The sequence below is a fragment of the Zingiber officinale genome, chromosome 1A, assembly GCF_018446385.1.
Source record: "Zingiber officinale cultivar Zhangliang chromosome 1A, Zo_v1.1, whole genome shotgun sequence".
NCBI lineage: Eukaryota > Viridiplantae > Streptophyta > Magnoliopsida > Zingiberales > Zingiberaceae > Zingiber > Zingiber officinale.
Window position 1 is genome coordinate 12,428,058 of NC_055987.1, and position 72,089 is coordinate 12,500,146.

At 36.8% G+C, this 72,089-nt stretch overlaps 1 protein-coding gene and 1 pseudogene across 1 annotated transcript; one reads left to right on the forward strand and one right to left on the reverse strand.

Annotated features, from left to right (window-relative positions):
- Positions 1 to 14,039: 14,039 nt before the first annotated feature.
- On the forward strand, positions 14,040 to 15,708 carry LOC121996577 (annotated as a pseudogene).
- Positions 15,709 to 16,163: 455 nt separating this feature from the next.
- LOC122019202 (protein FAR1-RELATED SEQUENCE 5-like) lies at positions 16,164 to 21,095 on the reverse strand. Its single transcript, XM_042576701.1, has 5 exons — positions 20,738 to 21,095; positions 17,102 to 19,286; positions 16,937 to 17,004; positions 16,789 to 16,853; positions 16,164 to 16,530 (listed from the first exon to the last, which is right to left on the reverse strand). Exons 2-4 carry the CDS (start codon positions 19,249 to 19,251, stop codon positions 16,834 to 16,836), a joined length of 2,238 nt encoding a protein of 745 aa, XP_042432635.1. The 5' UTR covers positions 19,252 to 19,286; positions 20,738 to 21,095; the 3' UTR covers positions 16,164 to 16,530; positions 16,789 to 16,833.
- Positions 21,096 to 72,089: the final 50,994 nt, after the last annotated feature.

Genomic DNA, 72,089 nt, shown 5'->3' on the forward strand with positions numbered 1-72,089 from the left:
AAATCCAGTAGATGATGTTACAATACATCGAATCTTAGTTAGTATATGATGTTAGCCGTAGCAGGTGATCAATAATGACGCATGGATGCATCCTAATCCAGTGTTGACACCATCTCGGAACATAATTTGAATCGAGCTAGCTGTACTCATCACGATTCATCACTTGCGGACACACACAGCTCTGCCGACGATCGACGTGCGGGCCACATGCCCATTTCTGGCTCACTCTTCTCCAAGTTAAGCTCACCATTAAAAGTCATGGAGATACAATACAATGAAGGATTTGGTAGCTTCAATTGGCATAAGTCATCGAAGAAGAAGGCGAGTGGAAGATTTGATGGGTGGTAAACAAAGGTTTGGTTCAGTGATGGCATTCCCCGTGAGGATGAAAAAGGAAGGTGTAGGCTTTAAATGAAAAAGGAGAGAAGGTAGACGCATACGCACGCCATCTGCTGCTTTCTTTCACGGACTCGCGCTCATCTTTGCTCATCAATTATTGTCCAAAGTTACTCAGACAATGAGATTATAGTGCTCGATCTCCAGCATTAATTCTTCCTCCGTGAAAGAAAGATAAGAGATCATAGAACAGTATTAGACAACTCTTCAAGTGTAAATACTGCTTCTTCGGATCATCTCATCCTCCGTTATTTATATATTTGAGATCTCCCTGGGAGAGTATTCACGTGCCGGCCGACTTCACCTTATACGACTAGAGGATTAGAAAACTCTTGTTGGCTTGGAGTTATGACGATGAGAAGGTGTCTCTTCTCTTTCATCTTCCTCTTTTATGAACGGCATTATTTTTACTTGTCTTTAATTTATGTAAGAGACGTCCAAGGAATTGAAGGGTATAAGGAGTGAACAAGTAATTAGCGAAGAAGAATATACATATGTAAGATTTGATTTGTGAATCTTGAAGAGTTTTTCAATTCGTTCGTGATCGTTCTTCCGACGATAAGCGAAGATCAAGATCTTGTACGAGAGAACTATATGAGTTTTTTATTTTATACGAATCTTCTTCTTATGAAGCAACAATGGTATTAGAGTATATTGCTTGAAAAGAAAAAAGTCCCCCTTGCCGACGACTGTGTTGCACGTTGGTGACTGTGACCACCAAGTCTTTTACTCGGCAACAAAAGGAAAAAAATTTGTTTCTCTATCACTACGACCACGTTGAGCCATAGTTGACCAACGCTCGCCCCACGGGGTTATCTCGGCTGGTAAAGGCGTGGAAGTTTGCCACTGAGAACATGGGTTCGAGTCCGCAGGGCAACGGGGATTTATTCCCTATCCCTGTGCAAAAAGTCTCGGCCCACTGCGTACTTGCCACCGAGCTACCGTGATTTACCTCCCTCGTGATGACCCTGGGCAGGGTGCGGCGGGGGCCCTGAGGGCGAGGGTTTCGCCTTTTTTTGCCACATAGTTGACCAACGCTCGGCGCCAGAAAGTGTTCGATGGCCGATGATCAACAGCACAGGTTGTCAAATCATGTTCATCGAATCATGTTCATAGCGGTGGATAAGTCGCGGCAAAGAAGAAGAATAGTAACACTTTTTTACTGTTCCTCCATCCAAAACTTTTTTAAAAAATTTGATTTAACAAAAAATGCGTCGGACGAAATGCGTGAAGGACAAAAACATTGAATAGAAAGAATTTTTTTCTTAGTAAAATTAATTGGAAAAAATTAAACTGTCTTAAATTTTCAATTAATTATATTTATTTTTATTTGGATTTGCATGATTAGATCCGAATGGTTCGATTTGAACTGGTATAGTTCATTTAAACTATTAAATTAAATGGTATTAAATTGAGTTGGTCCAAGCTGAGTGTCGATTTAGTTCAAACTATTGGTTGGTTTAATAAGATTAATAAGGATGATTTAATTAAATGAGCTTAGATTAATAAAAAACAATTGAATGTACCAATTAAATTAGTTCTAATGCTAACAACGGACTAAGCTAATGCTTAGGGTTCGGTTTTTCAATTGATCGGTCTAGTGTATCAGTCAACTGGCGCTCCTCAAAATAAAGAAAATATATTTTTTTATTTGCTTATAAATTCTGTATATTTTTCTACGCATATGTGTGAATTAAAATGAACTGATTTTGTTACTAGTTTATCAATTTTGTACTGACATTATTATTTTCAATTTAGATGCCACAAATGATATGCACGATGATCTGTCACAACGTATGATGGAATGAGCTGTGGGAGGAGATTTAGGATATCGAATATGATCCAATTTACGAACTTAGAGGACACATTGGACGACTCAATCGACTGTTCTGAAAGCTCGAGTAGGAAAAGTTTCTTATCCTCAACAATTACATGATTTGGGATTTGATCCGTTCACTGCCGGGGAATCTAAAGGTAGTAGCACACCATATATGGGGCACTTTAAAGGGTGTATCTCATATGCAGAATTGTATATGGAACTACTACACCATACGCTCCCAGAAGAGGATTATGAAGAGTTTGAAGAGGACCCTGAAGAGTTTGAGGAGGATCTCGAAGAGTCTAGGAGGATCTAGAGAAGGATTCTAAGATGGACTAAGCTGAGATTACTGATTTGCCTGAGATTGCCCGAGCTGAACCGAAAGATAGAACTTGTGATGATTTCTATTGCACTAGTGTGTTTCCTAGTGGGAGTAGTAGTGTCCTATCAAATACAACCATTAGTGTTAGTCTTAGTGGGAGTAGAATTAGCTTATCTTACAAAGTAGAGTTCAATTATTATTACTATCACTATATATGAACAGTATTAAGCTCATATTAATAAAATTATGTAATAGAAATGATTGTTATTTACAAATAGTGCTATTTTAATAAAAAGTTATGCTATGTGTTAACAAACTTGAAAAAAATGTTATGTATTAACAGTCTTAACAGAATGATTAGTTCATTTAACAATATATTCATTGTATGATTAGTTCATTTAATGTAATTTATTTGATGGGATGTATGTGATGGAATTAATTATTGTTGATTATATTAGATCATACAAATAATGAGTGGAAATGTAGTTATCACTTGATTTTATAAACCAACTCAAATTATATTGAGTCAATTGCTAATTGTATACATATGAATTACACCGAATAACTAAATAATATGTTTATTTATAGATTATGACAACTAAGAACATCATAGCTGAATTCAATAAGAGAGAGAAATTATATGAGGATAACTACAAAATCTGACACCTCAAAATACAATATGTTCTTGAGGAACAAAAAGTTCTAGAGACTGTAAATCAGTTCATGGAAGAACCGACTGATGGTTTTAAAACACAACACAAATGTCTCCTTGATACCTATAAGACATGGAAAAGTAAGGACTTCACTGTTAAGGAAATATTAATTAGTTCAATAGTGGATGCCCTGGTATTTGAGTATGAGTCATTACCATCGTCTCATGTGTTGGTGCTAGAAGCACTAGCTAATCTAACTTGAATTTTGATATTAGCAAAGGTTCAAAGTTAAGCTGTGTTGTTGTTCTAACAAATCTTAAGTGATCTTAAGCAAGAGGAAAATCTTAGTTGAGGTTAGATAAACATAGTGGACATTAGGCAGGTGGAAAGTCCTAGTTGCAACTAGGCAATGAAGTCCTGGTCCATGGGACTAGGCGAAGTCTTGGCAGGTCGAGGACGTCGGGTAAAAATCCTAGAGTTGAAGACACTAGGTAAAGTCCTGAGGGTCATGGACACTAGGCGAGAAATCCTAAGGTTGATGACACTAGATGAAAGTCCTGAAATCTAGGATGCTGTGCAAAAGTCCAGACGGTCTAGAAAACTGGTTTGGCAAAAGTTAATCTCTTCTGAGAGGAGTAGGTGAGGACACATTTTCCATAGAAGGAACAGTAGGCGACAGTCTGACTTAGAGTTTTAGCGAAACTAAAAGTCAAGACCGAACAATTCAGAGACTGTCAAATTATCCTGCTTTATATATTATTTTGTGCTTGTGTTAACCTTGTGTTACAGAAAGTTGATGGATGAAAAAGAGGAGTCCAGACGCTTGGAGCATGTCCAGGCACTCGGACATCTAGGCGCTCGGAGTTGGTCCAGACGCTCAGGTTAGCAGTGAAGAGGGAGCGCCTGGGTGGCTGCTGAGGGCACCTGGATGGTTCGAGTGCCTGGACAGGTCCAAGCACTTGGATCGACAAAAGTTTATCTTCTTTCTATAGTGTCACGCTACGACTTGCCTACCCACGTCACTAGTCCAGGCGCTCGGACTGGTCCAAGAGCTCTCACCGGTCTGGGTGCCCAGAGACGGATGAAATTTTCTAGATAGAGTTTTGACGAGAGCACACCACGTCAGCCCTATGGGGGCTCCTAGGGGAGGTTCCAGGCGGTCGAAGTGGGCTGTAAAAGGAAGGGTTGACCAACACCTTCAATACGATAATTCTAAAAGTTTTCTCTCTTGCGTGCTGGTCAGAAAACGATTCTACGACACTCGAACGTTGCTCTGACAATGACTACGCTCGAGACCTATTTCGGAGTCGTTAGTATTGTTTTACATTTCAAATTTCTTGTACTTAAATTGATATTGTATCTGTAATCTCTCGATTGATTAGTGATTATCCATTAAAAGTACTGTCATGTGCGAGCTTTGGAGTAGGAGTCGTCATAGGCTCTGACCAAGCAAAACTTGGCTTCATTAGCATTTTTTATTTCTTATCTATTTTGTTCCACTGAGTTTTTAGTTGATTGTATTTTCAAAAAAATGTGAAAAGCCATGAGCGCTATTCACCCTCACTAGTGCAATGATCCTACATCATGTTGTCTGAGCAACCTTTGGAGAGAAGTATAGTGGAGTAAGTCTTAATAAGCTTTGTCAACTGACAATTAAGTTTGACAGTTGCAAAAGGCGCCTAAATGTCACTATGACCCAACATTTGAGGGAAATGTCGAATATGATTCGGGAGCTAAAGACTGTTGGTCATAAGTTGACTAATGAATAACATATTCAAGCAGTAATCCGTTCCCTTGCTAATTTTTAGGAAATAATGAAATAAAACCTTACACACAGTGAAGTATCAAGACTTTCATTGATATCTCATTCCATGTAGAACTTGAGGTAGAGTGAATAGAATCAACAAGGATTTCTAGTCAAACTTTTGTAGCTAAAGGTTTTGGTTCCAAGAATAAGAAAAGATGGTTTAAGAGAGGAAAGGGAAAGGGAAAAGAAGTTGGTGATATTGTTGGGCAAGACTAAATCAAGAAAAAAAGAAAGAAATATGAACAAAAACCTAAGATCAAGCTAACTTGCTATAACTATGGCAAGAAGGGTCATTTTGCTTAGGATTGTACTGAGCCGAAAATGGTAGATCCATCTTTATCTTCTTTCATGAGCATTATGTTGTAAGTTTAGTGTTGTTAGCTGATTTTTATCCTTTGTGGATTATAGATTCAGGAGAAACAAACCATGTAGCTTGTGATTGAGCTACATATGTGGGGTACCATCAGATACCGACTGGTAACAAATGGATATATATGAGAAACAATACAAGGATTAAAGTCAAAGGAATTGACATTTGCAAACTCAACCTACATGGTGAACGTATCTTGTTTCTACATGATGTCATGTATGCTCCCGAGATTCAACAAAATCTAATTTTTGTTACTAGTCTTCTTTATTTAGGTTATTGTGTAAACTTTTATAGTCATTGTGTGAAACTTTGGATTAACTCTGTGTTAATTAGGAATGATTATGTAACAAATGATTTCATGGTTCTTGATGTAGAACCAAATAATAATTATGGAAATAATGGTTATTTTTAAACATTACTCTTACTAGTGATGTTGATATTAATAATGAAGTTTGGTATGCTAGAATAGGACATATAGGACAAGAATAAATGAATATATTATCTAAAGAGGACCTATTAGGCGCTCATGCTAAGATTAACTTGTCTGTATGCGAGCATTGTCTTTCAGGAAAGCAACTAAGAAATCATTTGGTAAGGCTAATAGAGCTGAGTCAACATTGCAATTAATTCATTCGAATATTTATGGACCAATGAATGTGAAGGCTAGAAATGGAAGTTCATATTTCATTACATTTATTAATGACTTCATACGATTTGGTCATGTGTATTTGATCTCTCATACATTTGAAGCATTAGATTGCTTTAAATGTTATTTAACAAAGTTGAGAATTAATTGGAAAATAAGGTCAAAACTTATGTACTGACCGTGGAGGTGAATATTTGTCTGATCAATTCAAAACAATATATAATGATAAATGGATCATTAGACAACTCACTATCCCTAGAACTTCACAGTAAAATGAGGTTGCTAAAATAAGAAATCAAACTCTTCTATATATGGTTAGGTCTATGATGACTCAAACTAATTTGCCTATTTCCTATTGAGGAGATGCATTATTAACTACAACCTATACACTTAATCGAGTGCATTCTAAATTTATTCCATTCACTCCATATGAATGTTGGACATGCAGAAAACTAGATTTGAGTAATTTGAAACCTTGGGGTCAACTGCCTACGTTCATGATAAGACTTACGAATATTAAAAATTAGGACCTAAAGGTAAGAAATGTATCTTTATAAGGTATTTTGAGACTTCTAAAGGTTATGCATTCATTGGTGAGCGACCAGATGAAATCATCTCTGAAATAGAGTCAAAAGATACTACTTTTCTTGAAACTAAGTACCCAACATGAGGTGCAGTTGATAAAATGATTCCTCTATTTGCAATAGAGGAGTAAGATAATATTCCTTTATCAACAAATCAGGTGTCATGAGAGATGCTTGAATCTATTCAATCTAGGGAGAGTGATTTGTCGATGAATGAGTCAATTTCTCAATTATCTATCTATGAAGAAGTAGTAGTCAGATTATTCCTCGAAGAAGGTTTGACATTGAGAATGAGGCACTAGTAGAAGTTTGGGTTTTTACTTCGCCACTGGTTACTTCGACTATTATAAATTATGAAATAATATATAATAATAAACTTTGGTAATAACACCAGCAAAGTAAAATATCATTATTTACTTTAGATTTAAAAAAACATGGGCTTCACTATTAATTTATAGTAATATTTTACTTTAGTATAATAATTTTAATGAAGTAAAAAGTAAAAAAAAAATTGTAATTTATATGTGTGAAGTAAAAAAGATGAACCGTTCCCTATATATAACTTTCTAATATACAATATAATTCTCACTTCGTATATTACTTTATAATATACAATATAATTCTCATTACTTTATAATATACAATATAAAATTATAACACTTACCCTCTGTTTGGGAGGAGGTGAGTAAAGGGGAGGGAAAGGTAAACATGGGTAAAAAGTATTTTTACACTTGTTTGGGAGAGAGTGAGCTATGAAGGGGAAGGGGAGAGAAGGGTAAAGCTTCCCCTTGCATGCTCGGGAATCAGCGAAATTCCTTACACCCCAAATTGGGGTGTAAGGAAGGGTAAGGAAAAATTATCCCAATTTTATCCTTATTTATATTTTCATATGCAGATTTATTAAAAAAATAAGAGGATATTTTTATAAATTTATATATTTAACCTTCATTTCCATCCCTTTAAACTTTCCCTCCCTTCCAAACAAGGGCAAGATAAATATATTACTTTCCCTCCCTTCCCCTTCCATCCCCTTCCATTAATGAACCTTACCTCACCCCATCCAAACAGAGGGTTAAACGTGTTTTGCATCTCCCCATCACAACTCAGCCCTTCAATGATTTGCCTGCCCTTCACTGCTCAAACCCTAGGGGCACCACTTTGCATCTCCAGCCTTCCACCGTCGTCGGAGACTACTTATAACTCCTTAATTCGAAAGCTTAAGGTTTGAAGCCTTCTATTTTGGTATCAATCGATGTTTAAACTCAATCACTCATCTCGCTCAAACCCTATAAACTTCTTCTTTAACCCACAAGTTTCCATGTCTATTATCTCTTCAAAAATAATGTTTCCTTTATGATGTTGTTTCTAGTCCTGTTCCTTCATGGAAATTTGGCCATACCTATTCTTTTTGTTACCTGCTCATGCAATTTAGTTTTTTTTTACTCATGTATTTGCTATTGGCCAACTGGTTGGTTAACCTTCTTCTTTTACCCATCTAAAGTGGCTTGGAATGTATTGTTAGATTTAAAACCCTTTTTATGTGTCTATTAATGGTAAATTGCTCTTTCTGTAATAGTGATTTTGTCATCTTATTCTTTTATGAAGTTTTTGCAACACATGTAAGTTCCTAGATATTTGAAATATTTAAGTGATACTAAATTCTTGTGTTCCCCAGTTCATTGTATTTTAGCTGTTAGATTTCAGATTCTTGACTGGTTAATTTAATGGTCTATCAGACATTAAGAGCTAAATTTTAGGCCAAGATCTCTTATCTACCTAAGCTTGGTTCAAAAGAAATTCAATAAGTAACACCTCCTAAGAAGCTCTTTATAGGGCACCAAACACACTAAAATCCAGTAAACCAAGTGGTTATGAGATGAGCACCAAACACAAAACACCAATCTTATTGCAACAGATGCAGCCACCAATCGGTTTGCCATTAATCTGTTTGTATCCCTTTGCTTTATAGTTATCAATTTCATCATTAGAAAGATACTTTGATTTGTAAACACCCAATGACAAAGTACAAGGATGGACAAATTCACATGTTTGTCATTTGTGAAGATTCATACCCGTGAAAGTATGAAAACAGATTTTGAACGGAAATAAAAGCTTTGCTCTCTTCAAAACTAGGTAAGTCAATTATTGGTCAATCCACAAAGGAGGTGGGAAGGGTAATAGACGGTTCTTGTGGAGGGTTGAATATGACTATTGGTGGCAATGTTTTAAAATGTGATATAGAAGAGCTTGAGAAATAGTGTAATTTAGCATGCTTATACTGCATTTAGTATTAGTGGTTATTAATAGTGTGAGTCTGCTCATTCCTTGCATTGCTAGCTTGCAAGTGTGTTTTACTATTTATATAGAGTCTTTCTAAGTGTTTATTGGTTGGTCTAAAGATTTGGTAATTTTTCCAACGACAAAGGTACTTGTTTTCACTTGATTTTGTGTTTGCAATTTTTATATATGCTGCTTGGATAATGATTTAGTTTATAATACTTGTATGAATATTCTAAATTGTAGAAGAAGAGAAAACCTCAACCATTTTCTCTATCAGATGTTCTTGGCATGCAAGTATATCTACTCACATGTTGTTAGATTGATGGATGAATTGGAGTGTCACGCCCCGAGGGAGTCTCTGTCCGAAGAAATTTCGGCAGCATCTCCCCTGTACGGGTGACAATCTGAGGCAAATCTACATACAAAATATACATCAGCCACAAGCGGCTGGAATATACACACAACCACGCAGTTTATATCATCTGCCCACTCGGCTGGAACAAAATAAACAACCACGCAGTTATATATATATTTAACAGCCTACTCAGCTGTACTAAAACCAAAAACACAACGGAAAAGGACAACACATACAACCCAAAACTAAAACTGCTAGCCGGCTAGGCTTACACAACACAACAATATAACATCTCCAGAAACAAAATCGGAATACAACACTAATTACACCAATTATAAATACCGAAGTAAAAATACACAAAAACGTAGACATGTCTTCGGATGTGATGTGGGGACCGGCAGCCAAAATACTCCAAGCGTCTCCATAAACAATCTAGTACCTGAAAAGATAGTGTCCACGGGGTGAGTTCAACAACTCAGCAGATACCTAGTTGACATGTATAGTAAACTATAACAAATAGTAATAACTATGGAGTACAGTCTCCTAATCAAAAGAAGGTAATGCATAATAGAAAAGGGCTGAAGAGTACTGTACTCACCAGGGCCACCTATCAGAGTAATCAGGTCGTCAGACCGGAAGTGTCATAAATCCTGTATGCATGTCAAACATATGCATCCATCCAAATGCAGCATATAAGTACAGCAAACACAAGTAGTAAATGCATAAATGCATATGATGTCCATGATGCGTCCTGGTCACCCCTGACGCCAGTCAGTCATCTCACACACAATGGTGAGACCGAGTGGGTAGGGCTGTGACAACCGTGCACTCTACCGTCACTATACCTGATGAGTGACTGAGTGGACGGGATGCTGTCGGAGTACTCCTGTCCTGTGACCCCAAATCATAAATGGGGGAGCTCAATGCTCTCATCTCCCGGTACACGATGATGGGGAGGTATCTCTGCCGGCTACCACGTTAAGTCACCTGACCAACGGAGCCAAACAGAGTCCACCGTCTGCCGGCTACTACGCTGCTACACTAAATGCCAGCGGAGCCAAACAGAGCGGAACTGTCTGCCGGCTACCACGCTGAGTCCTCAGACCAACGGAGCCAAACAACAGAACCACCACACACTTGTCTGATATACTACTAACCCATGAGCGGTGGTGTGTGCAGTACATGTAACTGGCGATGTGCTCAACCATAGTGGAGCCGACAATCGTGCAGCATGCAATCATGATGCATGACACTAAGCATAGCAATAAACTGATCAGCATAGTCATATCCATAAATATAGAATGATTACTGTAATATCGATGGTCAAATATGAAGATCTAAAGTACACAGGTCAGATAGAATATCAAAACCCTAGGTCCTGAACATAACAAGCATGGTATGTCACTACCTCTCTGAGCATATATATATATAATCATGTGGGTACTAGAATAAAATGCATATCAGGTGAGCAAACAAGTATGAAACAGGTATCCCGTAGTGACGTACCGAAACAAGGACGAACATAATTATTACTAAACGCTATAACCTACTAGACATATCAATAAGACATATCAAAAAGATAAGTCAAGGTACCCGCCTCCAATAGCAGGTCCAATCCAGTCCAATCCAACGTCGAGATGCTCGTCTCGAATCAGAGTCCTGTAATACATAATATCCAGATTTAGCTAATTTCATATAAATAAATTAGCTAAATCAAATCCTCGAGAAACTATCATAAATTCAGATCCAATTATAAACCCTAATTGGATCATCTAACTCCTCAATTGACTTAACTAATCCATTCGAATTTGGACTTGCAATAAGCATAACCAATCATAGTAATTGACCCAATTTAGCCCTGATTCAACACATATATCAAATTCAAACCTGAATTCAAATAACCTTTAAACTAACTTACCCAAATCCAATCGACTTTGCTGTTGACTCACTCGAAGATACTTGCCGCCATATGATCAAGCAAGATGGTGATAGTTGTCTTCCCAATCAAATACCCAAAATCATCAATTGTTGGTCGACATTCAATAGGTCCATAATGCTACTAAATGGATCTGCAAACCCACTGCAAATCAGATGAGTACAACCATCGATCAGGTAGGAAGGAAAACAAAGACAAAAGAGCCTCACCATACTTGCTGAAAACCACCTACCTCACACTTACAAATCGGATCATGAAGAGGAAGTTCTAGCATCGATCCTTCTCCGGCGACCACAACCCCCGACGACAGATACAGGTGTTGGTGCATCTCACTGGTGGTGTCGGAAAGTGAACAGAATCTAGGGCATCTCTCCAAGCTTCGGTGAACAATGATGGAAGGAGACCCGATGCTACTGAAAGTGAGAGATCGGCTGGGGGTCTCGGATGCCGGCGGCCGGCGCTCGAGCGTTGATCGGTGCTGAGAAGAACCAGGAGGAAGAGGAAATCAATTGCTCACCTCCAGAACCCCGACCTTTCTTCCCACCGGCGATCACTGGATCTGGCCCGATCCAACAGCGTTCAGTGTTGGCGTGAGGAGAAGATGTTGGGATCGACAGAGGAGAGGGGCACGAGATCTGGAAAGTCGGGCTCAAATCGTCGGCGATCTGCCCTGCGGCGTCGGAGAAAAGGACGGAGGACGGCGCTAGGGCAGAGGAGAATCGTCACCCGGCGGTGCTAGGGCACAAGCGAGGCGGCACTAGGTCAAAACTGGTGGGCAGCGGAGGTGCTGTGAAGAGGAAGAAGACAACCGGCGGAGGAGGAGAAGGGATCGACCGACGGTTTGAGGAGAGAAATCGCCGGGTTGGGGAAACAGAAGAAGTTCGGCGAAAACAAAAGAAAAAGAAAAAAAAGAAAGAAAGAAATAAATTCAACTTTTCCTCGTTAAAACGGGGTAGCCCAAACAGATTTTCACGGACCCCGTTTTTATCCCTGATAACTCGTCCGTACGAGCTCGGAAAAATTCCCCAAAAATTCCCAAAAATTCTGAAAAATTCCCTTATCATTATTCGTCATTTTCCGGTATTTTACATGGAGAGCATATACATAGAGTTTGAGGATATTATGTTTGGACATCCTAAAAGTATGTGATTGCTAAGAGAAGATATCTTGTGCTTTATGGAGATAAGAGAGATATGTGCCAGACAAATTTTGATTTATATGGAGTATGTTATGTCTAACTTACAATGTTTGTTTGCATTTTTAATATTTTATTTGGAACTTGTCCATACCTTGAAACATTTCTAACCGAGTTATATAATATTTGAGTGCAGTCACCTCTATAAATATTTGAGGGATGAAGATAGGGTTGATTATGTTTCATTTGTGGATCTCGGCCACATACCTACATGGCCACTTGGTAAAGATGGTCGTGACTTATCACAACATATTGTTGACTAGTTGGAAGCAGTGTGTAGAGACAACACCTGCCTCATCCCATACAACACTGGGTAAGATTTTAGTTATTTATCAATTCTTACTACATATTAGTCAATGTTATATTTTCATTTTTGCAGGTACCATTGGATCTTGACTATCCACTAGTAGAATTTCCTTGATTTACTTCACATATTCATCGAAGTTATAGATAGATAATTACTGAAGTAGATGCATATGAAGTAATATGGTACTATTTTACTTTGTCTTATCACCGAAGTTATATCCAAGAAAAAAGTGAAGGCTTTGACCGGTTCAAGGAGGCAAAACCGATTCAGTGTTGGACCGATGCTGAAGTAAAAAAAAAAAAACATCTTTTACTTCGTTTATTTTGTAAAGTGTCGAAGTAATTGATAATATATAACCTTACAATTTATATTGATTGTTGAAGTAAAAACACATCTTTTACTTCATTGATTGTGTAACATGTTGAAGTAATAGATGATATGTAACTTCATAATTTATATTGATTAGTGAAGTAAATATATTCTATAACTTCACCATCATTTTTATTTATCAAAATAGTTGGTATTATGTTATTTCATAATTTACATTTATTGACAAAGTAATTGATTGTCAAGACTTTATTGTTTTGTATTATACTCAAGTAATTTATAAAAAACGACTTTACAATTATTAAACTGTGATGAAGTAAATGTTATCTTTAACTTCACACAATTTGAATGTGACGAAGTATTTTGTTTTATATTACTTCACTATTTAGTGTTAGTATTGAAATAAATAGTCATATTTTATTTCAACACAATTTTAATTTAACGAAGTAATTATTGATTACCACAACACTAATTTAATAAAGGAGTGAAGTAAAAACATATTTTTTTACTTCATCAAAATTAAACAATAATTTAATATACAATAATACCATAATAATTATATATATATATATATATATATATATAGTTTTGATACTGTACGCGTCTTCTTATATGCTCCCGTGCGCATCGCATCTTCTGTTTTTTTTTTTTTTTGTTTTTTTTAAATCCAAGATTTTCTCATCGTTAATTTGCTTTTATGTTTTAAAACCTTACTCGCCTCGCCGTTCCTCGCCGAAACCTAACTTTTCTCTTCGCTCGCCTCGCGCTCGCCTCGAGCTCGCCTCGTCGTTCCTCGCCGAAACCTAACTTTTCTCTTCGCTCGCCTCGCGCTCGCCTCGAGCTCGCCTCGTCGTTCCTCGCCGAAACCTAACTTTTCTCCTCGCTCGCCTCGCGCTCGCCTCGAGCTCGCCTCGTCGTTCCTCGCCGAAACCTAACTTTTCTCCTCGCTCGCCTCGCGCTCGCCTCGCCGTTCCTCGCCGAAACCTAACTTTTTCCTAGCCTTCGCCTCGGTGTAGCCTCGCCGTTCCTCGCCGAAACCTAACTTTTCTCCTCGCTTGCCTCGCTCGCCTCGCGTCTTCTTTTTATTGCATTTTTGGGATTCTGCATCCGTTTCGTCATATGTGTTTTTCTCTGTTTCTCTAGGGTTGCTTCGGCTCCTGGAAAGGTCTTGATCACAGGTGGCTACGTCATCTTGGAGAGGCCAAATGCTGGCATAGTTTTCACCACCGCCGCTCGCTTCTATGCCATCGTCAAACCGCTGTAGGACGAAATCAAACCTGATAGTTGGGTCTGGGTGAGTGGTGCCTTTCCTTTTGTTCTTCGATCACATTATCATATGATGCAAGTGAAAAAGTTCTATCCTTGATTCGCCAATGGGATTTTTTCGGTGAATAAGTAGAAAAGAAAATCTAAACTTGAAAATAGCCATCAACAATATTGGTAATTATAAGTTTCCTTGCTAATTTAGTTTGGGGTGAAGAGAAGTGTGAATGCAATTGCATTGTGTTTGTGCCTAGAATTATATACCAAATCGAGTATTTTCCTTGTTGCAATTGTGTATAGTTTTCGACTGATGAGTGAGCTTCTTCAGTCATGGACAGATGTTAAAGTAACTTCCCCTCAGCTTTCTTGGGAGGCCACATACAAGTTGTCTCTGATAAACTCTATTCTGCAGTGCACTTCTTCAAGGCAAGTACTTTATTGTCTCCTTATTTGTAATGCATCTGTTCGTGCAATCACAAGGCCAGTGGGATTTGATGCAGCCTTATCGATTTTGGTCTAAACATCACGAAATTACTGCTGGGCACAGCAACATATTGCCTTGTCGTGGCTGTAGATTTAGTTGGTTCTGTAGTTGATTCTCAATAAAGGTTGATTCTTCACCCTCGAAAGATAATGATCAATGGATATTGCAAAGGTTGCATAGAAATGAGGCATTCTAATACAGGGTAAATTGCTTAGTTCTCTATCAACTTATGTTTTCAGGGACTCAGTCAACCCCTTTGTGGAGCAAGCTGTGCAATATGCTATAGCTGCATCCAAGGTAATACTCTCTGAAAAGGAAAAGGATAAATTACAAAAACTACTTCTACAAGGTATGTTTTTTTCTTTATTTTTAGATATATAATTTGTACTTTATTAGCTCTTTTCTCTAAGTTTTACACTTCTCCATGCAGGTCTTGATATTACAATCTTAGGAAGCAATGATTTATACTCTTACAGAAATCAGGTGCAAACCTAAGGTTGCAAAAACAGGACTTGGCTCATCAGCAGCAATGACCACATCAGTCGTTGCAGCACTCCTTCATTACCTTGAAGTTGTTACTCTTCCATTTTCAAGCAGAAGCCAGTTAGATGACAAAATATCTGATTCAGATCTTAATTTAGTACACATTGTTGCCCAAAGTGCTCATTGTTTAGCTCAAGGAAAAATTGGCAGTGGATTTGTTCAAGATTTGCTGAAGTAGTGCTTAAGCTTTTCCAATCGTAATATCGATGACTGCCCACACTTGATCTTGGCATTCAAGAATTGGTTCCGACGAGCAAATAGGCTGGCTACCAATGATGACATTGTAGGTTGAGAAAATAGTGGATGTTGATATTATGAATCATTCAAATGAAATACCTTTTTGTTTGAAATTTATGTATGTTGTATATGATCTTTTCTCAAGAAACTAAAGAGACATAAATACAGTACTCATGTGTTGTAACTGTCTTATGCAAAACAGCCCTTCCATATAGATCGTCGTGGCATGAACTACCTTTCCCCACCCCCACTACTGCACGAAATCCTGCTTTGGTGGGCTTCCCCCAAGGTGAGACCGAAGGTCTACCTCCTTTTGTGCGCCCCTCACCTCCTCCATGAGGATGATCCACTGGATTCATTGCAACACCACGAACAATGGGGCCTCTGTCTAACCGCCTGCTTTGTCCTGCTTTTCTAAGCTTACGTGCACCATGGTTGGGATGGGAAACAATACCAATAGTAGCTCGGCATCGGGAATCTATGACTTTTTCAACACCCGAAGGTAGCTGCACTTCACATTGTGGGGCTGGGAATAAATGAATTTACAATTTACAAACAAAATTCAAAGTAATAAAGATTAACATCAACAGATAAAAAAAAAATGTCCATCAACACCAACATTTAATTAAATCTTCCAACATTGATATGAAATATATATAAAAAAATTCATCAGATATAAATACAGTACTTATGTGCTGTAACTGTCTTATGCATATGAGAATAAATGAATTTACAATTTACAAATAAAATTCAAAGTGATAAAGATTAACACCAACAAATAAAAAAAAATTATCCATTAGCACCAACATTTAATTAAATCTTCCAAAATTGATATGAAATATATATAAAAAAATACATCGCCAAGATTAAGCAGCCTGCTCAAATGTCTTTCCAAGCACTAGATCTGGGATATCGTCATCTTTGCCACCTTTAGGTGCTGCAGCTTCAGGTGATCGTCTTTAGAACTGCTTTGCAAACTTCCGCAAGTTATCTAGATTATCAACACCTGAGAGACCAAATGTTCACTCAAATGTTAATAAGAGCATTCATAAGTACAAATCTAGCTAACATAAGTATAATAGCTAAAAAATGCAGATGTTTTCAATAATAAAATAATGCATTTATCCATTTGCAACAAAACATACATATATAGAGGAACAATGCATTTACCATTTACAAAAAAAAAAAAAGAATAAACATACAAAAATCCAGAAACCCTATGCTCTAATGAGAAAATAGCAAGCAAAGCATTGAAGAAGAATACCATCGTCGGTCTCATACTTGTTATTAGATCTACAAAAGTTTTATCCTAGCGCATATTGTTTGAACCTACAACAATAAAGGCAATTATTAATTTCAATATCTCAATCAATCAACTACTATAAGTTTATAAAATTAAACTTTGATGGTACCAGCTATAGATGCTAATTCTTCTTCATATGTATCATCATCGCTATTATGATGAGTATCTATAGTTGATCTGAAAATCAACACATCGTTATATTTACAAGTTTAATAAAAAAAAAATAATTAGCAAATGAAATAATCATACAAATATAAAATTAATCGACACATACCCTTGTTGTAAAATTGGACAATTGCGCTTGTCATGTGACACACCTCGATGCCCACATCCACGACATAACCGGGACTTTGAAGTTGACTTCTCCTTTGATGATTTTAGTCTCTTCCCACATCCCTTTGTTCTTACTAAAGAATGATCAATAATATTATGAGACCTACCCATGGATTTCTTCCTTTGACCCTCATTGTCATATGTTTTACTAGTATTCATCTCTTTAATTTTGCTGTAGATATAATCGAATTGTTCATCCAAGAAATTTGTCCCCTCATCAGTCAAAGATGCATCATCAATTAATAATGAAGCTTTAATGGATAACCTTGAGTGTCTTGACATCAAAACTCTTTCTGGATCATCGATGTAATTTTGCTTACCCAAAGCATGTATTGCTCCAACCTTTGCATCTCGTGTCCATCGTTTGAGTATATACTTATCTGGCAAATGAAACACTTGATTGATACGAAAAAAGGCTAACATATGCCTGCATGGAATGCCATCGAACTCAAATTTCCTACAGCTACAGAATATATTGTCCTTCTGTTTGTCATGCGTAAGCACCCTTGGTTTGGAGGAAGAACTACTTTGAAATTTCATCACATGATAAACCACTGAGTCAACTCCCATAGATGCTTGTTGCACATAATAACCATGAATTTCACTTATTTCACTTTGAAACTCCATCCATTTCTTTTTCGTGTATAACTTAACCATTTGAGATTCCATTGGCCAGTTTGTCTTAATCCTGGGAAGCTCATTCATATCAATATGGTCAGCAACTAACTCATTGTGTCTTTGGTGTCTCAGTGCCCTATTGAAACGGATGATAAAATCCATCAATGAATTCTTATTTGAAACATACCTCTTGAAAAATGCATGTGAAACTTCAGATCTTTGACTACTTGACATTCCAGCACAAAATATATGACTAAAATATGCTGGCACCCACTTGTGTCGTAATTCATACATCGAAGACAACCAATCATTTTTCTCCAAGTTAGCACACTTGATAACTTCTTCCCATAAATTCTCAAATTCATCAGGTGTGGTAGAATTTCCAATGACATTTTTTATGCTTTGGTAGTAGTCACGAAAAGTCAAAGGGTCTAATTTATCTGGAAATTTGTTCAGTATGTGCCACAAACAATATCGATGTACTGTCTGAGGGAAAACTTGGGCAATTGCTTTCGTCATAGCAGGATCCTGATCAGTGATGATCACATTTGGTGCACCTTTAGGCATAGCTTCTATGAACTTGTTAAACAGCCAAACAAAAGACTCAGTTTTCTCATCACTTATAAAGCCGCAACCAAAAACAATTGTTTGATGATGATGATTAACTCCTACAAACGGTGCAAAAATTAATCCATATTTGTTGGTGTTATATGTTGTATCAAATACAACTACATCACCAAATACATTGTATGCCGTCCTTGATACATATTCCGCCCAAAAACACCTACTAAATATATTATCTGAATCAGTCTCGTAATCAAAGAAAAAAGCTGAATTCTTCTCTTTCTCAGATGCAAATAACTCGATTAGTGTTTCAGCATCGATACCCTTTTGTTCATCCCTTAACTGTTTCTCAAAGTTTCTAATATCTCTTTCTGTACAACCTACCAGCTCAGGCCCTCCATACTCTATCTCTAATAATCGCATTTGTTGGCAAGTTGGCACATTTGCCTCTGAAAACTGTTGAGTCAATGCTTTCTTTGTTGTCGAAACATTACGATGTGAGCGTAATAAATGCACCTTTGAAGGAGTTGAAAGTGGATGATTATGACCTTCCATGAAGTTAGTGACAACCCAATTAGGTCCAGTTTGTTTTTTGAAAAGTGAAATCTTTGACTTACAACCAGTTCTAATTTCGCCTCGTGCTCTTTCCCTCGTCCGTTGATCACCGTTTGCCTGTTTATTTCGTTGATCATTTGTATGCCCTTCTTTAAAGCATACAAATGTTTTCCACACAACTTCATTTGTCATCTTATTTTTCTTGCTATTATTTATCATCGCACTAAATCCAGATTCTCGTGCATATTGGTTATAGAACGAAAATGCCTCCTCTATTGATGAGAATTCCATCCCATATTTTGGCTTTCGATCATCTGCAACTTGGGGAATGTATAGCTGATCATTTTCTTCCATTGTTGAGGAATTTCAGATTTAGATGAAGTGAAGTTCTGCATATCACCATATAGCCACAAAAACATTCTAAATCAAATAGACACAAGGAAAAGGATGTTGCTAAATTGTGAAGGTTTGATAAGTACAATATAACAAGTCTATCGTTTGGTAGAATAGTTAAAAATTAGTTAGTAATCTAACATCACAGTGTTCTCATGTGGTGGTCATCGCCAATGAGAAATGTTTACATTCAACATCAAAGAAACAAATAGAAGAGAGAAAAATTATAATTATTAAGATTCTAGTGTCTGTATACATCCAACATAGAAACAAATCAAATAGGCTAACAATGGCAAAAGTTTTACCACTATAATGATAACCATGGACAATGGGAAGTAGAATGGATGCATTATATCTTTGCAAATAAACAATAAATCTAGGATACTCCAATGAATAGAATTCTTAGCTTTATATACTAGGGACACTAGTATTTATACTTGCTAGAATAGAGAATGAATTCACTAAGTTGGTCCTTTAATCTAAATGTCGTAGTAGTATAATGGTGTGCTGTTTATTCTTTAATACTCTTTCGATTCTCATAATCATAAAAGGACACTCAAGTATAGTTTCATCACATATAGTTTGCAACTGTGATCAGGGGATTGATCACTCTGCAGTCATCATGGTAAGCTGTGTTGTTTATTTCTTATTTGATTGCTGGTAAAGAAGTCTTTGTTCAAAATGAGACACTTAAAAAAGGATATTTCTTGGATCATTCAAATTAATCATAAACTAGAACAATAAAATCATATTTGCATGGTCATAATTTTTACTTATCCACTATTTGGGTTTGGTCAGCTTACCTAGCAATGAAGGAGCATCACTGTCAAGATAAATCTGAAGGAAAACGGTTCGTGATAAGAAAACTGATTTGTATATTTAAAAAAAAATATCATCTATTTAACCAATTCTAAAGAAAGACTACTTTATATTATAGTAACCATTAAGCCTCTTATTTTCCACATGGATGTAGTTAGATTTAGTTGGCATTCTGTAGAAGCCACCCAAGAAGAAAACTATGAAGCTGACCTTTGGAATTTATTTTCCAGAAGAAGCCAAACAGAAATAAAATTTAGAATGTGTCACAATTCAGTTTTAAATGAATAATAAACACCCAATCAAAGTTCTTTTAGACAATGACCGGTAAAAAATAGATTGTACCCTTCTATTTCCCAAACCAATAAATCCAGAGTACGTATTGTTAAAGGTAAATGGATGGAAATAGTAGTCATGAGTCCAATTAACAGCCAACTACAATTAAGTACAAGAAAAGAGAAATAGAAAAGAATTGGGTAGAAATATGTTCAAAAATGGACAAAAGGTAAATTATCAACCTATCTAAGTACCACAGGATGGAAAGAATAGCAATGAAATTGACAGTAGTTCAAAAAGCAACCGAATACAGAAAACAATGCATAATCATAGTAATTCAAAAAGCAATTCTCACATAGAGTGACGGTGGTAGGGATGGCGTCGCGGCGACGGGTCGGTGTCGGTGGCTCTCGTCAAACGCTGAGGAACACCGAGTCGAGGAGCACGGCGTCGCGGGCGAGGAACGCCGAAGCAAGCAACTGAACAAGGAAGGCCGAGGAACACCGAGGCTACACCGAGGCGAAGGCTAGGAAAAAGTTAGGTTTCGGCGAGGAACGGCGAGGCGAGCGCGAGGCGAGCGAGGAGAAAAGTTAGGTTTCGGCGAGGAACGACGAGGCGAGCTCGAGGCGAGCGCGAGGCGAGCGAAGAGAAAAGTTAGGTTTCGGCGAGGAACGGCGAGGCGAGTAAGGTTTTAAAACATAAAAGCAAATTAACGATGAGAAAATCTTGGATTTAAAAAAAACAAAAAAAAAACAGAAGATGCGATGCGCACGGGAGCGTATAAGAAGACGCGTACAGTATCAAAACTATATATATATATATATATATATATATATATATATATATATATACTTAAAATGCATTAATTAGATCAATAAATTATCCATTCAAAAATTAACAATTCACAAATTTATCCACCAATCCACAAGTATAACCAAAAAATACATCCACAAAATCAAAAGTGTATTCATAAGTACGTATATCTAAAAATACTCAATATAAAATAAATTATTTATCCCAACGCACACAACCTATTTAGGAACCTACATACGAGTAGATGAATTTGCTCCATTCACTTCTGACTTCATCATGTTGAGATTAGTTATAATATTGATTCTTGATTGTTCCTACAAACTTTTATATAAAAAATAAAAAAATATAAAATACATTAGATTCATAAAATCATTCATCCAAAAAAATGATGAATATTCATAAAGAAATAACAAAACTAAACATATGACATAAGATCCTAAATATTCTCCAATCCTATATAAGAGTTATAAAGATCTTAAATAATTCAATTTAAAAAGAGGAAACAAAGCATATAAAGAAAATTAGACAAGTAGATACATGCAACAATTACAACAGATGGCTAATATGGACTAGTAATTGCATTAGCAACAAAGCATGATGGGCACTATCTACTTGATTACAATTTGGTTTGCCTTAGTTATCCATGGGTTAAGGGATAAAACAAAGCAAATATGTATTAGAACTCATCACATCCATTATATATCATAAACAAAAAACTCATCATCTTCTCCAACTATGGATTTTCACATTCAACTATCTCTTTCATGTACCTCATCACACAATATCCATATTCAACGGAACCACTTTGTTTTAGATTACCCTATAATGTACTCAAAAAGTAATGCAACGGTCACAATCCAAATAATAAGATCTATCAATTCATGTCTTAATACATAGGTCATTTAGCAGTACCCTTCGAGGCATTGTACATTTTGACCCCCACTACATTTTTAAGAGTAAAAAAGCTATTTTTTCATATTTATAAGTGAATGCATTCAAAATCAACATAATCTACTATCTACTTGGTCACTATTGTTTTCCATGCATCATCTCGGTTTCTATTAGACATAGAGTCCAATAAATATATCATATTTTTATCTTCATTGACATTGATGATTCTCCCAGTTGACGATGAGGAACCTCGAACGGTTGAGGAAGCTTTGAGATGCTCAGTTAGAAAAGAATGGAAAATTGCAATGGATGAGGAAATGAAGTCAATGAGAAAGAATCAAGTTTGAGATTTAGTCAATCTTCCTTCGGGCCGAAGGGTAATAGGAAATAAGTGAATTCTCAAAATTAAGAGGAAAGTAGATGGATCAATTAATTAATACAAAGCTCAATTAGTTGCAAAAGGATATATCCAAATGGAGGATATTGATTTTGAAGAGATATTCTTCCCAGTTGTAAAGTTTGTATCAATACGCGCGTGTTATTTTAGCTATAGTAGCACAATTTAACATGAAATTATTTCAGATGGATGTAAAAATGATTTTCCTTAATGGTAATCTTGACAAGAAAATCTATATAGAACAACTAGAATGTTACATTACTAAAGGCCAAGAGAATAGAATATGTAGACTTAAGAAGTCTATATATGGGCTAAAACAAGCATCGAAATAATGGAACATAAGATTTAATAAAGTTATTCTATCTTATGGTTTTGAAATGATCAATGAGGATCATTGTGTTTACTTAGGAAAGTAAAAAAAGAAAAATTTGTTATCTTATCATTATATGTTGATGATATGCTAATAGCTGGAAGTGACATAAAATATGTGATAGAAGTCAAATAATGACTTTCATCACAATTTGATATAATAGATATGAGAAAAGCCAAGTACATCTTAGGAGTGAAGATCTTAGAGATCGATTAAAAAGTCTTTTGGGTTTATCTCAAGAGGCTTATATTGAAAGGGAGTAAGTTAGAATTTCATTACCTAGAGGGAGTTTGCCCTTTTAGGGGAGAATGAAGGGCTTAACTTATAGATTCATATATTGGCATGAAGGAAGTTGAGGCTATGAGAGTAGCCTAATTTCCTAACTTAACAAGAGGTATTGTCAAATATCAAAAAGGGGGAGATTGTTGGTGCAATAATTCCCTAGGTCAAGGTTGACCTGGTTAACCAAGCCTGAGTCTTGGTTTGGGTTTCGATGTTTGACAATATATTGAGTTTAGATGATATGGACAATGCAGGTGCAGTTGTTCATTTGGGGAGATTGTTGATGCAATTCCCGTTTGGTCAAAGTTGACCAGTTAATATTGTGAAGGAAAGTCAAGTAGGTCAAGGTTGACTGGATACTTGACTGAAAGTCCTGGTGAGTGAAGCCAGGCAGAAGAAAGTCCTGGTGAGTGAAGCCAGGCAGAAGAAAGTTCTGGTGAGTGAAGCCAGGCAGAAGGAAGTCCTGGTGAGTGAAGCCAAGCAGAAGGAAGTCCTGGTGAGTGAAGCTAGGCAGGAGGAAAATCTTGGTGAGTGAAGCCAGGTGAAAGACCTAGTGAATGAAGCTAGGCAATTGGGAAAGTCCTGGTGAGTGAAGCCAGGCAGGAGAAATCCAGATGGGTCAAGGTTGACCAGACATTTGGTGAGAGTCTAAGTAGGTCAAAGGGATTGACCGGATACTTGGCACGAGGAAGAAAAGTCCAAGTAGGTCAGAGGAATTGACCGGATACTTGGCAAGAAGAGAAAAGTCCAAGTGGGTCAAAGGGATTGACCAGACACTTGGTGAGAGAGTCCTAGCTGGTCAAGGGTGACCGGATGCTAGGTCTTATGTACCAACAAGTCATGGTTGACTAGATGTTGGTTTAGGGGGCTTTAGACTTGGTTTTGGGAAAATATCAAGATCTGGATTGATCAGCCGATTGATCCAGCAGATCTGAATTGATCAGCCGATTGATCCAGCAAATTTGGATTGATCAGCCGATTGATCCAGCAAATGTGGATCGATCAGTGGATCGATCCAGCAGATCTGGATCGATCGACCGACCGATCCAGATCTGCTGGATCGATCCACTGATTGATCCAGATCTGCTGGATCGATCCACTGATCGATCCAGATCTGCTGGATCAATCGGCTGATCAATCCAAATTTGCTGGATCAATCGGCTGATCAATTCAGATCTGGTCAATCCCTTTGACCCACTTGGACTTTTCTCTTCTTGCCAAGTATCCGGTCAATCCCTCTGACCTACTTGGACTTTTCTTCCTCGTGTCAAGTATCCGGTCAATCCCTTTGACTTACTTGGACTCTCACCAAATGTCTGGTCAACCTTGACCCATCTGGATTTCTCCTGCTTGGCTTCACTCACCAGGACTTTCCCAATTGCCTAGCTTCACTCACTAGGTCTTTCACCTGGCTTCACTCACCAGGATTTTCCTCCTGCCTAGCTTCACTCACTAGGATTTTCCTTCTGCCTAGCTTCACTCACTAGGACTTCCTTCTGCCTGACTTCACTCACCAGGACTTCCTTCTGCCTGGCTTCACTCACCAGGACTTTCTTCTGCCTGGCTTCACTCACCAGGACTTCCTTCTGCCTGGCTTCACTCACCAGGACTTTCAGTCAAGTATCCAGTCAACCTTGACCTACTTGACTTTCCTTCACAATCTTAACTGGTCAACTTTGACCAAACGGGAATTGTATCAACAATCTCCCCAAATGAACAACTGCACCTGCATTGTCCATATCATCTAAACCCAATATAATGTCAAACATCGAAACCCAAACCAAGACTCAGGCTTGGTTAACCAGGTCAACCTTGACCTAGGGAATTATTGCACCAACATATATCACTAAGATGTTATAAAACTTCAATATGTAAGATTACAATATTGAACAAACACCTACAGTGAAAGGTATTATTCTAAGCAAAAGTATATATCCCAAAACTCTTGAAGAAATAGTCAAAATGAAGAAAAAAAAATCATATGTCAGTACTATTGGTAGTTTAATGTACACTATGTTGTGTACTCATCTTGATATAAGCTATATTGTTGGCTTAGTTAGTCATTTCCAGTCAAACCCAGGATTGAGACACTAAAAAGAGGTGAAGAGGATATTCATATATCTCAGAGGGACAACAGATTATTGTCTCTGTTTCCAAGGATCAAATATGAGCCTGATTGATTACACAGATGTAAATTCGGCGGGGGACCTTGATGATAAAAATTTACATCTAACTATACCTTCTTTCTAAATGGTGGCACCATCTCATAGAGTAGCAAGAAATATGCTTGTGTAGCACTATCGACAATAGAAGTTGAGTATCTGGTGTTGGATCAAAAACGCTAGAGGGGGAGGGGGGGGGGAATAGTGCTCGAGACTTTTTCACTTTTTTGTGTAAAATTATCGAGAGAGAAAACACAGCGGAAAGAAAGAGTAAAAAATAAAAAAAAAAGCCTCCACAAGTTGATTTTATCTGGTTCGGAGCTTATGACGACTCTTACTTCAAGGTCTGTGATTGTATATTGCTTTTGTTGGAAAATCCACTAATAATTTGAATGAAGTTACAAAATTTAAGTACAAGAACTATAATAATTTAAATGCTATAAATGAAATTATAATGGTGACTTAAAGAATTGAAGTTATGAGCTTTCGGTCATCTGAAAAGTGTTTCAGTGTTGCAGAGTCATTTCTGGAGTAGCGTAGGAGAGAAAATTATTCAAATTGATGTGTACAAGGTGTTAGTCGAATCCTTCTTTTATAGCCCCATATGACCGCTTACACTACTCCCCAGGCGCCTCCACAGGGTTGACGCGGTGTGCTCTCATCGAAATTTCATCCAGAAAACTTTATCTACCTCCGAGCGCCTGGACAGGTTCAGGTACCCAGACTGTTGACATGGATTGGCTAGTCGAAGCGTGCCACTGCAACCTTAGGATGAAATTTGCCTAGTCTGGGCGCTTAGACTATTTGAGTGCCCTCGGTGACGAAGGCATGGCAATTGATGTGATCCCTATTGGCCACTGACCCGAGCGCCTAGAGCAACTTCGGGCGCTTGGACAACTCTTTTCTAGCAAGCTTTATTCTACATCATAGGTTAGTCCAACAAGTAATAATATGTAAAGTAGAATAATATTTGATACTCTCCGGACTGTCCTAACTTTGAGTTTTGCTAAAACTCTAGGTCGGACTGACGCGTACTGTTCCCTCTTCAGGGAGCACATCCTCACCTACTTCTCTCATGAGAGTTCACCTTTTGTCAAACCAATCCTACAGACCATTTGGACTTTTGCTCAGCATCCAAGACCTCAGAACTTTTGCTGGACATCCGAACCTCGACCCGTCCAGTTTTTTCACCTGGTGTCCACGACCTCGAAGACTTCCATCTAGTGTCCTCAAGCCTAGGATTTTTGCCCGACGTCCTCAACTTTCCAAGACTTCACCTAGTCCCACAGACCAGGACTTCATTACCTAGCCATAATTAGGACTTTCCACCTGCTTTTTAAGTCCACTAGGAATTTCACCCTGCCTAAGTTCACTTAGGACTTTTCTGTACACTCAATCAAACTTATTAGAACAACAATAAGACTTAATTTAGAATCCTTTGCCAATATCAAAATTCAGGTTCGATCATCTGGTGCTCTTTTCACTAACATATGGCTTGTGCAGCGGTTGTGCAAGAGGTTGTCTGGTTAAGAAGGTTCCTGATGTGTCTGAAGATTGCTAAGGATAGTAGGAGTCCTATTACAGTGTACTGTGATAGTCATGTTACTATATCTTTTTTCAAAGATCCCAAATATCATAGCAAAGACCAGCATATAGAAATTAAGTATAAATTTTGTAAGGGATAAACTAAGCCATTGATTAAAGAGTCATTTCGAGGATATATGAAGTCTTTAGGACTTTGAAGAATTTAATATATTATAAAAACAATTGGATATATGAAAATGCCATTATCTATTCATTGTATATGTTTTTGTTATATTTGAATAAAGTCTCGATAAACATGTTGGCAGATTGAGATTGGTCTACTCACATGGATAATCATCTAATTTTGTTAAGTATAAATATAGGTAATACCGTTACTTATGAGATAGCTTATGTAGCTATGAATAGAGACATACCCATAAATTAAGGTCGTCTTGATAATTATGCCAAGATAAGGTCATTTATGTAATGATCAGAGTAAGTGAATCCACCATTTACTGAATCTGGTTAAGGCGAGATTGGAATTCATATATTGAATTCAGGATTAGACATTAAGTATGTCTATATCGAAATCTATATGATATTAAATTTTGAGAAAAATATGTTGTCACGCCTCAGAAGATTCTTTGCTTGATAAACAAACATCATCTCCCCCCTTATGACAACATATAAAACCTGAATACATATCTATACAGCTAAACAAAAATAATAACATTAATCCACATGGCTGGAAACAATCATGACCACGCAAGATATATAGTAACTCACATGGTTGGAAGAAAAACACAATGGAAGACAAAAGGTAAACTACATAAACAAAACAAACAATGGACTGCAAGTTGGCCCGTCTGGACACAACAACCATTAAATTAAACAAAAGACCAACACAAGACAAAAACTTGCACTCAAGTTAATTATTACATAAATATGTTTGGAAAACCAAAATATGAGTAAAAGCAACAACAGAAACAAAACTCTTGATGTAATGTGGAACTGGCAGGCAGGATCCTCCAAACAACTCTATACATATATCATTTACCTGCGACCTGAAGGAAAAAAAATACAATAGGTAGTAAGTCCAAATGACTCCACGGGGAATAGAAGATAGTGCATGATAATAACATATGGAGAGCAAAGGTATACAATCTCAGGAAAATACTTACTACAAAAGTAAGTGTGCCACTATAATCGTCTGTTAACTAAAGCATAACCAACAATAATAATCCCTCACTAATCTGCTCAACCAGGTGTGACCAATAAATCAGAAGTACATATAGTACATCCCAAGTTGCATGAACAAATACATGGCCAACATATAGCAAGTATATAACAAGCACTGACTGCAAGAGAATGCTCTATTATGGATGGTCCCGTGGGCAGCCAGGGTAAATAAATAGTTATTGTCTGTAAGCAAACTTGCTACCATGAATGTAAAGGATCGAAAATAATTTAAATATCTCCACAATGGTATGATATTGTCTACTTTGGGCCTAAGCCCTCATGGTTTTGCTCTTGGGCTTTCCCAAAAAGCCCTCATGGTTTTCTTTAGGCTCCAAGAATCTTGACCTAATTCTTGGGACACAAAGAGCCATTTACAATAGAACTGGGCTAGGATATAAAACTAAAAAGAGATATAAATCTTATTTATCCTTAATAAACAAACCAAATAGAAAGGTAATCCAAGCATGGGTCCCCAAGTCCAAATTGATCAATCAAGTTGGACTTGGTCAATACTGGGTCCCGAAGGATCAAATACACTACCTCGATAGGCCATATCGAGGCTATGATCCAGGGGGAGTTAATAGAAAAACCATTAAAATTAAACAAAATAAAAATTAAAATTAAAAATTTGAAATTAAATTAAAATTATAAAATTAAAAAATTCGAAATTAAATTAAAAATTCAAAATTAAACAAAATTAAAATTCAAAATTCAAAATTAAAATTCAAAATTCAAAATTAAACAAAATTAAAATTCAAAATAAAAAAAACAAAATTTAAATTTAAAATTCGAAATTAAATTAAAAAATTCAAAATTAAATTAAAAATTTGAAATTAAATCAAAGTCAAAATTCAAAAGTAAAATTCAAAATTCGAAATTAAATTAATTAAAATTAAAAATTCAATCAAATAAAAATTTAAAAGGAGGATCCAGAATAGCTGGCACCCCTAACTAAACTACCTGACTGGGTAACTGAACTTAATCTACCCGAAATGGGTAAACAAGAGTAGATTACCCGACAGGGTAATTAAGGTTAGAAAAAATGAGCTAGGTTTAACTTGACCCACGGTACTGGTGAAGTTTTTGGATGATAGTTGATAACCATGATTTTACTGCATTATTTTGATTCATATATGCATGGTTTGATGTTGATTTTATAGGTTTAAATCATGGTTACATCACATTTTGTGCATAGTGTGTATTTTTGGACTTAATTGCAAATTATCTTATTTTTGTGCTATTTGATGCTAATATTTGGTTCTTATTTTGTAGGCATCAAAGGATCTTAGATTTGGATCTATTTGGACCGAAATTGGGCTCAAATCGGAATTTAAACGAGAAGATCAAGCTTTGGGTTGATTTGGGCCGTTCATCAAGAATAGGAGAGATCTGAACCATCTGTTGAAGATCTGGCCGATCCAACCTAATGGGGAGCAGATCTGAGCCATTGATGAAGATCCAAAAGTTTTGATCCAGATCGGAGTTCATCTAGCCATTGATCCAGCCCGACTTAATCTGGGCCGTTCAATGAAGACTGGGCCGATCTGGGCCATCCAGTGATGATCTGATCGATCCAACCTACAGGAGGGTAGATCCAGACCCTAGATCAACATCAGTACCTTCGGATCAGATTTTGGATAAACTTTCACCGTTGATTTAGCTCCAAATTAATCCCAGCCGTCCGTTCAGATCCAGATCTGATTCAAAACAGAAGCTACAGTACCCAGCTTCCTTCGTCAATCTCTCCACGCACAGCAGCTTCGTCCCACGGCGAGCTTTTGCCGGGATTTCGATCCCTTTCCTTCTCCAATTCATTTCCCGAGCTTCTACCTTGGTGGAAGACTTCTTAGCAGCTCATCCCGATCATCTGAAGCCTCCGGCGGGTGTTCCCTCCGGCGAATTCTGCGTTTCTGTCCTTCTCTGTTCCTGCGCCGATTTGGAGGTGGTCTTCCAATCGGCGACTCCGATTCCCATCAGCGACGTTCGGCGGTGGTCCTCCGACGTTCCTGAGCTCCATCCGACATCACACCACCATTCATAGCATCATTCCAGATTCAGAGTTGGGAGGTTGCAGAAATCCAGATTTTCGGCCATTCTTGGGGTTTTGGGTTGTTTTAGCTCGCCGGGGGTGGTCCGTCGGTGTAGCTGAGCATTCCTTGAGCTGATACGCTGTAGAGATGCTCCACTGAGGTCCAAAGTTGGGTGGTCTCAACTTTGGCACTCTTGTGTGACGGCTAGAGTGTGAAGTTTGGTGAGATTGGTTGTGAGTTGGATTGGTTAGGGTTTTATTTCATTTTGTTATTGTTTTTACAGCTTAGAACAGATTCCTTTATGTTTGTTATGTTTTTATGCAAGTAATTTAGTATTTCATTACCTTGTTGAAGCTTAATTGTGTTTAATTTGTGCTTGGTTAATTGTTTAGAGTTTAAGTACATAGTTAGGGTTTACATCTTGTTTTAGATCAGATTTACTTGAGTCTTTTATTTCAATCTTCGTTTGATGTGTGTTGATGATTTAATTATAATGTAGGGTGACAATGCATTATGGTTTGATTGTTGGCACACAAGTAGATTTCATTTGTTTAGGTTTCACTCTTATGCTTTAGATTAATTTCTTTACTGCTGTGTTTCACTTTTGTTAGATTTAGATTCAAAGCATTTAAAACCCCCAACTCCAATTTTATATCGAAAACCCCAAAAATAGGAATAAAAAGACAATCCTAAATTACATTCTACCGTTGGTTCCTCGGATCGATCTTGGGCTCGTTACTACAACGTTATTGTGAAATTAAGGGGTTCAGTGAAGATTACATTATTAATTTGATAAGCCCTTTCGTGACACATCAGTATTTTGTGCTTATTAATAGTACGTTAGGGATGCTTGGGCATCGCATGTCTAAGAAGATATGACTTCGACCTGGTGCATTTGGCCAAGTGGAATTGACCGAAGCTACCCTTAAATGGATCATAACCAGTTAGACCAAGGTTTAGTATTAAGTTCAACGGGTAGGACTATTTGGAAACCTCGAAGGCATGGTTACTTTAATAAGTTCCTTGTGACTCACCATAGCCCAGAAGTTTATCCAAAGAATGCTTACTTGTTGAACCCAAAGCTAAACCTGAATCTAATACAAAGTTAAACATAACCCTAAAATTGAACCTCAATTCATCTCACAAAAATTATAGGATTCCCTGATTGAAAATTTAGATCGGGTGAGATGACTAAGGAATTTAAAATTCAAATTCAAATTTAAATTCGTAATTAATATTATGTCTTTTAAAAAAAAATTATTTTAAAAATGTTTTAAAACTTAATTTCAAAATTCCTTTAAAAATCTTTTAAAAATTATTTTCTTTTAAAAAATGTTTTAAAACTTAATTCCTTTAAAAATCTTTTAAAAATTATTTTTTTTAAAAATGTTTTAAAACTTAATTCCTTTAAAAATCTTTTAAAAACTTATTTTAAAAATGTTTTAAAACTTAATTCCTTTAAAAATCTTAAAAACTTTTTAAAAATGTTTTCAAAATCTTTTTAAAACTTAATTTCAAAATTCCTTTAAAAATCATTTAAAAAAATGTATTAAAACTTAATTTCAAAATTCCTTTAAAAATATTTTTAAAATTAATTTCAAAATTCTTTTAAAACTTAATTTCAAAATTCCTTTAAAAATATTTTTAAAATTAATTTCAAAATTCTTTTAAAACTTAATTTCAAAATTCCTTTAAAAATCTTAAAAACTTTTTAAAAATGTTTTCAAAATCTTTTTAAAACTTAATTTCAAAATCTTTTTAAAACTTAATTTCAAAATTCCTTTAAAAATCTTTTAAAAATTAATTTCAAAATTGTTTTAAAACTTAATTTCAAAATTCTTTTAAAACTTAATTTCAAAATCATTTTAAAACTTAATTTCAAAATCATTTTAAAACCTAATTTATAAATCATTTAAAACTTGTTTAAAATCATTTTTTAAATTTAATTAACCTAAAATTATTTTCAAAATTAATTAACTTTAAAATTATTTTCAAATCAAATTAACCTAAAGTTATTTTCAAAATTAATTAATCAAATCATTGTTAAAATTAATTAACTTAAATGATTAACTTAAAACTTTCTTCAAAACTTTTCAAAACGTTAATTAAACATCTCAACCATAGGATCAATTGATTGCTAACTTAGATTGGCTGAGATAGAAAAACTAAGGAGTCTACTTCATTTAAGCTATCTTTGAATCCATTAAATGAAACCAATTCAACTACTTCATGTGTAGGAATTGGATCAATGGATGTTGGATAGTGGATGTTCCAGACACATGACTGGAGATAAGTTGAAGTTTACTAAACTCAAATACAAGAACTTAGGATCGGTTGCATTCGGCAACGACGGTAAACTGAAAGTAATCGAAAAAGGTAATATTGAACTTAGTTCTGACTTCATTATTCGAAATGTGTTATTGGTTGAAAATTTTAACTTTAATTTACTAAGTATAAGTCAATTGTGTGATAGTGGATACTTAGTCAATTTTGACAAATCTGGGTGTTTAGTTAAAAACATCGAAAACCCTGAAATCAGACTTAAGGGACTTAGAAAAAATAACATTTACACAATTGACCTATCACTATCCTCAATAAAGTGTCTCATGACACAACAAGAGGAAACCCAACTGTGGCACAGAAGACTGGGTCACACTTACATTAGACTCATTTCTAAAATGAGTCAAAATAGCCTAGTTAGAGGTTTGCCAAAATTAAAATTCATTGAAAACTCAATCTGTAATGCTTGTCAACAAGGAAAACAAACCAAATCAACACACAAGTCAACGAATCTAGAAAGAACTAACTCTGTGCTTGAGCTCCTTCACCTTGACCTATTTGATTCACATGGAGCCAAGTCACTAAGCAAGAACCAGTATTGCTTAGTTATAATTGATGACTACCCTAGATTCACATGGGTAAAATTTCTAAAAACAAAAGATGAAACCTTTGAAATATTTAGTAATTTCTACAAATTAACAGAAAATGAAAAAGATACTAAAATTAAATGTATCAGAAGTGATCACGGGGGGGGGGGGGATTTGAAAATCATAAGTTTACCCAATTTTGTAAAATAAATGGATACCAACATGAATTTTCATGTCCTAGAACCCCCCAACAAAATGGTCTAGTGGAACGTAAAAATAGAACACTACAAGAAGACGCTAGGACTATGTTAAACGAATATAATTTAAATCATCAATTTTGGGCTGAAGCAATAAATACTGCAAATTATATTCAAAATAGAATTTTAATTAACAAACCTCACAATAAAACACCTTATGAACTTTACTACCATAAAATTCCCAACCTAAACTATTTAAAAGTATTTGGTTGTAAAGTTCACATTTTAAATACTAAAGATTACTTAGGAAAATTTACACCCAAGTCTAACCAAGGAATATTCTTGGGATACTCCTCAACCAGTAGGGCCTTTAGAGTATATAATCAAAATACCTTGAAAGTTGAAGAAACAACTAATGTAATCTTTGATGAAGAAAACAACCTACCTAATGAAAATATTGACATCAATCCAAGAGCTATAGAAGATGATGAAATCCAACCTAACCTTAATAAACCAGAAGAATCAGTTTCTGACCCACACATAAGACCAACTAGAGTAAGTACCTCTCACCCACCTGACCAAATTTTAGGTGACCCAAACCTAGGAGTCAGAACTAGATCCTCCTATAGAAACCTTAGTCAGATTGCCCTTATTTCTAAAATTGAACCTAAGACTATAGAAGAAGCCCTACCTGACCCAGACTGGATCATTGCAATGCAGGAAGAGTTAGCACAATTTGAGAGAAACCAAGTCTGGGACCTTGTACCTAAACCCATAGATAAATCAATAATAGACACTAAATGAGTTTTTAGAAACAAGTTGGATGATCAGGGTGATATAATAAGAAACAAAGCTAGACTAGTAGCCAAAGGGTTTAGTCAAGTTGAAGGCTTAGACTATGATGAAACCTATGCACCAGTAGCTAGACTCGAATCTATTAGGATGTTATTAGCCTATGCAGCACATAAAGGGTTTAGGTTATACCAAATGGATGTTAAGTCAGTCTTTTTAAATGGGTTTATCAAAGAAGAAGTTTATGTAAGCCAATCCCCAGGATTTGAAGACTTAGACTACCCAAACCATGTATTTAAACTAAAAAAGGCTTTATATGGACTAAAACAAGCCCCTAGGGCATGGTATGAAAGATTATCTAATTACTTAATATCCAAATGCTTTAACCAAGGACAAATAGATCCGACTCTATTTGTAAAAACTATAGAAAAAGACATCTTCATAGCCCAAATCTATGTTGACGATATAATTTTTGGCTCAACTAACTCTAAATTTTTAAAAGAATTCGTTAGATTAATGGAAAATGAATTTGAAATGAGTATAGTTGGGGAACTCAACTTTTTCTTAGGCTTACAAATAAAACAAACCAAAGATGGAATTTACATTTATCAAACTAAATATGCTAAGGAGTTAATTAAAAAATTCTGCATGGAAAATTTAAAAATAATAAACACTCCAATGGCAACCAACATCAACATTGACTCTGACACAGAAGGAAAACCAGTAGATCCAAAGTACTATAGGAGTGCCATAGGTAGCTTACTTTACCTAACTGCAAGCCGACCCGATATATTGTTTGCAGTAGGTATGTGCGCAAGATACCAATCCTATGCAAAAGAGTCACACCTAACATATGTTAAAAGAATACTTAGATACATTAAAGGTACTCTAAATGTAGGACTTTGGTATCCTAGAACTTGCACCTTTGACCTTTTTGGCTATTCTGATTCGGACTATGCCAGGTACAAATTAGACAGGAAATGTACAAGTGGTAGCTGCCAAATTCTAGGTCAATGCCTAGTAAGTTGGTCAAGCAGAAAGCAACACTGTGTTGCTTTATCTACTACAGAAGCTGAATACATAGCCCTAGGAGAATGTGCATCTCAACTGTTGTGGATGATGCATAAATTAAAAGACTATCAACTAGAATATAAAAATACAAAAATCTTTATTGATAATATCAGCTCAATTAATCTGACCAAAAATCCTATTCACCATTCTAGGACTAAACACATAGAGGTAAAACTCCATTTTGTAAGGGATCACGTAGCTAAGGGTGAAATTGCACTCAATAATGTTGAGTCCAAATCAAACCTAGCTGACATTTTCACAAAATCCTTACCTGAACTTGAGTTCAGCGCACTTAGAAGGCAAATAGGAATGTGTTGGGTGGAATAGGTGTTCCTTTTTTAATCATCTTGCTTTTACGTGTGTTTTCAAATTCTAAGAAAAATAGTTTTCAAAATTCCAATTTATTAGATTTTTCAAAAGTTGGACTTAGCCTAGGCTCTACCTTAGATATCCTGTTCCCCTAGATTTAAGCCAGAGCATCTCACAAACACCTAGGTATACCTTGATTGTGTTTGAAAAACATAGAATGACGTGAGATGCATAGGGTACAGCCTAGACTCAAGAATGCTTATATCTGTGCATCAATATGAGTCTGGGCGTTAAACACGTAATATACATCAATCAAGTCAAGTTTTCCAGCTCTAGTCAAATCTATCTGGACCAAATTGACTTAACTTGACTAACTAAGTAAAAGCTATTTCCCTCTAGGCAATCAGCAAGTAGCTAAAGGTTGGACTGTTGGAAAAGGATACTCAGTTTTCAGGTTAAGCATGTTTAATCTTTAGGGCTCTGATACCTCTTAAAGTAAAACTAGATAATTTGAAATCTATTAAACTTGACTCATGCTTGGACTTAAGGACCAACTGACTTTGAATAAATAACCTAAACCAAATTTTTAGCTACTCCACTCCCTCCTTGTCCTAAAATTTAACAAGTATTGTTCAAAATTAAGTATCGTTTATAATTAAGCTAAGTTTTTTAACCTAAGCTATAGTTTTCAAAATCCAATACTTGCAAAAAGCTTAGCTAAGTTCCAATTTTTATTTACATAGCCATTTTTAAAACTTAGCCCACTTTGAAATCTAACTTTGTAAAGCATAGTTTTCCTAAGTAAAGCATAGTTTTCCTAAGTATCAAAAATTTCTACTAAGTAAAGAGCGACTTCAAAGATGTTTTCTCAAAAATCAGTTGGCTCCAAATATTTCTCTAAACAAATTTTCAAAATATAAACAAGTACTTCTCTACGTATAGTTTTACTAGCTTTTCAACTTAGTTAAAGACTATCAAAAGGTTCCACCTTCTAGTGGTTTTATGATTTTAACTAAGTTTCCAAAGGGCTAACATCATCCTTTAAAATCAACCCTTAGATCTTTATTTCACTTAGCTAAAAGGTAAGAAAAGAAAATGTTAAGTGTTATCAAAGTCTTGTTATCCCTCTTTAAAAATCGAATGACTATTTTGATTATTTTTGATATATGGCAAAGGGGGAGAGTAGCAAATTCAAATAATAGCAAATTCAAAAATTCAAGTAAATTCAAAAAATACTCAAATAATTATCAAATTCAAATTTAAAATAATGAATAACAAAATATTAAAGGGGGAGTAACAGTTAAGGGGGAGTCCAAACTTGATGCTATGGTTTAAATTCGTGCAGTTTACTTTAGCAAAATATTCATTGATGCTAAGCCTGCTTTAAATGTTTTCATTTGCATCTATTCTTTATTTGATATCTGTTTACTTAACTTTGAATTTGAGTTGCCATAATCAAAAAGGGGGAGATTGTTGGTGCGGGAAGCATCCGACGATCGAACTCATGTTTTGATAATGGCAAAGGATTCAAAGTTAAGGTGTTTAGTGATCTAACAAGTCTGCTTGAGTATTTCAGGAAAGTCCTAGCTGCGGTTAGGTAAAGGGAAAACCCTAGGGGGTGGTAACCCTATGTCATAGGGGGTGGTAACCCTATCCGAAAAGTCTTGGCAGGTCGATGGCTTCAGGCAAAAGTCCTAGGGGGTGGTAACCCTAGGTGAAAAGTTCTGGTGTCGCGAACCAGGTGAAAGACTGGACTAGCCGGGAAGCGGATGTCCAACAGAAAGTCCGGAAGCGTCAAGTGCTGAGCAAAAGTCCAGTCAATCTGGAGGATCGCACTGGCAACAGGTAAATCTCCTGAGTGGAGTAGGTGAGGGCGCGTTCCCCGTAGAGGGAACAGTAGGCGTTGGGTCGACCTAGGGTTTCCGGTAGGAAATCCGAAGTCAGACCCGGACAGTCCGGAGACTGTCATAATATTCTTTATCATATTCGTACTGTTGTTGTATGCTAACTTTGTGCTGCAGGGTGTTTTTGTGATTAACATATCTTGTAGGGACCAAAGTGCACAATTATCCTCGGATGAACAGTGTCCAAGGTGCCTCCATGGAGTTTGGAGGCGCCTCGGGTGCAAAACCTGATCTGGCTGCGAAACCAGCTTGGAGGCGCCTTGGAGGAAGCCAAGGCGCCTTGGACAGAAGCCTGAAGGCGCCTTGAAGGGCGTTGAAGGCGCCTTTAAGTCGCAGCAATCAAAGGCTTATCGCAGCGAACTGATCGGGATAGAATTCAGCTTCAAGGCGCCTTGGAGCTTGTTTAAGGCGCCTTGAACACTGTATAAAAGCAGGGGTCGAGGCAACAGCTAAAACAATAATTTACAAGCTTTCCTTCTGCTGTGTGTTGCTCAAGAGTTGATTCTAAAGTGCTGTTGCAGTCGCCGACGACCTGAAGCTTCATTTATTATTATTCTACTGTCGGCATTATTTCAATTTCAGTTGTACTTATTTCTACTTGTACTTATTCACGATATTTTAGTTGTTGCCCACGGAAAGCGATCAAGGATCGCGGGTCTTCGAGTAAGAGTTGATCTAGGCTCTGAACGAAGTAAACGACCGTGTTCTTGTGTGTTTGTTTCTTTTTTTATTCCGCTGCTTTAATTACTCGACGAACGTTTTACGATTCCGATAATCGAACGAAATAGCCGCGAGCGCTATTCACCCCCCTCTAGCGCTTCTCGATCCAACAGAAGGTGCCTTAAGACTTGTTGAAGGTGCCTCCAAGGTGGAGGCGCCTCCAACAAGCTTTAAGGCGCCTCCAAGATGGAGGCGCCTCTAGTACTTGTTGAGGGCACTTTGAGCTTGTTTTCCAGCTTGTTTTTCCTTCACTTTGACTTCCGAAACTCTGTTCTTTTGGGTGATTGCGGCCAATCGGAATAGGGCTCACCCGAGCCCAATTCCCGGCCTTCTCCTCGAGCAGGCTTCCGTCCGGCTTCTCGTCCCTCGAACGCCACGCACGTTCTTCTCGCTCAACCGGAGTACTCTTCCACAGCTCTCTCGTCCTTCGGACGCACCAAGCCTGTCGACTCCTTTCCCGTGCCGTCCTTCTCGCTAGCTGCGTCTTCCGCTCGACTTCCTGCGCTCCTAAGTTTCTGCACACTTAGACACAGGGATCAAACACAGCAGGACCTTACCAACTTGGTTGATCACATCAAAACTACCACGGGGTCCAACAATTTTCCCCTTTTTGATGTGAATTAACCCAAGTTCAAGTTAGGGTAAAAACAGACACAAAAAGTAATTTTAAAGAAAAATTACTAAACCAGCATGTTTAAGCATAAGTTTTGCAATAAATAAAATTACAACACATTTTAGAAAAAATATTAAAATTTTAAACATTCTAACTAAGTTTTTAGAAAAAATATTAAAATTTTAAACATTCTAACTCCCCCTTAACTTGTTCATATCTCCTTAACTTGTAACCTTTGTCTCCCCCTTTGATCACAGCAAAAACGGGGTGATAACTCAAAAATATTTTAGAAAAGAAATTTGGAACTTTAGATAAAATTTCTATTTTAAAAAAAAATTCTAAGTAAGAATGAGGTTTTTGAAAACAAAATTTCTAAGTCAAATAAATTTTTGAATATTCCAAAAAAAAAATTCAAGGAAAAATTAGGTTTTAAAAATAATTCTTAGTAAAAATAACTGAGATAAAAAATCTGTGACTTTTTCACAATAATTTCTAAGTCAGAAACAATTTTTTAGAATTCTTCAAAAAATGTAAAAAAAACTTTCAAAGCATTATTTAATTCTTTTTTAATGTTTTTTTCAGAAAGTTAATTAAACATTTTCTTTCAATATTTTAGCTTCCAGGTCGTGGCGAGGTACTAGGCCTTCTTGGTTATTGGAGCAACAACCACTTCCTTAGACAAAGCTTCCATAAAGAATTTCAATGTTTAATTTTCTCACTGTAAGCTTTTAACTAAAAGAGAAATTTAAACTAGCAAAGATTTTGGAACCCAATAAAGGTTCCTTCCTACAGGGTTGGTCAAAAACTTAGGGGGTACATGATTTTTGGGCACTTTTCTAAGTTGACCCTAGTGTTTTCTAATGTACCAATTTAATTTTCCATAAATTCTTAATTTTGATTTAGGAAATTTATTTAAGCATGCATCATGATATTTCAATTTCTCAATTTCTAATTTTAAACTTTCATTTTCTGATTTAAATTTATCTAAGATATTATTTAATTCAGCGTTTTCTTTTTCTAATTGATCTAATTCTTTGGACAGAGACTTGATAAATTTAAAAGACTGAGTCGGGGTTAGATTGCGTACCTTACTTACCTGATCTGGTGACGCTCCCCCTTCACTGCTGCTTTCTTCTTCTGATGTTCCTCCCCCTTCATCGATGCTCATCTCTGAGCTAGACGTTTCTTCTAGCTGATGGTTGGCCATCAGTGCTATCCCCGAGAATTCTTCGACTTCTGATTCGGAGGACGACGAATCATCCCACGTGGCTTTTAGGTTGTGTTTGGGTCGAGCTGAATTCTTGCTCCTTTCCTTATCCTTCTGTTTGCTCTTCAATTTTGGGCAGTCCTCCTTGATATGCCCTTCTTTGTTACAGTTATAGCAACGAATCATTCTTTTCTTTCAATGATGCCTCTGCGATCTAAACTTATTATTATTAAAAAATTTATTGAAGCGTTTTACCAGTAGTGCCGCTTTGGATTCGTCGACCGAGGCTTCTGAGTCAGAACCGTTTATTTTTTCCTTTAAGGCAATGTTTTCACTGGTCTTCTCCACTCCATTGGGCTTTGAAACTCGAGATTCGTGAAGTTCAAAAGTGGAAAACAATTGTTCTAAAGTACTTACCTCGAGGTCCTTAGAGATGTAGTACGCATCTACTAAGGAGGCCCATTCTGGAGTTCTGGGGAAGGCGTTGAGCGCGTACCGGATAGAGTCCCGGTTCGTTACCTCTTCTCCAAGATTGGTTAGTTGCATGATCAGCTCTTTGATCCTTGCTTGGAGCTGCGCTACCTTCTCGCCTTGGTTCATCCGGAGGTTCGTCAACTGGCTCCGGAGGATATCACGCCTCGCTAGCTTTGCTTCGGAGGTACCTTCGTGAAGCTCCAGGAATTTTTCCCAGAGATCTTTCACGGAGTCATAGCTTCCGATCCGATCCTGAGGCGGCAGAACGCTGAGTAGGTGGAACTCAGCCTTTCCGTTGGCGACGAAATTTGCTTGCTCCTTTTTCTTCCAGGTGTTTTCCTCCTTATCTTTCGGAATTGCATAGCCATATTTCATTATTAAAAGAATGTCAAATTCAGTTTTAAAAAATACCTTCATTTTGCGCTTCCATGTGGCGAAGTCTCCGTCGAACTTCGGGGGATGGATGTTCGCTCAGACCATCATCTCGATCGTAGTGCTTCAGTTGGCGGTTAGTCCTTCTGAGGCGATCAGGCTCTGATACCAATTGTAGGTGCAGCGGAGGTCAGCAAGAGGGGGGTGAATTGCTGAAAACAAAAATAAACTATACCCTCCTCGTGCTTTCAACTCAATTAGTGCAATAGTAAATAAAGCAGTAAAGTAATAAAGCAGTAAAGTAATAAAGCAGTAAACGGAAAAGAAACAGAAATTTAACCTGGTTACAACCAAGGGGGTTGTTAATCCAGGGCAATGAGAAGCGCACTAAAAAGAATCTCCTTTACTGAAGGCGGAGAAGCCTTTTACACTTTTGAAGCTTAGAACTATTGCTAGGAATGGCTACACAATTGATTGCTTGAGTTGTTTTGAATTCCTAGCTCTAGGGGCCTTTAAATAGCCTCTGGAAATCTAATCTCGAGGGTCTAAGGTGCCTCCAATAGGGGTCCAAGGCGCCTCGAACTGAGTCCACGGATAAAACTTTATCCGCGCTCAAACGATCAAATTTTACCAGTTGAAGGCGCCTTAAGACTTGTTGAAGGCGCCTCCAAGGTGGAGGTGCCTCCAACAAGCTTTAAGGCGCCTCCAAGATGGAGGTGCCTCCAGTACTTGTTGAGGGCGCCTTGAGCTTGTTTTCCAGCTTGTTTTTCCTTCACTTTAACTTCCGAAGCTCCGTTCTTTTGGGTGATTGCGGCCAACCGGAATAGGGCTCACCCGAGCCCAATTCCCGACCTTCTCCTCGAATAGGCTTCTGTCCGGCTTCTCGTCCCTCGAACGCCGCGCACGTTCTTCTCGCTCCACCGGAGTACTTTTCCGCAGCTCTCTCGTCCTTCGGACGCACCGAGCCCGTCGACTCCTTTCCCGTGCCGTCCTTCTCGCTAACTGCGTCTTCCGCTCGACTTCCTACGCTCCTAAGTTCCTGCACACTTACGCACAGGGATCAAACACAGCAGGACCTAACCAACTTGGTTGATCACATCAAAACTACCACGGGGTCCAACAGGTTATGCTGGCTGCATCTAGTTATAGTGGCCACAGCTAACCACGTCTAGCCGTGGTGGCCAGACAAGAGGAGGGGTGACGATGACAGGGTACAGCAATAAGGGACAACCCATCAGTTGTCATGTGCAATGTCGACCCGACGATCATCGAGTGCAAGAATAGCCTGACGAGGATGCGGCGCGGCGCTGATGCTCATGGCGATTGGGAGAAAGGGAAGACCGACGGCTAGTCCCTCACGATGGCGGTGGTCGCAGCATCACCGATCTAGCCTCGCATACCTCACACAAAGGGGCAGCGACGTCGAGCAATCATGTAGGCATGAGCTAGGGCACGGGTTGGTGGTGCTCAACTATCGGCTATTGTGGTGTCGAGCCAGGGTAGAGGAGGGAAGCGATGGTGACTAAGAGAGACTAGCCTGCTTGATAGCCACGATGCTGGCTACGACTAGCAGCAATGGCCCCAGCTAGCACCAGTGAAGGGGTGGTGCGACGTAGCGTGGATGGTGAGTTGACGACGATCGGGTGAGAGGAAGGAAGAGAGAGGGGCGGTGTGAGATGTTGGTATGGTTAGCACTAACGGTCTAACTCAAGTTTTGATGATTGACAAAGTAGGTTAAGTTAGTTTCATTGTGAACTAACACTGTGACCAAGTGTGCAGAAGAAGCCCAGCTAGGTCGACGGGCCGATCGGTAGTTGGCACGAAACCAAGCTAGGTCGACGGGCTGATCGGATAGCTGGCACGAAGTCCAGACAGGTCGATGGGCTAACCGGATGTCTGGCACGAAGTCCAGCTAGGTCGACGGGCTGACCTGATAGCTGGTACGAAGTCCAGACTGGTCGAAGGGCTGACCGGACGTTTGACAGGTAAGTTAAGGTAAGTCACTAGAGGGGAGTGACTATGAGGACGCGTCCCCGGGAAGGGAACTTAGGCGCTAATCCAACTTCGAACCATTTTGAAACTCTAAGTTGAGATCTTGACTAGATTCCGATCTCGGTGAGATGGAATCTAATTACTATTTTTTATTATTATAACTGTACTATGCTAACACTTTGTTTTGCAGGGTAGTTTTGTATTTTGCCTCGGACTAATGTTTTCTTATAGGTTGCTGGAAAACAGAGGTCCGAGCGCCCGGAATGCAAACTTTATCCCCTCGTCGCGTCGCCATGTGGAGCTTCATGGTTGGCTGTGTTACATCACACCCCAGGCGCCCGGAAGGGATCCGGGTGTCCGGAGCCTCCTATATAAGGAGGATGCACCCTGGAGCAAAGAACAACTCACAACAAAGCCTTCCAACGCTTGCTCTACAGTGTTGTGCTCTTGCGACACTGAAGCTTCTACGGTAAATGCACTGTCTTTTTTTTCTTCTTAATTATTGTCGGTACTTCATTTCTTTTAGCATTCCTATACTTTCATTCTGTAACTACTCTTTCGAATTGCTAGTGGATTTCCCAATGAAAGCACTCAATGAGTGCGGACCTTGGAGTAGGAGTCGATGAAGGCTCCAAACTAAGTAAAAAATTACTTGTGCTAGCATTGTTCTATTTTCAATTTTTTCGTTGCGTACTCGATCTTCTTTTCGAATTTTAAACCGCTATTCACCCCCCTCTAGCGAATTACTCGATCCAACAAGTGGTATCAGAGCAGGTACCGCTCTGATTTGGTGCAACCACCAATCAGACAGGGGGTGATTTTTTTTTTTCGATATTCAGTTTTACATTATAAATCTAAACATGTATTGTTACCTTTTTGGAAAGCTTTTCGTAGTAATTAAACTGAATTGGTGCAACATCAATTCAATTTTAGATTCTTTCTAATTTTATACCGCACTACTAATCTAAGACCAAGTCTTGGGATTCCTCATTTCTTTATTTATTTGTGTGCAGGATAAAATGTCTCAAGTCGAAGGCTTCAGCACAGTATGCCCCCTATTCAACGGGGGCGACTTCCCATACTGTAAGAAGTGAATGGAGGTCTACTTGAAGATCGACTTCGACCAGTGATTCAGCATCACTAGAGGCTACAAGGTGTCGGTCGACAACTCCGAAAATCCACTAGACCCGGAACAGTGGATGCCGGACATGAGAAAGAAATCCTCGACAGACTTCAAAGCTCTCAGCACACTTCAATGTGGGCTGACAAAGGAAGAGCTTAACCGAGTGGGACCACACCAAAATGCGAAAGAATTATGGGACAAGCTGATCGAACTATATGAAGAAACGAGCGACGCCAAGGTAACGAAGTGTGACCTTCTATTAAATAAACTTTTTAATATTAAAATGCAAGAAGGAGAAACAGTGAGTCAACTTCATGCAAGGATCAAAGACATCCTCAACGGACACCACGTGATAGGCCACCAAATGAAAAATCGTGACTTAATCAGGTACACATTAAATGCTTTTCCACGAAATTCATTGTGGCCATCTATCGTGGATGCCTAAAAATTTTGAAAAATTTATCTAAATTGAAACTAGATGAGCTATTCTGCGAACTTGAATTACACAAGCAGACTAACGCCGGAACTGAGAAAGGTATTGCCTTGTTTGTAGGTTCCTCCAAGGAAAGGAAAAAAACCAAGCCTGAACCTGAAGATGAGTTTGACCAGGATTCTGAAGACGAAGAGTATCTGGTGAACCTAGTAAGGAAGATGTTCACCAGGAGGAAGAAGAGCTTCAGAAAAAGGATCTGCAGAAGATCAACTCCCTGATTGAACCAAGGAACATGGCCTGCTTTGGGTGCAATAAGAAAGGCCACTACAAGAACGAGTGCCCAAAATTGAAGAGCGACAAGTCAAAGACATCAAAGAAGAAGGTTCTCAAAGTGACCTGGGATGACTCATCCTCAGAAGAATCGGAGGCCGAAGATCAGAAGCACCAGAGTCACCTCGCGTTGATGGCACGCGAAGCAGAATCGGAGGACGAGTCCGAACCCGAATTGAGCCACGAGTTCGTACTCGTTTCCGAAGGTCCCGAAGAGATACATTTTAATTTGAACAAGAAATTTTTTAAAATTATTGCTTATTTAAATAAGAAATTAACTGCAACTGAAAATGATAATAAATTGGTCCTTGAGGAAAACCAAAACCTCAAGGAACAAATCACGTATTCTAATCCAACACAAGAGCTAACACTTGAGAAGGAAAATCTAACACTAAAAACAGAAAATAATAAATTAAAAAGTATTTTAGAAAAATTTACAACAAGATCTAAAAATTTAGATCTTATTTTAAATAGTCAAAAAGCAGTCTACAATAAAACTGGACTTGGCTACAAGTCAAGTTCAAATAAAACGTTTAAATCACTAATAACCCAACATAAACAACTTGGGTTCCGAAAGCGTGCTTAACCACGCAAGTAGGAATTAACCAATATTACATACCTAAAGATAAAATATACTATGTAAAATCTGATAAACCAAATCAAAAACCAAAACACAAATCTAGACCAACAAAATCATAATCGAAAAAGTTTAGAACCCTTCAAAAATCAGATTATCATCAAGTTAAATATAATTATAAAAGTAACAAACATAAACCTAGAACTAAAACTTAAAAATACAGACCAATAATTTAGAAGGAGGCTCCAGAATAGCTGACACCTCCAAAAATAATCTACCCGACAGGGTAACCAAAACTAACCCACCCGGCAGGGTAATTAGGATTAGAGTAAAAAGGGACAAAATTTAACTTGACCTACAGTACTGGAGAAGTTTTAGATGATAGTAGGTTAGGGAAGCTTAGTCTATGCATATCTTGGAAAATATGGTTTCGACCTGGTGCATTTGGCTAAGTGGAACTAACTGAAGCTATCTCTTACGGATCCTAACCAGTTAGACCAAGGTTTTATATTAAGTTCAGTGGATAGGACTATTTGGAAAACCTCAAAAGTATGGTTACTTTAATGATGTCCAAGTGGCTCACCACAACCCAGAAGTTTATCCAAAGAATGCTTATCTGTTGACCCAAAGTTAAACCTGAATCTAACACAAAGTTAAACCACCCCTGAAATTGAACTCAACTTCATCTCACAAAAATTATAGGTTTTCCTGATTGAAAATATAGATCGGGTGAGATGACTAAGGACTTCGAACCAACTCGAATCGAATCGAATCGAGTCGAGTCAAATCGAATCAAATCGAACCGAATCGAATCGAACCAAGTCGATCAAAGTAAATTAAATTTAAAAAATTAAAATTTAATTAAATTAAATTAATTCATAAATTAAAAAAAAGAAATTAAATTAAATTAAATTAAAAATTAAATTAAACTAAACTTAAAAATTTAATTTTTTACTTAAAAATTTTATTTTAAAAATCTTTTTAACTTAAGAAAATTTATCTTAATTTTTTTTAACTTACAAATTTGTTTAAATTTTTTTTTAATTAAAATTTTATTTTTAACTTAAGAAAATTCATCAAGAAATTTTGTTTAACTTAAAAATTTGTTTTAAAATCTTTTTACTTAAAAATTTTATTTAAAAAAAATCTTTTTAACTTAAGAAAATTTATCTTAAAATTTTTTAACTTAAAATTTTGTTTTAAATTTTTTTACTTAAAAATTTATTTAAAAAAAATCTTTTTAACTTAAGATAATTTATCTTAATTTTTTTTTAAAAATTGTTTTCAAAATTTTTTACTTAAAATTTTATTTAAAAAAAATCTTTTTAACTTAAGAAAATTTATCATAATTTTTTTAAAACTTAATTTTTTTTTTTAAAAAAACTTTTTAACTTAAAAATTTATTTAAAAAAAGTCAAAAACCAGGGGCGGGCCCCCTGGTATCGCCTTCCGGGGCTTCCGTAAGGCACTCCGGGCGCCTCGCCCCGGCACCCATTTCGGGCGGCCGGAGTGATTACGGGCGCCCGGACCGCCCTATATAAGGGGCGGCAAGGGCGCCCCCTCCCCTTGCACCTTACCCTTCTACTTCTTGCAAAGATTCTCTATGAGCCTTAACACAAGCGGGATTGAAAATTAAAATTTTCCTTTCTTCTTCGGTTATCATGTCACTTCTCGTCAACCGAGGTCGTCATTTCTAGTATTTTTATTCATGTTGCCTTGGTAAATTTTTTTACCCCTTCTTAAGTTTCTAAAATGCTTCATTTTTATATTCTATGCTTAGCTTAGTTTTTTTATAATTTAGGAAACGTTCTAGATCTGGTGCTGGGCCCTCTACTGCTAGTACTGAGCCTAGGTTCCCTACTGACGAACTTAGGATTAGGTTTGAGTCTACCATTTATATGTCTATCTGGACTAGGTGTTTAGATAGACAATTTTTCTTGCGATCCTGCATTACAGCTATAGAGGTCATTGAATACTATAGCTTGCAGAACCTTGTTTGTTGTACCAGTTCAGTAAACATTGGTTTGTGTGCTGAATTGTACAACAACTTAGTTAGGGTAGATAATCTTACATATACTACTAGGGTAGCTGGTACTGATATCACGCTACCCCCTACCATCATTCGAACCTTTTTAGGCCTACAACCATTTACCTGCACTTTTTAGTGCTATCCGCTTAGGGATCTACCATTTGCTGATCCTTACTCGCACATTACTCTTGATACGATTTATTCATATTTTTTTAGGGGAGAGCGAGTACCCACTGTTACTATATTTAGGTCAGTATCCCTTCGAGTTCACGACTATGTACTCTATAGGGTTTTAGTCTCCTGCATTTTATCGTTGACCACTCGCGACATCGCGATAATGCGTCTATTTCATTCCTTTCTCCTTTATGCCCTTTGTCATAGGTTAGATATAGACATTAGCCTACATATCTTTCAGACTATTATTTACTCAGCTGAAGTCACCACCAGCGCATGAGTTCACATGTCGTACTGTCATATTTTGACGACATATATCGCCTCCCTACGTATTGACGTCACCAGAGGTGATATCCGAGTCCTAACTAAGTTTAACGTTGTAGGATCTAGGAACTTCTCTTTAGGAGGTATCCAGATAGATGATGAGGGTGTCCTATCTTGGCGAAGGGGGGCACAACACCAGCCTGACTCAGATGCCTAAGAGGAGGAGGCAGAGCAGGATGAGTTTATGGTCGCACTATTCGGCGAGGCCGCTCTGGCCCCGGCACCTCCCTTGCTCGAGCACCATGTCCCGCTCCTCGCCCTCTAGGTGACCGAGTTGCCGGACTTGAGCTATCTATGACGAGTCTTCGTCAGGAGGTCTCCGATTTTCATCGAGGTATGCGACAGGAGGTCATCGACCTACGACGGGAGATGCAGTAAGAGGTCTCCGACTTATGACGAGATGTGAAATAGGAGATCTCCGACCTTTGACGTGACCTATCTAGCTCTCGAGAGGATGACCGAACCCGTCATATTGAGCTGATAGAGTTGTTACGCTCCTTGGAGATCAGACCATCCTCCTCATTATCCCGATAGACTAGATCGTCACTATATGTACTTTATCGTGACTATTATATTTTGACTTAGATATTGACTTATCCTGTTCTGATTTACTTCCACTTAGTTATATCTCGACTCCGATATTGACTTATCTTGATCTGATTAATAGACTAGGATTCTTAAAATTATTTTCAAAAATGGTTGTTTTTAACTTCTAGGATAAAACTTTTATATTTTCAAAATTTCCTATTTTTAGAATTTCAAAATCAGTTTTAGCCTTAGATTAGGTCAATCCCTTAGAAAGCATGTTCCTATAGGGCTAGAATTTGAGTATCTCACCAACACACTAGGACTACCTTATTTGTGATTGTTGAACATAGAAAGGGGTGAGATGCATAGGCAGATTGCCTGGACTTAAGATGCTTATTTCAGTGCATCGATATAAGTCTGGGCGTTAAATACAAGACACATATCAATCAGGTTAAGTTATTCAGTTTAGTCAAACACTAACTGATTATAGTTGACTTAACCTGACTAACCAAGTGAAAGATAATATACTTTGATAGACAGTAAGTAACTAACCGGTTAAACAGTTTTTTTATGTCAGGTTCAGGGGGAGAATTAATTATTTTTCATACTTATTTTGAAATTAGTTTTTGAAAAATATTTTCTTAAAAATATCTTAAACTGACTAAGTTTTTTTAATCTTATTTAGTTTTAAAAATTAGAATTTGAAAATTGGATTTAACAAACTTTAAAAAAAAATTAGATTTCCCAAAGTTAGTTTTGAAAATTTAATTTTACTTAGTTTTGAAAATTGAATTGTACAAACTTAATTTTGAAAATTGAGTTTATCTACTTAGTGTTGAAATTTTGATTTTTGGCTTTGGCAATCTTACTTTTGTAAAGTCAGTTTACTTGAAAGTTAGCCTTTCTGTTTGAAAAGTGCTTTAAATTTACAAGCTTGAAAATTAGGTTAATTTTGCAAAGTTTAAAAATTACTCTAAAAGTTTACAAATTTAGCTTTCTAAACTATATTTCTAAACTTAGCTATTTTGAAAAATTTATGTTTAAAGAAAAATTTTCAAAATTTTTTTATGTTCTCTTAATTAGACCCCCCCAAGTCAATCTGACATTAATTCAAATTCTTTATTGCATTTTCTTTTACTTCCTTACTTTTTCTGTGTTGCTTTTGATGAATATCAAAGGGGGAGGGTTAGGTGATTTAAGTTAATTAAAACAAAGTTAAATATAAAGCAAGACTATAAAACAAGACTAACATAAAAACCTTATAATTGCTTGTTTTACTTGCATACTTTTCACTAACTTAACCCAGGTTGTCATTGCATCAAAAAGGTAGAGATTGTTGGTGCAGTTAGCACTAACGGTCTAACTCAAGTTTTGATGAATGACAAAGTAGGTTAAGTTAGTTTCATTGTGATCTAACACTGTGATCAAGTGTGCAGAAGAAGCCCAACTAGGTCGACGGACCGACCGGATAGCTGGCACGAAACCCAGCTAGGTCGACTGGCTGACCGGATAGCTGGCACGAAGTTTAGACAAGTCGATGAGCTGACTGGATGTCTGGCATGAAGTCCAGCTAGGTCGATTGTAACGCTCGAAAATTCTCAAAACTATTTTAGAAATATTCTATGATTTTTCTGAAATTTTAGGATATTTTTACAGAATTTTTAGAGTAACGGAAGTAGCAAAAATAAATAGAAAACGAAAACGGCCTACGCGGGGATTGAACCCGAGACCTATGGTTTACGGATAATACTAGTAACTAGTTGAACCCAGCAGGGCCGTGCTGAAAGGAAAGGGAGGCAATTAAATTTATATTAGAGTTAGGCCGGAATTATCACTTAATATAAATAGAAAATAATTAAGTGAGGATGATATTTTTGGTTTCCACCGTGAACTTCTTCTCCTTACCCTAACCTCACGCCGCCCCTCTCCTTTCCTCCTCCTTCTCTCGGCGCACCAAGCCAAGGGCCCTAGGAGCACCTCCCGACAACATCAAAGGCACGAGGACACTCCCCTCCGCGAGAGGAACGCATAGACGCGAGAAGATCGTAGAAGAGATCTCTCCTCCGTGAAACCTAGCGATTATAATCGTAAGAAATTACGAACAGGAGGTAAGAAACCCCTCACCTGCAGTATAAGTAGCTTTCGTTTGATTGCATGCCTTTAGTTTAGCTATATGCAGATTTTTCGGCACTCAGGGTGTGTTTAAACCCTCCTCGCAGACTAGGGATCTAGTTGAGCACCTCTAGATGGGCCAGACACGTTATTCTCCTTCAGTTGGAGGCTCTAGACGTTGTCGGGTGCCTAGAGGTGGTCTCCCTATTAGAGGGGAGAGTTGGAGCACACCAGGTGTTCCTACAAAATGACTAGTGTAGCTAAATACTACCTCAGATATTTTTAACAGCTCAGTTAAATGCATTAGTAGCATTTAAATCAGTATATTAGTCTAGTTTCAGCTTACATGGGACTACGGTCCAATGGGTGGGCTCCCACAGTCACCTCTAGGTTTAGATAACCTAGTTCTAGGTTCAGATAACCTAGAAACAGCAAAATAAGCAACTAGTAGCTATATTCAGTATTTTATTTTCAGTGGCACTGTACTGGATTAGATATCCATTGGGTTGGGCTCCCACAGTCGTCCCTAGGTTCAGACAACCTAGTAACCCTACTAAATTCGGGACTTGCAAACCCAAGTCTAGTTAGGGATGCGCGCACAACAAAGTACAGTTGCCGGGCCCACTAGCAACATGATTTTGTATTTTCACTTATTACGATAATAGCTTTCAAACTCATAATTTAGTCATGTGATTATAGTTTAAGATCAGCACTAGCTCAGTTTTAGCTCAGTTTCAGTTACAGTTTCAGCTTATTTTCTCCTAGTTGATATCATGAGATAGCTCCATGCTTAGATTTTATTATGCATGCCATGTTTCAGTGTTTATGCCATGTAACTCCAGTATGCCATGCTTTAACAAATTCAGTGCATGTTTTCAAATAGCATTTTTTAAAAACATGTTTGCATCGTTGCATGTTTTAGTGAGGTAGATGGTTTCTTACTAAGCTTAAAGCTTACAGATATTATTTTTCCTTATACTGCAAATAAGGGTAAAGGAAAGATGGACTAGCAGAGGAAGTTGGAGGTCAATGCAGTGATGGTGTGTGTGGCAGGAACCTGGAATGAAGATCCTTAGGGAGTTTAGCAAATTGAGAACTTAGTTTCTTTTCTCAAGTACCTTTATGCACTTTCAGACCTTAGAATGTTTTAACCATGGAAGATTTGTTTAAGTTGTTAGTAATTATGTTGGAATGCTAGTTAATAGATGTTAGAACTTATTTCAATTACTTTTAGAACTCTTATATGAGATTTTGGCACGAACTAGTGCTGAAATCAGGGTTCTTATTCGAAATCAGAAACCCAGCCCGATCTACAGATCGATCAGAGTTGGGTTGTGCCGCTGGATCGGTCAGCTGACCGATCCAGTCGCGAACAGAAAGTTTATGGATCGGTCAGCCGACCGATCAGTAAGCCACTGGATCGGTCTACCGACCGATCAGTGTGCTCCTGGATCGGTCGGTAGACCGATCCAGCCGCGTACAGAAGCAAAATAGTTTATGGATCGGTCAGCCGACCGATCCAGAGCGTTTCTCCGTGCCAGTGTCAAGTTGGATCAATCACTGGATCGATCCGACAGCCCAATCGATTCATGGATCGATTGAAATGCCTGATTGCTAGCAGGGCATCCGAGAGGCATAGATTACCTTCCCTAGCATGTGTACAACTCTTAGGTACACCTAGAATATTGAGTTCAGATTTTACAGTAATCAGTTTAGTAAAATTTTAATCAATTCATATTTTCGCAATAGTAATTTAGCACAGCATTACGTAACGATCGACCTCGCAGCCTAGTCAGTAGGAGGCGGGTCGTTACATCGATGGGCTGAGCTGATAGCTGGCACGAAGTCCAGACGGGTCGAAGGGCTCACCGGACGTCTGGCAGGTAAGTTAAGGTAAGTCACTCGAGGGGAGTGACTGTGAGGACGCGTTCCCGGGAAGTGAACTTAGGTGCCGATCCAACATAGAACCATTTCAGAACTCTAAGTTGAGATCTTGACTAGATTCTGATCTCAGTGAGAAGGAATCTAATTACTGTTTTTTATTATTATAACTGTACTATGCTAACACTTTGTTTTGTAGGGTAATTTTGCATTTTATCTCGAACTAACGTTTTCTTGCAGGTTGCTGGAAAACAGAGGTCTAGGCTAAGTTGCTGGAAAACAGAGGTCTGGGCGTCCGGAAGGGATCCGAGCACCCGGAATGCAAACTTTATTCCCCCGCCGCGTCTCCACGTGGAGCTTCATGATTGGCTGGGCTACGTCATACTCTAGGCGCCCGGAAGGGATCCCGGTGCCCGAAGCCTCCTATATAAGGAGGATGCACCCTGGAGCAAAGAACAACTCACAACAAAGCCTTCCAACGCTTGCTCTGCCGTGTTGTGCTCTTGCGACGCTGAAACTTCTCCGACAAACGCGTTGTCTTTTTATTTTCTTAATTATTGTCGGTACTTCATTTCTTTTAGCATTCTTGTACTTTCATTCTGTAACTACTCTTTCAAATTGCTAGTGGATTTCCCAACGAAAGCACTCAACGAGTGTGAGCCTTGGAGTAGGAGTCGAAGAAGGCTTCGAACCAAGCAAAAAATTACTTGTGGTAACATTATTCTATTTTCAATTTTTTCGTTGCGTACTTGATCTTCTTTTAGAATTTTAAACCGGTATTCACCCCCTCTCCCCTCTAGCGAATTATTGGATCCAACATGAGATGAATCGGGGAATAGGGTAGGGGGCGTAGGTTTAATAATTTATACTTAGGTTAATCCAATAAACCTTATGTTTAATTAAATCAATCAATTCTCACTTAAGGGATATTCCAAATTAGCTTTCTCCTAACCTAATAGATTCATCCCCTTAAAACGTGTCATACGTGTTGGAACCCCAAGGCTGTTTTGGTGTGATCAACAAGTTAAGTTAGGTCTTGTGGTATTTTAACCTTGTGTCTAAGTGTGCAGGAGCTTAGGAGCACAGGGAGTCGAGCGGAAGACGCAGCTAGTGAAAAGGACGGCACGAAAGAGTGTGTCTGAGGGACGAGGCGGTGCAAAAGAGTACACCGGCGGATGAGAAGGAAGCGTGCGGTGTTTTCGAGGGACGAGAAGTCGGAACGGAAGATTGCTCGGGGAGCAAGAGACGCAGCTAGCGAGAAGGTTGGCACGGGGTGCGACCGAGGGACGAAGAGCAATGGATGAGTACACTAGCGAACGAGAAAGAAGCATGCGACAATTCCGAGAGACGAGAAGTCGGAGTGGAAGCCTACTCGAGAAGGCCGGTTTGGGTTCGGGTGAGCCCTATTTCGGATGGCCGAGATCACCCAAGCGAGCGGAAGACCCGGATTGAGGTGAACGAAGGCGGAGCAGAAGACCCGGGCTAAAAAAGTCAACAAGGTTGACTTTCCCCACCCAGGGCGCTCGGAACAACCCAGGGCGCTCGGAATAGTCCGGGACGCCCGGAACAATCCGCGGCGCTCGGAACAACCCAGGGTGCTCGGAACCATTTCGGGCTCCCGGAGTTGACTTTTTGACCAGGATCATGTCAAACGCGATCAGTTGTGAAGGGATAAAATTTTATCCCCTCCCAGGCGCCTGGAACCCTTCCAAGCGTTCCGACCAAGGCTATAAATACAACCTTGGTCTAGAAGCTACAGAATGAACAAGAAACTATGTATTCAACACTTGTGCACTTCCCCGTTAGTGTAGCTTCTTTCTGTTTGCGCTTTCACTGCTGTAAGAGGCTTCTCCGCCTGAAGGAGATACTAGTGCGACAAACTTCCTTGGATTAACAACCTCCCCGATTGTAACCAAGTAAATATCCTTGTGCCTCTTCTTTTACTTTCTGTTTATTTAATTATTATGCAAGTGTTAGTTTAAGAAGTTCGAGAAGGGTTGGTGTTTATTTTTGCAGGGCTATCTAACCCCCTCTTCTAGCCTGTCCAACGCGATCAAACAATATGGAGTCCGTTTAAATTTTAAAAAATTTCTAAAAATTTTCAAAATATTTGGTAAGGTTATTTCTCAAATAATATTTATTATTTAATTATCATATTTTATACATGCACTCTTTTTAGTAAAGAGAAAAATATCGTAGTGTGTAATTCATACCACGTATACTATGGCGATAATAAGGGTAGTAGGAGAATGAATCCCTACTTTTTTACTTTGTGAGATCCTTGATCATGAGATTATAAATTAATCTCAATGTTACCCTAATTGACTATTTAGCTGTCTACTTGAAGTTCTAATCAGTATCTACTACTTCAGCATGTTTCCTATTGGCTTTGGGTGATTCAGTTTATGGAGTATAATTATGAAAGCGACCGACTAGAATAAATAGATTCTAGTTAAAAAAGAAGATTAAATAGATTTACATCTTTTGATATTATTCAATGGTCGACCCATTTCTGTTATGTATAGAAATAATTGTGAATATTTGAATATGTAACATGCACTTGACATAATAGTTACGAGGGATTAGAAATATTCATATTGATGTAAATGAAAATAATTTAATCTGAGATAAAGGTAAGTTATTGATGTTTGTGATTCGTTCTATAGAGCAGCTATGTAAGATATAATAATTTTCTTAGCAATAATTGCTCAATGTATTTGTTGTCACACAAACTATTTTTCCTAAAGTATGGAATGAATGTTTTTATTTGGTCTGTGACTAATTAGTGTTTTGCTTTGATCTTTGTGACTTGATTATAATATACTCTTTGTGACTAGTTAATTTTTATAGATTGACTGAGACGAGTGAGAGATATAGGAGTTACGAAAATGACATGGTACCTTTTTCTCTTCATTTTCTTCCTTTATGAGCGATCCTTCATCGTCCTCCTTTATGAGCGATATTATTATCACTTATCTTTATATAAGAGGCGTCCAAGAAATTGAAAGGTAGAAGGAGTGAGCAAATAATCGGCGAAAAAGAATATACTTCCATGGGATTTGATTTGTGAATTTTAAAGAATTTTCTCATTCATTCGTGATCATTCTGATTTACTACGGAGATCACTATAGAGATCACTATGAATTTTTTTTATTTTATACTCATCTTGTTCTTATAAAGCTACAGCTTCGACTACATACGTTAACTAATTGAGAGCGGATCAGACGAGTTTTAAATTACTCTGGGGTCGATGGCTTTTAATGGTGTAGTTAAAATATTAGCAGCAGAGCATGATGTATTTTTTTTGTTATTAATTTATGATAATATCAATTAGTTTGATTGATTATTTTTAATGTGATCGATTTGATCCCACGAAAATTTTTTATCGACCACTAGGATAAATTGGGAAGCACATGTGGTGGTCAGCCCAGAAGCCTAGTATCCTACAAATACGCCTCCCATTTGAAAGAAAAATACCTACAAATACATCGTAACTGGGGTTCGAATTACGAGTACATAAGGGACAATCTAGATGTTCTACTACGGTACCATGGCCCCGAAGATTTGTTATTAATTTATGGTGGCAAAAAGACGAATACGCTCACCCCCAGCGCCCCCGCCAATCCATTCTAGGATTAACACGGAAGAGGTAAATCAGGTGCGACTACTAGCCTTTGGAATAGTGACTTGATATTAATTTATGGTGGCAAAAAGGCGAATACGCTCGCCCCCAGCGCCCCCGCCAATCCGTCTCAGGGCCAACACTGAGGAGGTAAATCACGGGTAACTACTAGCCTCTGAAATAGTGACTAGCACATAAGAACTTGTTATTAATTTATGATGACAAAAGTCGAATACACTCGCCCCCAGCGCCCCTGCTAATCCGTCCCAGGGCCAACATGGAGGAAGTAAATCACGAGCGGCTACTAGTCTTTGGAATAGTGATTAACACATAAGGGAGGTATTTACCTCGGCTTTCCTGAGATTCGAACCTTAGACCTCATTATGCCAATACCTCATGTGCTAGCCAATTGGCCGTCCCGAGGGGACGACTTGCTATTAATTTATGTTGGTAAAAAGTCGAATATGCTCGCCCCCAGTGTCTCCGCCAACTCATCACAAGGTCAACACAGAGAAGGTAAATGAACTTGTTATTAATTTATGGTGGTAAAAAGTGAATACGCTCACCCCCAGCGCCCCCGCCAACCCGTCCCAAGGCCAATACGGAGGAAGTAAATCACGGGCGGCTACTAGCTTTTGGAATAATAACTAGCACATAAGGGAGAAATTTAACTCGACTTTGCCGAGATTCGAACCCCAGACCTCATGACGACAATATCTCATGTGCTAGCCACTAGACCATCCCGAGAGGATTAACTTTATGATGGCAAAAGGCGAATACGCTCGCCCCCAGTGCCCCCGCCAACCTGTCCCAGGGTCAATACGGAGGAGGTAAATCACGGGTGACTACTAACCTTTGAAATAGTGACTAGCACATAAGGGAGACATTTATCTAGGCTTTACCGAGATTCAAATTCCAGGCCTCATAGTGACAATACCTCATACGCTAGCCACTAGACCTATTCAAGGAGACTGAGAAGACTAATTTTATGATGATAAAAAATAAATATATTCATCTTAATATTCTCACTAATTCATCCCAGGGTCAATACGGACATGAATTATTTAACATCCTAACATTCTTTTTATGAACTTCATGCATCAGAATGCAGGTTCAAAGGGAAATTAAGGCATGGCCTTTAATGGTTCCAACCTATTGAGAATTGACAAGTGAAAAAAAAATATATACGATTTGTTCAGCAAATGACAGGCAATAAACAGTGGGGGAAATTAGAAGGGTGCCTTTGCAAAGTCGTATCCTATTTTTAATTAAAGTTAAATAAATGCTCCATTTAATATGAATGGTCTAAATTATTATTATATTGTCTGAGCATTCAATCATATACAAATTAATAATTTTTACAATTAACTAATTTCTATTATATATTTTAATTTTATTTTTAAAGTAATAATATGTTTAAAATAATATTTTAATAAGTAAAATAAATATTCAATTTTATGATACTTACTACATTTTAAATCAACATCATTTCATCACGATCAACTATTTAGAAATTAACATGGAACTTCTATCATGTGTATAAGTTAATTATTAACTTCTACAAGTGTAGAAGATAATGTTAAGATAAAAAAATTCATATCTCAATAATTATATGATATTATTTATTTTAAATCTAATTTTTCATGTATTATATCTTTAGACTCTATCTAAAAGGTCTTATATCAATGGAAATATTTTTCACCTTATAAAACAAATGATCTTTTTATATATATATATATATTTTCAATATGAGATTTTGATTGTATTTTCAACAATTCTCCACTCAAATAAAAGATCATCATTATTTCCATGATTTAGGTCTCCCCTCAAGTATTCGGTTACCCTTAACATACTCCAAGTCTCCGTTTTAGCATTCAATCATTATTAATTTACTCCAGACCTCTCCTCAAACATCTAATCAATCAAGGTCACTCCTCTCCTCTAAGATTTTCCTTTCACCACTATGGTTCACTCCTTTAGGATTTTTATCAAGAATTCGATCATCCTTGATCTGGTTAAACTTTTTTACTTATAGTTCACTCCACTAGAAACTCCCACCTCCTTTGTTCAAGGTTACCATTCCACTCACATGGCTCGATCTAAAGCAGGAGCGGAGGGTGGGATAGTTGCCCCTTGTCAATATTTTATAAGTACTCCGATGTATAAAATTATAAAAATATTAATTTTGCCCTACTAAAAAAATAAAAATAAGGATAATACTAAAAAAATCAAAACTATTTTATATAAGTCAATTCTTTTTCCTTCATATATCTCTATGTCTATGCAACTCTCATCTCCACTCCCCATCTTCCCCAATTGGTCAATTTCACTTATAATTTATATCCCTCTACCGCTCTACGTTGCCGCTGCCCATATTCCCCAATTTCAATTTTTTCCCCATCTCTTCCAAAGTCAATCCTTCTTGTTCCTTCCCTCTCTCGGCAAATTACTGGACCCGTAGGGAGTAATCTATTCTTCCCTCCCCCAGCGGACCAGCCATTCTATAAAAGAGCTTCATTAATTTTGTTAATTTTTTTCACCCTTTATTTCCTTTTCAATTTAATCTATTGTACTGCTTGCAAGTTGGGAAAAGAAGTTGATGGTTTTTGTGAAAGTAATGAAAGCTTACACTCAAAAAGAAATGAAAATTAAAAATATAGATCCTTTACATTAATGGTCTCTTTAGTATCGATCCTACGGATATGGAAGAAGATACATATAGATAGCGTCAGGCATATAGTGAAGTAAATCTAAGTCATTAGTTCTTAAGAACCGATCCTTTGTCATTACGTCATAAATATCATGTATCTATTGTCTATGCTACGTTATGGGGATTTAAATTGAAAGCTTTTATGAGTTGTTATTGCTCCCTTTGTTTAAATTTTGGGCCGTCCGCGGGTTTTTGTTCTTCAAGATTTTATTGCTCTCTTTACTGGGCATGGCATTCTTTTTATATGATATTTTAAGTCTAATTTCTGACTTTTGTGTGCAAATTTGATTATTATTGCGTTTTCACTCTAATCTTGGATTTTGAGATTTCCCCCATTTTCTTATTTTTTTTTGCATCTTTTGTATGGGCATTTGAAATATTTGAGGGATACAAACCTGTGGAACAGTTAGGGGAACTGAGGAACGCCTTAGTTGCTTGCTTAGCTATATTAGACTAAGTAAAATGGAAACTTGTTGAAATTAGTCCTTTCATTGTGTCTTTAGTACATGTGCTTGCTTGATGGAACAATTTGTGCATAGGATATATATAATTTATAATAATGTAATATTATTGGAATTTGGAATTGGAAGCTTAATTTATTTAGTAATTTTGGTTGATTAAATATTATTGGCCTTATATTACTAGTTAAGTAAATTATATTAAAATTTAAAAATAATTATTCATATAGCATTTCCTTTTTCTTCTTGAAAGGAATGGATACATTTCTTATAAGAAAGTCGATGGTAAATGAAGAAATAAATCAAAGAGAAAAAAGTAATCTAGAGTTATAACATGTTCCTTCAGAAAATATTGAGTTGAAATCAATTTGGATGATCTTTAATCAGATCTTGGGTTACGGGTAAAGATTTCAAATTATGATCCTAATGATCAGGAAAAAATGAGAAGAGCTTACTTGTAGAGAGGTCCTTGTCAGCCTCGCAATCATAATTTTCCACAAAAAAAGATCGGTGAAGTATCAAGAAGATTTTGTTCATCTTGGTTTAATGAATTTGGAAATTGGTTAGAATATAGCATAAGTAAAGATGTTGCGTTATGTTTGTGTTGCTACTTATTCCGACCTTATTTTGGAAAACAAGTAGGTGGAGATTCATTTACTTCAATTGAGTTTATTAATTGGAAAAAAAAAAGAAGATTTTTGTTAAATATGTTGGAAGTTCAAATAGTGCACATAATCAAGCTTGTCAGAAATGTGTAGATTTGATGAAAGAAAGTCAACACATTGAAGTTGTTCTTATCAGGCAAACAGAGCAAGTTCACAATCTTTATAGAGTACGGTTATCTGCTTCAGTTGATTACATACTATTTTTATTATGCTAAGGGTTAGCTTTTCGAGGGCATAATGAATCTGAAAGTTCATTTAATCAAGGTAATTTTCTTGAACTTTTGAAATTAGTTGTAGATCATAACGAAGAGATAAAGACTATAGTTTTATAAAATGCTCCGGAAAATAATCAATTAACTTCTCTTGAAATTCAAAAAGATATTATAAATATTGTTAGTCTTGAGACTACATATGTCATATTGAATAAACTTGGAGATGAAGTATTTGCCATATTAGTTGATGAATCACACGATATATTAGATAAAAAACAAATGACTATTGTTTTACGTTATGTAAATTTGAGAGGCATTGTTGTTGAATGCTTTCTTGGGATTGTTCATGTTGGTGATACTTTTTCCCTGTCACTCAAAAACACTATAGAATCACTACTTTCACATTATGGATTCAGTATAGCTAGAATTAGAGGACAAGGATATGATGGTACAAGTAATATGCGAGGAGAGTTTAACGAGCTAAAAAGTTTGATTTTGAAAGATAATCCTTTTGCATATTATGTTTATTGTTTTGCACATCAACTCCAGCTTACTATTGTTGCAGTAGCAAAAAATCATCTCCAAGTGGCTTCTCTCTTTAATGTGGTTGCTATTGTAGTTAAAGTAGTTGGAGGTTCATGTAAAAGACAAGATATGTTTCGAGAGAAACGAATGACTTAAGTTAAAAAAGCACTTGAAAATGAAGAAAATTTCAATGGTTGTGGCTTAAATCAAGAACCTGGGCTCAAAAGAGCTGATGATACTCATTAGGATTCACATTATGATACATTAATGAGTTTAATTGTGCATTTTTTTCATTGTTCTTGATGTTTTAGAATATGTAGTGGAAGATGGTTCTCATTCAGAACAAAAGGTTGAAGCTGCTGGTCTTTTGGATTATTTAGAAACATTTGATTTTTCTTTCACTTTGCATTTACTAAAGAACATTTTGGATGTTAAAAATGAGGGCTCTTAGATTTTACAGAGAAAATCAAGATATTGTCAATGTCATGGTACAAGTTAAAATCTCAAAAGAGAGGTTACAATTGATGAGAGATAATGGTTGAGATGATTTATTGAATGAAGTAATGATATTTTATAATTGCCATGATATTGTAATTCCAGACATGAATGAAGTTTGTGTTCTCAACAACAAATCAAGATGTAAAACTCCAATTGTTACTAATTTACACTGCTACAAGGTTAGTTTATTTTATGAAGTCTTAGATATGCAACTTCAAGAGCTTAATAATTGATTTACAGAAGTAGATATTGAATTGCCTCTTTGTATGGAATGTCTTTGTCTAGAAAATCTTTTTTCTACTTTTGATAAGGAAAAGTTGTTTCAATTTGCTAAGTTTTATTTAGTAGATTTTTCATCAATTGAGATTCTAGCATTAAGTAATCAGCTTGATAATTATTTCATTGATATGCACTCCAATAAAGAGTTTGTAAATTTGATAGGAATAAGAAGTTTTGCGAGAGAATTAGTTGAAACAAGAAGAAATATTGTAAATCCATTGGTGTATTAGCTTATTAAACTTGCACTTGTGTTATCGATGGCTACAACAACTGTGGAAAGGACATTTTCTACTATGAAGAAGATTGTGAAAAATTGGCTTCGAAATCGAATAGGAAATCGGTGGATGAATGATTGTTTGGTTATTTTTATTGAAAATGAAGTTTTTGATACAATTATATTGATACTGAATTAATATTATGTCATTTTCAAAATATGTGTACTCGTAGAAAATTCTTGTAAAATATTTTGTTATGTAATTTTTATATAATATATTATGTTTTAAATATTTCTCTCCACTTGGTATAAGGGGCCTAGCTCCGACCATAACTCTGATATCACTTATTAGGATTAAAATTAAGAATTCACATATCTATACAATAATATAATATTATTTATTTTGTATTATTGGATTATATCTAAAAGACATCATACCACTAATGTATGAGCTGAATTGAGCTAAGCCCATTAAAAAACAATTCCTGTGCCATAGTGATTATGATTGATTTGTGGACTGATATTATGTTATGAAATATTTCAATATGTAAAAGAATTTTTCAATTATTTATTTCATAATTAAATAAAATTTATAGTGCATTAATTAATCTTACAATTTAAATGCATGCTATTCCGGGTGAATAACGGCAAGAACTTATCATCATATAATAAAAGAGCTTGGAGCATGACTGATTTAAGAGTCCACAAAAGGATCCAGGAAATTCGAGGTGGGTTATACTGAAGGGAAAAACTAAGTAAAATATTTTTTATAAAAATAATCAATATGTAATAAACTTAATAATGATATATTTTTTTTTAAAAAAAAACATTTTAGCATTGGTAATAATATATAAAAAAATTGAACTAGATTAGAGCTTAGAACGCCCTTAAGAAGTTCCGTCTTACCACAAATACAACTTTTCCAGGAGTATTTGCAATTAGAGTAATATTTCTCCTAAATATTCATATCTTTACGTTAACATCATCAATAAATTTCTAACTGATTAAATATCTTAAATTTTATAATTAAATATTTTATAAATTAAATATTGGGACGAATTTTGGGACGAATTTATAAAAAAAATTTGTTGCAAAAGATTTGGGGACGAAATTTGGGACGAAACAATTTTCGTCCCAAACAGGTTGATGCCAACTTTTGGAACAAATTTATGTTGTTGCAAAATTGGCAACGAAATTGGAGACGAAAATAGGGACGAAAATAATTTTCGTCCCCAAATTCGTCGCAAAGTTACGGTAGAAGTTTATAGAATTTTGGGACGAAAATTTATTTTGTTGCAAACTTAGCAACGAATTTGGGGTCAAAAAAATTTGTCGAAATTTTTTTTGTTGCAAATTTTGTCCCAAATTTTGCGTATGATTTTCCAACGAATAGTAATTTTGTTGCAAAATCGGCAACGAATTTGGCAACAAAATTCAGCAACGAATTTTATTTTCGTTGCGAAAGCCGTCGCCAAATTTGCAACAAACACCCTTATTTGTTGCAATATTCATATAATTTTGGGACGAAAAATTTTTTTGTTGCAAATTTAGCAACGAATTTGGGGTCAAAAAATTTTGTCGAATTTTTTTTTGTTGCAAATTTTGTCCCAAATTTTGCGTATAATTTTCCAACGAATAGTAATTTTGTTGCAAAATCAGGAACGAATTTGGCAACAAAATTTAGCAACGAATTTTATTTTCGTTGCGAAAGCCGTCGCCAAATTTGCAACAAAAACCCTGATTTGTTGCAATATTTCATATAATTTTGGGACGAAAAATTTTTTTGTTGCAAACTTTGCAACGAATTTGGGGACAAATTCAGTGACGAATTAATTTTTGTTGCTAAGTTAGTCCCTAATTTTGCAACGAATAAGATGTTTGTTTCAAATTTGGCAACGAATTAAATTTTCGTTGCCAAATCCGTTGCTTTTTATATGGATTCTGGGACGAATCTGTGGATTCGTCCCAGAATCTGGGACGAAATTACGATAGATTGGCAACAAAAATTATTTGTTGCCATTTTCGTTCCTAATATCAAAACTGCATTCCAGATATACTGTTTTCTACAATTCAATCCATACATACATATACAATAAATTTAAATAACACATTCAACCCATCATAATTAACATCAACACATCCTAATTAATAATAACACATCTTAATTAATTCACATACATCTATTCATTCAAACTCAACAAGGCATACAATATCATAATTTGTTCTTTAAGCTAGTCAAAAATATTTCACAAATTCAACATACAAGTCAAGTTTCCATACAAGTCCATCAATCCAAGAAGGTACATCAATCCAACAAGATACATCAAGTTATCTTCTTATTTCACAAAAGCTTTCATCCCCATCAAGTCTTCTTTTCCTACATAAAAACAAACAAATAAACTAGATCATATGTAACCAGAAAACTAATTAATTACTTAAAATGTAACAGTATCATAATTAGTTTGCTTGCATGGGAGTGTGACATCACAAACTTGGTTTGAGGCTTGGTGCTTGAGGATGTTATATAACTTGTATTGTTGGCATAAAACAGATCCAACCAGTAACCCTAGTATTTGAAGATGTCAAACACACATAAAAGATGTAGAGGGAGAAAGTATTAATCCGAATTATATTGAATAGCACCTTTATACAAGCAATCAGAAATTCCTTGAACATTCAAAAAAAGGCCATATTTATCAACGGTATCAACTATCAATTTCATAGCAACGGTAAATTAAAATATAAGAAGTATCTTGAAGCTAGCTAACAGTTTCTTAAATATATAATACATCATATTTCACCATAGCAAATAAAAGCTACAAATATCATATTTCCATTTGGCATGAATAGCATGAGATGTATTCTTAAAAATCCTAACATATGAAAATATCTCAAATGAATAAAACACAAACTAGTTAATATCAAATTGGTTCCAAACACCTTCCTCATTGGTTAAAGACATCACTGAATTAGTTTGTTTCAAATATAATCAATCAAATGACCTCCAGAAGATATGGTTGACAAATCCGTCAATATATAATGCAGTAGTAGCAAATCCGTCTATATCAATCTAATTTGATAAAATTTTAAATGATTTCATTCTTTCTTCGTGCTGACCTAATTTTAAATGATTCCCTCCTATGTGAACTAATAATGTAGTAGTAGCAAATTTTAATAAATTATTAAAAAGAATGATACCCTTATTTAACTTTTCAAATGCAACTGAAAAATATAAATAAATCAATAAAATTAGATTACATAATACTTACTTTTTTCTCCAGCATACATTTCGTCTCACCAGCCCTGTTAAAAACAAATCAATCATATTAATTAAAATAAAAATTAGAGAAGTTAAGAAACTATTAATTAATGTTGAAAACACTAATTAGGAGACATTTAATCAGCGTACATAATTAAAATCAGGAACAACCATCACCACCATCATCGTTATCATCATAGCCATCATCATCGTCGTCATTGGAAGGAACCTGACTTAGAGCGGAGTTCAACTGAAGGTGTCGCATGATAAATTCTTGCTGTCGGCGCAATGCTCTCATATCTTGCTCCATTTTCGCCCTTTCTTGGTCTCTTTGCACCCTTTCTTGGTCTCTTTGTGATATTATTTCCTTCAGATTGCTAACTTCATCAGTCAAGGTATTTACTTGGGTCCTAAGTGTTGTTGAGGAGGAAGATGATCCAACTATTCTTTGGGTTCTGCTCAAGGAACCCATTCCCAAAATCCTTCCCCCTTTTGGTCCTCCACTAGCCTCCAACCATAAACTCAAATTATTGCCAACAGACTCCTCAGACCCCTGACTATCGACACCAGCTTGTGAGCATGATTGGGCTAGCTCAAGTTCATCATATTTGTCCTATTTTTTAAAAAACATAAAGATATTGATTAGATATAATAGAAACACATATAATATTAAGACATCTACCTAGAGTACAATTAAGTAAATAAAAATTTATTCAAACCTTGACTGCTTTTGCTCTCGCCCCACTCCAAGTGTTATTTTTTTTTAAAAAAGTGCGGGTGAAAGTATCAATGAAAGTGGGCTCCTTCCCTAGCTCCTTGGTCTAAAAAAACATAATTACAAATAATGAAATAATTTGATATAAATAATTAATTTGTGGAAGAGTTAAAAAATTACCAATCTCCGTCTATGCTCATCTATATTAATGGAGCCTCCCGCATATATAGCAGATGAGTCACCAGAATTGTGAGATTGATTCATTCTATTCAGGTCACTCCTTTGCTTACTCTCCTTTGTTGCCCAAAACTGGGTGATCCTCTCCCAATTTTCTTCGGTGATGAAGTTTGGTTTTTTCCCCCGCTGCTTGGCGTGACTTAATACATGTCTGATGTGATCGCCACATTTTTTTTTAAATATTCTGCGGATCTCCATTTCATCATTAGGGTCCCAATTATTTAGCCGCTGAAATGGAAATTTTTTTAATTATATATTAATTTTAAATTTGAATTAAATTCAAGAAAATATACCTGGAACTCGCTCCACCATAGTTGTTTTGTGGCTGGTGGGGTGCTTGAATATGTCATCGACTCTCCTCCCCAATGGTTATTCACAATTCTATTAATCTCGCGAACAACTTGTACAGGATTTTCAAATCTGCATTAAATTACAAATAAATTATGTTAAATTATTAAGATAAATAAAAAAAATAAAATATTTTATAGTACTTACGAATCTCCGATGGGGACTAAAAATTCTCTATCATTTCTAAACTCAGCAAATGAGCTTCTTGCAGAGTCAGGAAGATTTGTGGGGGCTGGTAAATGCGCTGGGGATGGTAATGGCGGCGGCGAATTTGAAGCCGGTGGAGATGGCACATGTGATGGTCCTGTCTGATCAGGGGGTGGCATAGGTACACTGGCAGGTGATGAATTTGTTTGGTCCTGTGAGCTCCGTCTACGGCCACCACGTTGAAATATATGCTGAAAATTCCAACAATATAGGATAAAATAAATTATAGATATGATACATAAAAAAAGGACATTTAAAAACCTTACCATTTTTACGTAAAGCTTATAGAATAAGGAGGAAAAAATATGAGATAGTCACCTCTAATGACCTGAAGGAACAAATACAATGTATTAACAAATAAAATAAATAAAATTATAAATAAGACGGTATAAAAAAAAATATGGTAAATTTCTTTAAATAATCTAACAAAACTTACCCATCATCAAAAATCAAAGTCATCATTATAGTTATCATCATCCTCCCCCTCCTCCTCCTCCTCCTCCGACTCCTCTTCCTCTTCTTCTTCCTCTTCCTCTTCCTCTTCCTCCTCCTCCTCCTCCTCCTCATCATCATCATCATCGTCAACATCATCAATTTCACTTCTATCCACGTTTATCACTACACCGCTGGGATCTCGTAAAGTTGGAATAATAAATTCCTCAGTCTGAAAGGTGTTTGCAACTTCCTCTTGTTGATATGCAATGTTTTCCCAACGTGCCTCAATTTTTTTTCGTGCTTTGGTTTTACAAACAGCCCGCCAATCAATCTTATCACGTTTTAAACTCGGGTATGCAGAATAAAATACTTGGATTGCTTGTTGTGCCAATACAAATGGTTCATATCTCTTATAAAATCTCTTATGATTTATTTCAACCAAATTATAATGTGGATGCACCTTCATCCCTCTAACAGGGTCAAACCAGCGACACATAAATAATATTACTTGCATTTGTGGCCATGAGTATTCTACTTCTATAATTTCATCCAACAAACCATAAAAATCATTGCTTGGACCTCCTTCATTAGATGACGATACACACACCCCACTATTCATGGTATTCTTTCCCATTCCATATTCTTGAGTATGAAAATTATATCCATTTATGAAATATGCTGGCCAAGTGCGTACAAATGATTTTGGACCCCATGACAGATGGAATAGCCATTCTTGCTCAAGGTGAGCTTGATTACCTTGAACCTAAGGTCAAAACACCAAATGTTAAACATATGCATATGATTCAACCAAATAGATATTATTTACTTACATATGATTTGAACCATGCAGCAAATTCTTCTTCGCAAAATCTATCGAACTCTTGTGGCGACAATTCAGAATATAAGTTTTGAAATATCCTACTTAAAAAAAACATATTATTACACAACCAATTTACGGCATAAAAAGAATTAAAATATAAATATATACTTACTCGTAATACGACGATACTTCTGGACAATTTAGTAAAATATAGGTTTGGGCTGCCCGCCATTCTTTGCCAGTTAAATATCTTTGTTTACATGGTCCACTTGGTCGACCAAGGTAGTTAAAGATTGAAAATGAGTTGACATTTGGATCAATAGGACCCTCATCATTTCTGCCCGCTTTTCGCCTTTTGCTAGGGACATGAGATTCAAAATAATATGATGCAAAAGTTGTTACTTCCTCCACAATGTATGCATTAACAATAGAGGCTTCAACACGTGCTTTATTTTTCACTTTTTTCTTCAAATGATATAAGAATCTGTTGAAAATTTAATAAATTATGTTAACTATTAATACATAATCCAGCATAATTAGTAATTTTTTTCCATTCAAAGAGTTAAAGTATAGGAAAAAAGAAATTTTACCTTTCAAATGGATACATCCACCGAAAATGGACGGGTCCTCCAACTTTAGCCTCATATGGCAAGTGAACCAAAAGATGTTCCATGGAATCAAAAAAAGAGGGTGGAAATATCCTTTCCAAATTGCACAAAATGATTGTAATGTCTCTCTCTAACTTCTCCATGTGTGAACGTCGCAAAACTGTTGAGCAAATATCATGTAGGAAAATACTTAACTCCGTAATTGCTCCCCATACAAATTGTGGTAAGAGTTCCTTAAAAGCAATAGGAATCAATCTTTGCATTATTATATGACAATCATGACTTTTCAAGCCAAATAATTTGCATTCTTTGATATCAACACATCTTCCAAGATTAGAGACATACCCATCTGGAAATTTTAAAAACTTTAACCATTCATATAGGACACGTCGTTGATCCTTATTTAATGTATAAACTGCCTTTGGCTTTGGTCCCCTACTATTTTCATCAACATCAAGAGTGAGTCTTTTACAAATGAGTCGCATATCTTTTCTTGCATTGAGATTGTCTTTTGTTTTTCCATTGATATCCATCACTGTATTTATCAGATTATCAAAAACATTCTTCTCAATATGCATTACATCGAGATTATGATGTATCAAATGGCTAAACCAATATGGCAAATCCCAAAATATACTCCGTTTAGTCCATTTATGTGTATGCCCATAATCATATGTTGTACCATGAGGGTTTTCAATAACAGATGGAAAGTGAAGCACTCTGTACCAAATATCTAGACCTGTCAATCTCAAAGGCGGAAGTGTTCGTTCAATCCTATTTTTAGTGAATTCATCTTTATTCCTTCTGAAATTATGATTTGTTGGTAAAAATTGCCTATGACAATCAAAATAACTCGGTTTCTTCCCATGTTTTAATCTGATTGACTTTGATCTATCCATACATATGGGGCATCCCAAGATCCCAGCAGTACTCCAACCTGATAGCATACCGTAGGCTGGAAAGTCATTTATGGTCCAAAGAAGAGCAGCCTTCATTATAAACATCTGGTTAGAATTAACATCGTATGTAGGAACACCTTCATCCCATAGTTGTTTAAGTTCAGCTATCAGGGGTTGCATATAAATATCTATCAACTTCTTTGGATTTTGCGGCCCAGGTACAACCAATGTTAAAAACATATAAGGTGTTTTCATGCACATCCCAGGTGGAAGATTATATGGCGTTAAGATAACTGGCCAACAAGAATAATTTCTTCCTGATTTACCAAATGGAGCAAATCCATCAGCACATAGACATAATCTAATGTTTCGAGTCTCCTTTGCAAAATTTGGATATGTTCTATCAAAATTTTTCCACGCATCTCCATCTGATGGATGACACATGAGCCCCTCTTCTGTTTTATGAGTTGCATGCCAAGTCATGTGTTCTGCTGTTGCCTTTGATGCATACAGTCTTTGTAATCTAGGAGTTAAAGGTAAATAAAACAACTGGCTGTATGATTTACGTCGTTGTTGACTCCTTCTGGTTGTCTTATACCTATCTTGATTACAGAATTTACAAACATCTGCATATGCATCATCTCCCCAATATAACATACAACCATCTCTGCAAACATCAATTCTTTCAACCGGAAGACCTAAATCTTTCACCATTTTTTTCATACTGTAAAAATCAGGAGGCAAAATGTGATCACGTGGCAATGTATCATCAAAAGCTTGAACAATATCATTAAAACAATCTTCGGAGAGATTATGATCTGCCTTTATATTTAATAGTCTGGTGGTGAGAGATAATTTAGTTTGAGTATCACAATCAGCCCATAATGGTTCATTTGCGGCACTCAACACTTCATTAAATTTGTGATATATTTCATCAAGACCTGGTACATCGGGCTCCTCCAACGGTGATGTATTAGAAACAAACATTTGTTCACCTGTTGGGGGAAAACTAGAACTTGCACCAAGCGTATTGGGAATAAAATTCTGACATCTTGCATCAATTACCATCCTCTGATATGGATTTACTTGTTCATCATAACTCTGATCCCCACTAACAGAGGCTTGGAAATTCCGTTCATTATCCTCATTAGATATGAACGGTTCACCATGACATGTCCAATTATAATAATTGGGGGTAAAACCAAATCTACATAGATGTTCTTCAACTTTATCTGTGGGTAAAAATTTGCCATTGTGACACTTTCTACATGGACACCTTATCTTCTTGCCATCCATATACTTAACTTGACTAGATGCAAAATGCAAAAATTGTCTCAGACCAGTGATAAACTCATTAGTTAACCCTTGACGATTAGGTAAATTCTTATTATACATCCAACTTCTTTGATTCTGCATTTTACCTGTATGTAATTATTTAGTCAATCATTAATAAAAGTTACTACAAATTAAATCTTATCATTGAAGACTAAGCAACAAAGAACATCAGATCAAATTGAAGGAACACAATTAAACACCGAACTATAACCTAATTATTTAAAGTTAACTTAATATACAGATAAGAAAATGTATATTAATGTACTTAGGAATACCGAAAAGAGGTGAACAAAAATGGTTGTCCTGATCCTACACTGATATCACGGCAAATTGATCGAGACCTGCAAAAATTAACACAATGAATTATAAGAGCAACTTTCAAATTTTAAATAAAAATGTATACAATATTAATTTCCATGCTGCCGCGCTTAGCGGGGGCAGCCACGGCCATCCGGGGGCATCCACGGCCAGCATGGGCAGCCGCATTCCTAGCGTCCGACAGCGGCCACAGTGGGCAGCCGCTGCCACCCAACATGTGCAGCAGCGGCCACGCCCCTTCACGGCCAGATTTGGCCAGTCACTGCCAAGGCCAGTCAAGCAGCCACCTGTGACCAAATGCGGCGACTCGCCCACCCACAGCAGCCCACGCCAGGATTCGTCGCCTCCCGCTTGCCAGCAGCCACGACCAGTCAATGGCCAGGTGCGGCGACTCGCGGCTGCTGGCATCCACGGACATCTCACGGACAGGCGCAGTTAGGCGCACCGACTCGGCCAGGAGAGGCGACTAGGCCAGGCCACGCTCAGGCGCGACAACTCGGGCCTCTCCGCAGCCACCTGCGTCCACTCGCGCCTGCTGGCGCCCAATCGCGCTTGCCGGCAGCCACCCACGGGTGACACCGTCCGGGCGGCCATAAAGGGGAAAGGGGAGATGCATGGGAGAGGCCGAGATAGAAGATGCATACCTACACAGGATTCCACCGTCGGAGATCAACGCCGCCGCTGGAGTACAAAGCTGTCGCCAAAATGAGCGCAGATCTGGGAAGGTCGCAGTGGCAGAGACACGAAGGGGACGGGACAGAGACGATAAGAAACAAAGGAAACCAGAGCCAAACTTATTAGATCTAGGGTTTTTAGCAACAAAAAGGTTTTGTTGCCAATTTCGTCCCAGATTTGGGGATGAATCCTGGATTCGTCCCAAACTTTAAAAAAATATATATCAAATCGTAAGGCTTATATATCGACCTAAAGACATCAGAATTTTATGAAACAAGTTTCTATACGTTCGTATCATTGTTCTGATCATAAATATATATTTATAAATATTTTTGACCAAATATATTGATTGTTTGAATTTTTTATCCTAATTTGATTTAAAAAATTGAATATCTCAAAATATTAATTAAAAATTATGGATGAAGATATATTTATGTTCGGGACAAGAATACAAATCTATAGAAATTTATTTCATACAATTCCGATATCTCTAGGTCCAAATTTAATGTTTCCATCACTTATCTACTAACAAGCGTTGCATAACAACTTTTAATTTAGTCATAAACTATATATGTTTTAAAAAACATCTACCTAGAGATATCAAAATTTTATGAAACAAGTTTATATGCGTTCGTATCATTATTCCGAGCGTAAATATATATTTATAAATATTTTTGACCAAATATATTGATTGTTTGAATTTTTTATCCTAATTTGACCTAATTTGATTTAAAAATTTGAATCTCTCAAAATATTAATTAAAATTTATGGATGATGGTATATTTATGATCAGGACAATAATACGAATCCATAGAAATTTATTTCATGAAATTCCGATGTCTCTAGGTCAATATATAAGCCCTCCGTTTTATTTTCCTTTTTTTTTTTTTAATATTTTCAATTCTGGGACGAATCCTGGATTCGTCCCAGA

Bases quoted from the DNA above. Each gene is read 5' to 3' on its own strand.
- LOC122019202 (XM_042576701.1), bottom strand. From the start codon at position 19,251: ATGGAAGAAAATGATCAGCTATACATTCCCCAAGTTGCAGATGATCGA. The intron at 17,005-17,101 runs GTATGTGTCGAT...GTTGATTTTCAG, and splicing joins TGTCCAATTTTACAACAAGG to ATCAACTATAGATACTCATC. The intron at 16,854-16,936 runs GTACCATCAAAG...TTATTGTTGTAG, and splicing joins AGAATTAGCATCTATAGCTG to GTTCAAACAATATGCGCTAG.